The sequence below is a fragment of the Nymphaea colorata genome, chromosome 4 (genome assembly GCF_008831285.2).
Source record: "Nymphaea colorata isolate Beijing-Zhang1983 chromosome 4, ASM883128v2, whole genome shotgun sequence".
NCBI classification, from domain to species: domain Eukaryota; kingdom Viridiplantae; phylum Streptophyta; class Magnoliopsida; order Nymphaeales; family Nymphaeaceae; genus Nymphaea; species Nymphaea colorata.
In genome coordinates this window covers 2,878,158-2,943,090 of record NC_045141.1, presented here as the reverse complement: position 1 = coordinate 2,943,090, position 64,933 = coordinate 2,878,158, and the positions used below count along the sequence as shown (strand labels likewise).

Below are 64,933 nucleotides of genomic sequence, written 5' to 3'. Positions count from 1 at the left end.
GACCAGTGGCAAAAGCGGGACGTCTCCCAAACACATAGCGACATCCCACTGGCCTCTCATCTCTTATTCATTCATTCCTATCATTAGATTAACACATTCACAAACTGACTGGCTAGCTCATGAGGTTGGTGCACTTCACGAATGCACCTACACCTCCAATTGCCTCCACACAAGGTCTACACATAACAATAACAGTCATAGCTAGCCGTCATACAATACGGGTACGACTACCCTCCAATTCCATTATTTGCACCATTGCCCACAGCAATGTGTAAGCAACAGAACAAAACATTCACATCATTCATCATATCAATCACATCTTCAAAAACTTAGCCAAACCACAAAGAGTAGTCTCGATCTATGATTGGCTCGTAGCTGTCCTATGCAATTATCATTCTAAGATGCTTTCTAATGCACAATTGAGGTCGAGGAGACACTCGACTCGATACCCCGCCTCATCTGTCCTAAACAGTTATCAATTCTAACATGCACATGCAAATGCGTAACATTTTCAAAACAAACATCCCATAGTCTTTCCAAAACAATTCATATCATACATCAAAACATTTACATGCATACACACATTCATTCACTAAACAGTCAATCAATTCCATCACAATCCTAGGATCCCACGACCCTAGGAACACACATTCATACATTTGCCCCAGGCAGGGATTTGCCTGGAATGCTGCCATACCTGTGGCGCGCTCACAAACTCTTCAAAATGCCTCAAGCTTCGAATCCGGTAGCTCAAGGTCGATGGGACGTGCCCGGTGTTCCTGCAGACATAAACAAAATATAAGATTCCTACTAGATACCCAAACAATTCAAACAAATACAAAACAACATCATTGAGGCACGTGTCATCGCCTCAAGAGGGTGTCGACGGGTAGTGTGGACCTACAAACTCTCCAATAGGTCACTTCCCAACTTCTTGTCGTGCCAACAGATGTCAAAACTCAATGCTTCGCCCAGTCCCTCACAACACATTTCTCATTTGCTTTCTGTAGTCTAGGAATCAACCCCATAGTCACACCCAACATACGTATGCTTTCCCTATTTAACTCCAAGGTGCATCCATTCACAAAAACGTGTGCCACGTGCTGTGACGCCTCCAACAGCCACCTCAAGCGTACAATTGGTCCCCAAATGGCAGAAATTGTGCCAAGCCACCATACCAACACCACCTAAACGCTGATACGAGGGGAAGAACGTGTTTCCCAAACTGGAATCCTAATAAACAATGATGCAATCCATGAGAAAGAGTGCTCGGTTGGGGAAAATGGGAAAAAGCAATCAGGAAATGGGGAGAGAGAGCTCAAGTAGGGAGCGTGTGGGCAGGGAGAGGCTGCATGGGAGGGAGGAGAAGAAGCAGACAGAGAGGGTGAGAGAGGAAACTTACCCACGCTGCTGCCGTCGCCACCGCCACCACCACACCGACCGCCACTTCTTCCTTGTTGCGGTCGTAGTAGAGGGAACAGTCGAAGAAGGAGAAGAAGAAGATGCTGAAGAAGTCGAGGGAGGAAAACTCCCTCGCGCGACGGGGCTCCCTTACGCAAGTGGTGCTCGGGTCCGGGTCTGGACCCGCTCCAACCCAACCTGTCTAAAAGAAAAGAACGAGCGTTACATCCTACCATCCTTAAATAAAATTTCGTCCTCGAAATTTAGATCATACCTCAATGCAAAAACAGATGTGGGTATTTCTTCCGCATATCCTCCTCAAGTTCCCAAGTGCTCTCCTTCAACTCATGGTGTTGTCATTCCACCCTTACCAAAGGAATTCTCTTCGTATGAAGCACTTACTCTCTTTGATCCACAATTCTAATAGGCTATTCTTCCATTGTCAAATCATCTTGCACCTGAATACCTTGAAAATCAATCACATGCGTAGGATCTGGTGCGTACTTTCGAAACATAGAAACATGGAAAACGTCATGAATATGACTCAAGTCAGGTGGTAATGCGAATCTGTGGGCCACCTCTCCAATCTTCTCTAATATCTCAAATGGTCCTATGAACATCGGGCTCAACTTTCCCTTCACACCAAAACGAAAAACACCTTTAGTAGGGGAAATCTTTAGGAACACATGATCACCAACCTCAAAAGCCAACTCTCTACGTCGAATGTCGGCATAGCGAGCAGTCAACCACTTTTTCCTTATCAATTGCACTTGGTCGGTGTAGTGTTGCAATACTAAAGGGTTTTTTATCTTACCATCACCCAATTCGATCCAACAAGCTGGCGATCTGCACGGCCTTCCATACAAAGCTTCAAAAAGTGCCATCCCAATACTAGAGTGGTAACTGTTATTATATGCAAATTCTGCCAATTTCACATGTTTATCCCATTCTCCTTTCCACTCTAAGACACATGCACGCAACATATCCTCTAAGGTCTGAATGGTCCTCTCAGACTGCCCATCAGTTTGGGGGTGGAACGTCGTGCTCAACTTAAGCTTGGTATCCAAAGTCTTCTGCTATTGCCCCCAAAACCTAGAGGTAAAACGTGGATCTCGATCCGCAATGATAGACTTTGGCACTCCATGCAATCTCACTATCTCGCCAATATATAACTCTGCGAGACTTTCCAAGGACTGATTGATTCTTATTGACAGCAAATGAGCGAACTTCGTAAGTCGATCAACAATTACCCATATGGCATCATGCTGACTTCTGGTGTGAGACAAACCAACACAAAATCCATCGTAATGTCTTCTCATTTCCACACTGGGATATCAATTCTTTGCAACCAGCCTTCTGGTCGTTGATGCTCTACTTTGACCCGCTGGCAAACCAAGCACTTTGCTACATATTCTGCAATTTCACACTTCATTGCGGGCCACCAAAGTTTCTTTTCATATCCTGAAACATCTTTGTGCTACCAGGGTGTATAGAAAACTTAGATTTGTGAGCTTCATCAAGCAACTAATGCTTCACCCCTTCATCCTTAGGAACCCACAATCTTTGTCGAAACCGCAACGAACCATCTTTATCTTGATGCCAAAGAGAATCTGTCTTCTTACTTTCTTTCATGTTTTTAGCAAAGTCAGGATCTTCCTTTTGCTTCATGATCAACTCTTCTAACAGAGGGTGTCGTACTAAGGCAGTCTTTGTCGCTCTGTTCTCGTCACCTAGGTGAGGCTGCCATGCTATCAAATCTTGCAACAGTGTCCAAGAACGAATCAACATACTGCACAAAGTTGCCTTAGCCTGTCTGCTCAAAGCATCAGCCACCACATTCGCCTTGCCTGGATGATATCATATGGTGAAATCATAATCCTTCAAGTACTCAATCCATATTCTTTGCCTCAAGTTGAGATCCTTTTGGGAGAATATATACTTCAATGACTTGTGGTCTGTAAACACCTCAAATATTGCCCCATAGAGATAGTGTCTTCATACCTTCAATGCGAACACAACCGCTCACAACTCCAAATCATGAGTGGGATAGTGTTTCTCATGGTCCTTCAATTGTCTCGATGCATAAGCCACCACACGACCATGTTGCATCAATACACAACCATAACCAATTCCAGATGCATCAGTGTACACAACAAACCCTGAATGACCCGATGGAAGTGTCAGAATAAGGGCGGTAGTAAGCTTATCCTTCAAAGTTTGGAAACTCTTTTCGCACTCTTCATTCCAAACGAACTTCACTTCTTTTCTCAATAGCTTAGTCATGGGCGTAGCTATTTTCGAAAAGTCTTGTATAAACTTGCGATAGTATCCTGTCAAACCCAAAAAGCTCCTAACCTCAGTTACATTGCTCGGTGTCTTCCAGTCCTGTACAGCTGACACCTTAGCTGGATCGACAGAAACTCCATCATTCGAGATCACATGACCAAGAAAGTTTACATTCTCTAACCAAAATTCAGATTTCGAATACTTGGCATATAACTTATGCTTGCGCAAAATACTCAACACACTCCTTAAGTGATCTCTATGCTCTGCCTCACTATCTGAGTACACCAGAATATCGTCAACAAAAACAATAACAAACCGGTCCAAGTAGGCTTGGAAGACCCGATTCATGAGGTCCATGAACGCTGCAGGAGCATTGGTCAATCCAAAATGCATGACCCTGAATTGATAGTGCCCAAATCTCATTCGAAAAGCAGTCTTAGCAACATCTTCTTCCCGTATCAAGAGTTGATGATCACCTGTCCTCAAATCAATCTTGGATAACACCTTTGCATCCTTAAGCTGATCAAACAAGTCTTCGATTCTTGGAAGCGGATACTTATTCTTGATGTGACTTGATTCAACATACGGTAATCTATGCACAAGCGCATTGTCCTATCTTTCTTCTTAACAAACAACACTGGTGCTCCCCACGGTGACACACTAGGTCGGATGAAACCCTTGTCTAAGAGCTCCCGCAGTTGCTTCTTCAATTCTTCTAACTCTGCCGGTGCCATACGGTAGGGTGCCTTAGAAATGGGAGCTGTCCCTGGCAGCAACTCTATTTTGAACTCCACTTCTCGCGTTGGAGGCAAACATGACAATTCCTCAGGAAACACATCAGGGTACTCATTCACAATGACAACATCCTGTAACCTCACCAATTCAGTTTCATTGGTCAACACATTGACCAAGAAAGCAACACTTCCCTATTCTATCGAACATTTGGCCTTTAGTACAGACACCATTAGCTTATCAGTTCGACTAGCTTTTTGTGCTTGGAAATCCCTTGGTTTCATCTCATTCGTCCACAATCGTATCTGCTTCTCTCTGCAATCTATAGTGGCAGAATGTGTGCATAGTCAATCCATGCCCAAACTGACATCAAACTCAATAAAACTTATGAATTACCAACTGTGCAGGTAAGTGAAATAAGTGGGTCTCCACGTCCACCGTTGGCATAACCTTTCAACAAATACCAACTATAGTTAACTTTGTCACATTCTGGCATCTTAAAGAGCTCAAAGATGCGTTCACCCTCTTCAATCCATTCCTCTGCCTTGACAGGGTTTGGGCACCCACACTAGTCTGGGTGTACTGTTGCCTTGATAGACTATCATCCAATGAGGCATGCCCATCAGAATGGGCCGAACTTAGCTCGCTTCCTACCCCAACATTGGTACTCCCATTGTACACACAAGAACCTTCATTCTCAAACAAGGTCCATGACCAATCTTTCGAATCAAAGCACAGAAGTGCATCAGCACAAAATCTCAAAACATCAATCACATTCTGTACATATAGTTTACCGTAAAAATCAAAACTACAATAACAATTTAATCAAATAAATGCGTACATGGACAACACGGCTTCACAGATAGGCTTTAACTTACATCCATAGTGGGGTTTGTCCTAGCTCTGATACCAAAACTGTCACACCTCGACCTTTTGACACTCAAACATTTTTTTTTTTCTAAACATCAAACATCGAGGTACGACTACACAACAGTTCAAAAGAGATGAACCAAATAATTCAAAACAATGGGGCGAACTTTCATTTATATAATCATTTCAATTCATACAAAATCACATCTATGTATAACAAAAATGCCCCAGACTATAATTGATGCCTAACAAAAACAAGACATCAATAAAACCAAAATAAGACGCGCCGACACTACAAAAGACACATCCCAAAACCTCCCCAGTAGGACGTGAGTGAAGCCATCTGCTCAACTTGCTGCCTCGGATCTGCCAAAACCTAAAAAAGAAACAAATGAAGGCTTAGCCTTCGCAGTATGGCAACAAGCCAGGAAAATACCAAACCCTCTTATATAGGGCTCAAGTCAGAAAACAATTATCAAAAGAATTCATCATCATGTCGTGTCAGAGCACGACACGTACAAGCCACTCAATGGCCACATTACATAGTTTCAATCACATGCTTTCACATCAATCACATGCATATCAGTCACGTACAATCATATACATTACATTTTCATTGACTTTAGTGAATTAACAGTTCCTGTGGGTGCAACACAAACACGTGCACACCATGGGCGGCCTACAGCCGAGAGACAACCCCCGTGGTGGCCCATAACAGTATGGATCCATTTCATCCGCTGCAGCGGTAGAGCACTCATCCATGGATATGTGAAGTCCAAAGAGAGATACTCAGCCTTCCCTAGGACACCCAGGTTGGGAAGGCGGGAGCCCAACGCTCTAAGCACAACACACAACAGTACCCTGGGGTCTTGCACCGCCTGCGCTCCGAACAGGCGAGACCAGTGGCAAAAGCGAGACGTCTCCCAAACACATAGCGACATCCCACTGGCCTCTCATCTCTTATTCATTCATTCCTATCATTAGATTAACACATTCACAAACTGACTGGCTAGCTCATGAGGTTGGTGCACTTCACGAATGCACCTACACCTCCAATTGCCTCCACACAAGGTCTACACATAACAATAACAGTCATAGCTAGCCGTCATACAATACGGGTACGACTACCCTCCAATTCCATTATTTGCACCATTGCCCACAGCAATGTGTAAGCAACAGAACAAAACATTCACATCATTCATCATATCAATCACATCTTCAAAAACTTAGCCAAACCACAGAGAGTAGTCTCGATCTGTGATTGGCTCGTAGCTGTCCTATGCAATTATCATTCTAGGATGCTTTCTAATGCACAATTGAGGTCGAGGAGACACTCGACTCGATACCCCGCCTCATCTGTCCTAAACAGTTATCAATTCTAACATGCACATGCAAATGCGTAACATTTTCAAAACAAACATTTCATAGTCTTTCCAAAACAATTCACATCATACATCAAAACATTTACATGCATACACACATTCATTCACTAAACAGTCAATCAATTCCATCACAATCCTAGGATCCCACGACCCTAGGAACACACATTCATACATTTGCCCCAGGCAGGGATTTGCCTGGAATGCTGCCATACCTGTGGCACGCTCACAAACTTTTCAAAATGCCTCAAGCTTCGAATCTGGTAGCTCAAGGTCGACGGGACGTGCCCGGTGTTCCTGCAGACATAAACAAAATATAAGATTCCTACTAGATACCCAAACAATTCAAACAAATACAAAACAACATCATTGAGGCACGTGTCATCGCCTCAAGAGGGTGTCGACGGGTAGTATCGACCTACAAACTCTCCAATAGGTCACTTCCCAACTTCTTGTCGTGCCAACAGATGTCAAAACTCAATGCTTCGCGCAGTCCCTCACAACACATTTCTCATTTGCTTTCTGTAGTCTAGGAATCAACCCCATAGTCACACCCAACATACATATGCTTTCCCTATTTAACTTCAAGGTGCACTCATTCACAAAAACGTGTGCCACGTGCTCCTAAAGATGGTTTTGAATCTTCCCCACAACAACACAATCTCTACCATGCTTCTCTAATGCTTCGAAAATCAACTCATCATGCTTAAATGATCATTATAGGCATGAATCAACACTTCTCCATCATAATCTGAAACATCCCCAAAAACAAAATCATTAACATGCGTCCCAAGTCATCAATTCTAAACTCTAACATGCTCAAACAATAATTATACATGTTCTCATAGATAATATTCAATAATTGAAGCTCAAATAGGCCTTGCTCACCCCAATCTAAATGTCCAAACTGCTGTGACGCCTCCGACAGCCACCTCAAACGTACAATCGGTCCCCAAATGGCAGAAATTGTGTCAAGCCACCATACCAACACCACCTAAACGCTGATACAAGGGGAAGAACGTGTTCCTCAAACTGGAATCCTAATAAACAATGATGAAATCCAAGAGAAAGAGTCCTCGATTGGGGAAAATGGGAAAAAGCAATCAGGAAATGGGGAGAGAGAGCTCAAGTAGGGAGCGTGTGGGCAGGGAGAGGCTGCGTGGGAGGGAGGAGAAGAAGCAGACAGAGAGGGTGAGAGAGGAAACTTTCCCACGCTGCCGCCGTCGCCACTGCCACCACCACACTGACCGCCACTTCTTCCTTGCTGCGGTCGTAGCAGAGGGAACAGTCGAAGAAGGAGAAGAAGAAGACGCTGAAGAAGTCGAGGGAGGAAAACTCCCTCGCGCGACGGGGCTTGGGTCCGGACCCAACCTGTCTAAAAGAAAAGAACGAGCGTTACACAAAAACCTCGCAGTAGATGTTTGAAAACTTAAGGTTTTTGAAAAACTTCACAAAACCTAGAAGATTAGCATATATTTGAACATGAGGACTTGTGCTCTAATTGTTCTTAGACTTTTGAAAACTTTGAAAATTTCCTTGTTGAAAATCTTTTTGTGGCCATTTCCTTGTAAATTGGTGATGTATTATTAAAGAAAGATGACCTAGTATGAAGGGCCACAAAAATAATGCATGCATCGTAGAGATCAGAGACTAGTCTAGCAATCAAAATAAATTGTATTGATGGAGAAATTTTGATATAACTGTATTATACATAGAATTTCTTCAAGTGAATTGCATTTATAGGATCAGGCAATTCAACCCCATCAACATTAATCAATCAATATAACTTGCCTTGCAAAACTTCATTGACAATTGAAGACCCATCCCAATTGGAGGCCCACTTTCTAGGAGGATGATTCTTCCATGTGCTGTGTTGATTTTAACACTAGCTCATTGATTTTGAAACCATTTTTGATCATTGATTTGACATAATGTCAGGCTACCCTTTTCCAATATGCTTCTACATGTTTCAGTTTGTGTAATATTTTCTCATCGAGTAGGTCAAACTGTAACATCCACCATTTTTTATATTGGTCTATTGGCAGTTCAATAACTATTGCAAACTTTTAAGCCGGCTTTTACACATGTAAAGAGATGATCATGTCTGTGCCATATACCAGTTCTACTAGGGTGGTAGTCCTGTAGGCTCAGAATGCATCATGTAATCTTTCATGCCAATCTTGGCTAGTTTCTACTATCTTTTTTATGTTTCAAATGAAGATTTTATTTGTTGCTTCTGCTTGGCCATTTCCTTGTGCATAGTAGGGTGGCAAAAAATGGTGCTTGATCCTAAACTTTGAGCATAAGTCACACATCCTTTCATTCTTAAAATGTCTTCCATTATCAAATGATATCATGCAGCACTCCAAACCTACATAAGACATTTTTGTGAATGAAAGAGACAACATATTTGTGTTCCATGATTCTTAGGGTGATGGCTTCCACCCATTTGGTGAAATATTCTATTGCAGCAAGGCAACACAAGAAAATTCAATTTGAGAAGAGAGACGAAGATAACATGTTTTGAAAATAGAGAGAAACATATGCATTTATTTGGCACGTTGGAAGGGAATAAAATGCCAAGATGTCATTAAATTATAAACATTGTTCAAGACAATGACTCAATGACAATATAGAGTGAGACAAATAGTTTCCACCAGTTCATGTATCCTCTAGACCTGGTTGGTTCTCCATAAATCTAAAGATCAATCCCCTGAGGACCACCTATTAGTAGCCAAATTGTGGATTGTCTTACCATGCTTTACTGTTCAGATCAAAATCCATAACTGTGTTGAAGTCTCCTCTAATTGTGTGGAAATTCATCTGCCACTTAGAGTATTGTGTTATGCATCACTTTGGATGATACATGACAAAAAATAGGCCAAATATAAAATGTTTGTCCTCTGGTTATGGTAGGTGTAGCAGGCTAATTGCTCTTTCATATAAAAAAGTCCCAGACGATGTGCTCCTTCATACCTCATCTATCATCTACCTATACACATGTAACAAAAACAAGTTGTCATGAGTGGGCCTAAAAGCTTGACCCTCCTAAATGACGTGTCTATAAAACTACTCCTACAGAAACCAATGGCAGCCTTCAATAATGTTAGAATCTTCCATGACAAATTAGGTGAGACCCATGTAGAAAAATGCAAGAGCAGCCAAAGCAAGTGAGAGGCATCTAGTCTTAATGTTTTTCCACATCCTAAATAGTTGTAGAACACGTAGATCCATCATACAAGTCCATTGGGGAAAACAAAGAATCATGTAGTCAAATCATAATCAACCCCTGGTCTTGTATTGCTACTTGGGTGACCTGACGCTCATCTCCTCTGTTGTACCTTCGAAATGTGCGTAAAAATTTACGAGTTTAAGAAAACTACGATCTCCCTTCTTATTGAGGTCCCATCTCCTAATGCCCATAAGTACAGATTTTTGTAGTTGATGGCCTTGAAGTTGGTGACAAGTTGATGATTGATTGGGTCTCAATGATGTCCCACTGGCTCTGGTAGAGCCAAAATGGAGGTGAACTTGTCTAGGAGGAGTGTTATCTTTCCAAAAGGGAACCACAATGTGGACATGTATGGGCTCTATCACATAGACAATGCATGAACCAAATGACTGTTGATTTATTGTCCTGCTGATAGCGCTATTGTCTCAAGACAACAGTCATCTAGGTGATGGGAGAAGACATTTATGATTTTCTCAAACCGTGGACCAGCCTGGCATAAGTCCATCTATAGGAATAGATCTGGTGTCTCGAACACTTCTAAGAATAGAGTGTACAATGTGGCCACAAGGAAACGTCCTAATCATGGTGATTGACAAAAGGACATGGTGGGACATTAAGACAGACATGCAAATGAACATATAAATAGAGAATGGGGAGACTAGATGAGAAGGCTGTGCCTATCAGGACTGACTAATAGGAGTTTCCAACTAAAATGACAAATTTAACATTGACATGCTCAAGAGACCCTACAAGATGACATTGAAAAGAAAAAATGTGGACGATTGACTCAGAAAAGCAAGGGCTCTATCATGCAAAAAATTAAAGTTAGTTTGGTCACCTAGAATTAGATATTTTAGGATTTCAAATTTTTAGTTGTTCCATATACTAGATATGCCTATATACACCTGAGGGGAGGGCCAATACCTGCCTTCAGTAGGTTGGTCCAGCCATTGAACCATCCTGATATAATGCACACAATGTGATGAATGAGACATACAGGTGAGAAAAAAATTTAAATATGTCATCACATGCAAAAAAAAAAGGCTCCAATGCAGTGTGGCCTAAGATGAGGGTTAAAATCAGACAAGTAAGCATACTGAGATGGCTCTAAGGGTGAGACAACATTTAAAACTTAGAAGAGTAGAACATTTTTTTTCTATTCGGACAGTGACAGGTCTCATCGCGGTCACCACATTTTGTTTACATGTAAAATTTATGTAATTTTTTTTAATCTTACAAGAAGACCCTAATAAATGAGATATCACTACTTGTACTCGCCTCCATTTTCCTTGTGTGGGATTCTGAGAGATAGGACCTGGCCTGTTGGTACGAAGTTTGATCATTCATAGTTCCTTTACCAAGTGTAATAAGACCATGAACTAGACTAGTTATTCCAATGTCTGAGTTTAAATATCGTCCAAAACCTAAGAAAGCAAACATACTTATTTTTTGAAATAATGCATGTTTTAAATCTATGTACATATGAGAAATGGACTGATGAACATGAAAAAATTAATATGAAATCTGTTCATGTCTAGATCATCATAGATCAATGTAAATTGAGATCTTGAATCTAATATGAATAACACATAAACTAAGTCATTTAGACCTAGAGTCTGGTCTCTACTAGGACTGAGGTGTACGATGTAGACCTATTAGGAGATAACTAAGTCTGAATCCAAAACTTGTAATCATGATCCAAGAGATTTGGTATGATTCTTGTTCTAAATTGAAATAGGAGCGATATCATGGTGTTGAAATTCATGGTCCAAGATTCAAAGCCAAAGATCCCATACATTTGATTTTATATCCATGTAGTTTGTTCCAAATTGATCCAAATCTAATGATTGTCATGTTTAGAATATTGATTACATGAGAAATGATCTAAGATTTATGATTAAATGCTTATTTGCCTTGAAATTCAATCTAAGATCCAAGATATGAAATCCAAGTTCCAAGATTTGAACTTTGAGCTCCAAAGTCTGACATCCAATTTCAAAAAAGTAACGTCAGAAATCCAAAATCCATGATTCAAGTTTTATATGTGAAATTTGATTCAAAATCCAAAGCCTAAAATCCAAGATCCAAAATCTAATACTCAAGTTCCAAAATCCATAATCCAAGTTCAAAGATCCAAAATCCATAATTTGATAGTTGGCATCCAAATCTAAGTATGCTCAAATTGGGCTTAAGATCTATGTTTAGATCAGCATGAGGTTTATGATTTCAATCCAATATTTTGAATTGAGATCCAAGATCCAAATGAGCCAAGGGTAAGTTGGTCAAAATGATTGGGTTCAGTTTTACCTAATTGAGTTTGAATCTACTAGGGTTTGACTATAGCAAGTGTGTTTGGTCTTAATCAAACCATGTGATATAGAATATATAGTTCATTCATTTTATATGGATGAGTGTCTAAAGCAGTTTGACTTGACCTAGGCTATGAGACTAAGTTTATAAGTAGTTGGCTCTAAGACCGGTCTTAGATTAGTCTTAGAGAACTAAGCTAGGTTTGGACCCCATGCCTACATGACCTAGGGTTTTTAAAATCATTTAAAGAAGTTTATTTCTGAAAATATTTTTACAAACTATGATTTTTGAAATGGTTCTTGTATGAGGATCATGCTAATTCAAGTTTTCACATACATGGGTTGTTTTACATAGGGTATGTGACCCAGTCCACTTTCAAACAAGGGGTACATGTGGGTGCAAAGTGGTTTAGTGCATGTTAAAACAGAGATACAATGCAAGATTAATGAAAACATGAAAGAAAACTATATTTTATATGCATGGTTTAAGTAAAACTAAATAAGCAAAAGCATAAAATTAAAAGAAAGAGACAAGAAAATGAGGTGCATACTTGACCCATATGCCTAGCCTAAAGACATTAAAATAAATCTAATCTAGAAAGTAAATATGATAAACTAAGTAACAAATAAACTAAAATAAACATGTTAGAAATAAAAAGAATACTAGACATGCAAAAGCAAAAAGAAAACTAAACTAAACATGATAAATGCAAAAACTAAACTAAACATGCATAAAGAAAAAGAACTAAGTTGCAAATAAGAACAAAAAGAAGAGGGAAAAAGAAATTACTGGAAGTTAACACCCTAGTTGAGCTTGCTCATGCAACCCATGCATTTTGTTTGACTAGGTTTAGGTTGAGTGCTAGTGCAGCCTAAACCAAGAAGACTCATACCAACACTCTTAAACATTGAACTTCTTTTGAGCTATAAGTTTTTCAAGTACCCAATTGGTATTTTACCAACTTTTTCGGCTTCTCTAGAAAGGACTCTAGTGTGTAGTGCCAAATGAGGGAGAAAACCCCATTTATAGAGGGCAAACCCCTTTTTGTCCATCGATGGATGACTAAACTTTTTGGCACTCTCTACCCCCGTCAACACTTTAAACCATAGGTTAAAAGTGTATTTTCAATTGAATTTTACTCATTGTGATCTTGTCTAAACTATGAATTTGATTTTTGTGAAAAGCTGTCGTGCATGGAGAAGTGATGATTAGTTTTTGATAAAGTATTTGGATTGACATTGAGCATGGAGGACAAACAATGATAGAATATGGAGAGCAGAAAACTCACTTTTAAACCTTATTCAAAAACTTGATATAAATAAGAAAAATTTTCGTTACAACCACAATCGTTTCGATTCAATCTCACGAAGCACTTAACAAAGAATTCCATACATTTCAAGTGCTTACATGAAAATTGACATTAAGCATAGAGTGATAAAGTCACGATCCAGTCTTGAAATATAATGTGCATTAACTTCACATGTGGATCTTGGATTTGGGTTTGATAGTGAGAGCTAGGTCTGGGTATCCAAGAAAAATTCTAGAAGATGGATCCAAATATGGTATTAGAATTTGGATTATGATTTGATATCTTGGATCTGGATCCATAAAGATAAATCAGATGTGAGAATTGGATGTGAGGTGATAAGACTTGGATATATGATCTGGATAAAAGGTATGAAATGGAGATTTGAAAATAGCATGGACTTGGACCTTGCTCAAGCTCAGTTATGTGGGTTCAAGCTGCATGACATAATCTGGACCTAGACCAGGTTCAGTTTTTGAAAACTAGGTTCAGACCTAAGTTTAGTGCTGGCTCAGTCTAAGTGTTGTCTTTGAAAAATTCAGTTTAAATGAGAAATTGGGGTAGGCTGAGTTTGGACTCAGCCTTACCAGATTATAAGTTTACAAAATTTTAGAAGGTAGACTCTCATTTTCATGAAGGATTAGCAATTATTGTTTTAATGACCTTCAAATCACAAAGAATTTCATGTTGTCCATTAGAAAATTTTGGATTGCGAGCAATTTTGACCTTTCAAGTAGGCAATTATTTTTATTTTTCCTTCATTTTTTCTTTCCATCATTTCTTTTGAATTTTTGGTCGAATGGCTCTTGAACTCTTTGCTTGCTTTTGCTTAGGCTGACCTTCACCATGCAAAAAAAATACCTTACCACGTCATAGGCTACTATGGAGCCTCACTGCTTTGGTGATGTTGTATAGCTCTATCGTGTGCAATGTCATGTCTACCAAGCCTTCTACTAAATCTTCATAACAAGCTTTCAGATCGACACCTTCCAGGTTCGTTTGCCTTAGGTACCATATGTGAAACATCCTTCAGACTTGCTCAAGTTCAGAAGGCTTTAGAAGACATGACTAGATATAAATTCATGGATTATGTAACTTCAAAGAATAGACACAAATCAAGCTTTATGCCTACCTTGTATTCTTGAGTATTGTTTCCATAAAATGGCTATACTTCCCCCAAGCCCATCCCTCAACACATTTTGAAGAGTCTTGCTTGGTCCACTCAAATCAATTCAAATCCTTATTATCACATGAATTTCAGTAGATTCCCATGGCACCTTTTGATGATTTGCATAAATACCATTTCTTGAATTTTGATTCCCTCAAAATGATTAAGTTTACTTCCTTGGTTCATATTATGACTTTTCGTCTAATAGCAAAATTCAATAAACAAGTCCTCTTAGGATATTCAATTTCAAAATTCATGTGTTTTACTTTCAAATGATGGTGTGTGCTTAAACACGAGAAAATGGGTGTATCTAGGCATGAGACAAGGCTCTGGTGCTGTAGACACTACAAAGGGGTGCAACTATGTGTAAGACGAGGCTTTGGTGTGCTTAGATGCTACAAAAGGAGCACAACTAGGTTTGAGACAAGGCTATGGTGCACCTAGATGCTACAGAAGGGGTGCATCTAGGCATGAGACGAGGCTCTGGTACACCTAGACACTAGAAAAAGGCACATCTAGGCGTAAGACGAGGCTCTCGTGCACCTTAACACTACAAGAGGTGTATCTATGTGAGATTTTCTGCACATAGACACGAGTTCAATGGCCTTGCAAGTTGAAAACTTTGACTTGCAGAAAAAGCTGCACCAAATCTATGCAGCATGTATAGATTTTCAAGATTTTATACTTGTGGGTGTTCAATATTTGTACGTGGAAACTTTGTAGTACTTTGGAAAAGAATTTCGAAAAAAAATTTGCTTACATGACATTGAAACACTTTGGAGATTCTTTTTTTTTTAAAACCCTTTTCAAAATGATTTTAAAAACGTTCATTTGAACATTTACGCCATGTGATTTGGTGCATGTGATAAAAGATGCCCCTAGTTGAAGGGTTGGAAGAAAGATGAACATATGTGACAGGATAAGTCTTGGCATCAAAAAATGTAATCTTTATTGATGAAAGAAGAATCATGTTTGTGGCTTTTGCCTAACCATTGTCTTGTGGATAGTAAGGTGTTGAAAGTGATGCTTGATTCTAGATTTTGAACAAAATTTCTATGTGCATTCATTTTGAAGTGTCTTCCATTATCTGAGACAATATAGTGCAATACCTTGAATCTATACAGGATGTTCTTGTGAATGAAAGTCACTATGGGGCTGCTTTCACTGTCTTGAGTGTGATAGTTTCTACCCACTTGGTAAGATATCCTGTGTCTGCAAAGAAGTACTTACGACCATAAGACACGAAGGGATTGATGGGCCTTACAACATCAAATGCCTCCATTGAGAAAGACTCTAGAGAGACCAGAAAGTGTAAATATGCAGTCAATGAATGAATGGAGTCTGCATGAATTTTCGCATTTAAAACATTTCTTGACATATTTATAACAATCTTGTTGCATAGTTTGTTAGTAATAGCCAGCTTTGGTTAACTGCTTGGTGAGAGTTTGGTAGCCTACATGGCCCATAGGCCGATACATTATTTGAATAGCTTACTGCTCTTTTTTTTATGTATCCAGAGGGAAATCTCTGGTCTCCAAGTAGTTCTTTATGTTTTGACACCATGGTGCTTCATGTGATTCCACTTGGTTGATTTGTTCAATACTTTCATAGGCTAGTCTTGTCAGCTTTCCAACTTTAAAGGCTTTCTACACAACTCAAATTTCTTGAAGGTAATGATGGAGCATAGTCCAGCTAGACTTTCTGCAGACTAGTTATTCCCTTTTGACATATAGAAGTTGAAATTCATCAAATTATTTGACCAATGTCTTGGTCGTCCCTTGATAGGGCATGAGTTTGGAATCCTTCACTTTGCATTTTTCATTGACTTGATTTACAATGAGAAGGGAGTCTTTGTCAGCATGGACTCTTATGATGATGTTTAATCCTAATAGTATCTTGAGGCCTTGTATAAGAGCTTTATATTCCACTATGTTGAGTGTGCAGACAAAGTCTAGTTGGAGAGAGTATGGTATCATTTTTTTTAGGCAAGAGTAGGAGGGTTGCTATCCCAATTCCTATCAGGTTCCTAGATCCATCAAAAAACAAGGTCCATGCTAGTGCTGCCTTTACATGTAAGATCTGCTCATCAAGGAAGTCATTCTTCGGCATGAGATCTTCTATTAAGGGGAAATATGCTAGATAATCCGCTATTGCATGCCCTTTTATAAACTTTTGAAGAATGTATTCTAGACCATATTATATGAGGAGTACTTGCCATTTAGCTATGGCTACTAAGAAATTCGCTTTGATTTTGCAAAACATAAGGTAATGTCTCAGTTTCTGACACATCCATACTAATGCTAAACAAGTCTTCTCTATTGAAGAATACCACTTTTCATATTGTACAAAAGTAATGCGCACATAGTATATTGCATGTTCAATTTTACACCCTTCTTCATATTGGGCTAAAAACTTGCTACAATCTGAGTTATTTATTTACGGGGACATATAACAAAAGTGGTTTCCCTAGTATTGGCAACTGAATGGCAAGTGGATCCAATTGATACTGTTTGATATGATCCAAAGATTGCTGACATTGTGGGCCCTACTTGAATTTGTCTCCTTTTTTGAGAAGATTGTTGAACGGTTCACATCTGAGAGACAAATTCAAAATGAATTTTCTGAGTTCTTTAAGGGTTCTAGGAGTGGGCATATCAATTATGGCCTTAGCTTTTGTGGGTTTATTTAAATCTCCTTTTTGTTGACCATATATCCAAGAAGCTTTCCTGATTCAACACCGAATACAGATTTTTATGGCTTTAATTTCAACTAGTACTGAATCAATCTATCAAATACTTGTTTGAGGACATCAAGTTGGTCTATTTGAGTCTTGGACTTAACCCAGAAGTCATCAACATATGCATCCATAACTTGGTGCATCTGTTCGTGAAAAATTATTGCCATTGCTTTTTGGTATATAGTACCTGCTTTTTAAGTCAAATGGTATCATTATGCAGCAAAAGGTACCCCAAAAGGGTTGTGAATGAAGTCTTATAGCCTAAATAACCATCTAAGAAAGAGAACATCCTGTGTCCTATAGTGGATAATCATCTTTTGGAATGACTTCATTGAGATCACAGAAGTCGAAACATATTCCGACTTTCTCATTTTTCTTTGGTACTATGACAACATTTGCTAACCATTCTAGATAATTAGATCTTCTAATCCTTCTTTGACCTTGTTCATGATTCTAAAGTCTAGCTTCCTCAATTTCTATTTTACTGGGTTACTTTAGGGTTTCAAAGTTTGCCTGTCTTCCACCAATTTTGGATCTAACCATGGCATGTCCTGGTAGTTCCAAGCAAAAATAACTTTGTATTATTTCAGGAATTGGATGAAATTTATTTCTCTTCAGCATGGAGGTTGGTACCAATCGCTACAAAAACACATGCTTACACCGGTGATGATTTGCACGGGTATAGATTTAAACTTATAACGGTGACTACTTCACCGGTAATAATGGGACACCGGTGTCCTTCCTCACGAGGCAAAGAGCCGGGAAGACCTATATCCGTTACCCTCTTCACCCGTATAGATCCCTCATTATTCCTGCCCAATTTTTTTCTCTATCTTCCCGTCGCGGTAAGATTTCCCCAACTTTCTCTTGCCTTTCCCTTTGATATTTTCCCAAATTTTTCTTTTTGTTATCTTGCATACCTCATATGAGCTTTTGCATGAGGGCACTGTTGGCGTCATTCCACTACAACAACTTGAAGTTCCACCATCATTCTTCTGGATTGAGGTACTCCAGTAAAGAGATTAGAGATTGAGCAGCTAATCGATGAGGTGCCTCTCTCAAAGGTTTTCAGCAGTTGAAGCCCTTGCCTTTTGCTTTTGCTACATGATCAGCAATCTACACCCTCGACAACAACTGCTTTGTGTGTGTCTCTCTCAGTCTCTCTTTGTATGTGGATTTGTCCCTTTCCTTGCTTTACTTTGATCTCTGTTTTTGTTGGTCCTCTCCTCCTTTATTTGGGGATTCGTATTCTCACTACTATGATTTGGCTTATCCCCTGCAGTTTTCTTCACCAATGTGAACATTCGTTACTCTGGAATATTAACAATATGATTTTCAAAATATAGCCTAAATATTAGCAGCTAAACAGATGGTTCAGTTTTCAAGTTCCTTTCTTTTATGATTTTTGCCTTTTTTGTTAATGGAGGATTTCAAGTGCTCCGGTGGAAACATGTACAATTGACGACATTCAATGTCAATGAGCATTAAAGAGAGAGAGAGATAGAGAAGAGAGCTCTCTAATGGCATCGTGCAGGCCAGCAGGGCAATTAAAATTAGTATGCACTAAAGAGATGATGGAATGAGGTCATCCATCGAGTTTAGGCCCAATGGAATTACGTTAGGTGATGGGCGACCAATGGAGGTCGTAGATCCATGATGGGAATTTTATAGTGTTCTTCCTTTGAATAATTTGGTGTTTATTTTCTTTCCTTTCCGCTTGATATATTATATGTGGATCCTTCTGTTTTTCGAGTTGATTATTTATGGTCAAGAGGAAAAAACAAAGGGTTTTGGAGGAAGAAACTTTAACTGTTTAATTTTCTATTAGTATTTTATGATGGTTTATATATTGTAGTTGCTCGGTTGATTCTGTTAGATTAGTTTTCTTATATGACAGAAAGGCTTCTTCATGAATTAGGCCTAAGAAACCCATGACCAAGTACCGACCGTACTCATGCAGGGTTCACAGTCTGTTTTACTTTCCACTCGTGTAATCAGATCCAGAACATTGTATTCCAAAGTTATCCCAGATAAAATAAGTGTGCTACTGCTACAGCCCTGGTCCTTTCCTGGCTTGGTCAGTACTTCTACCTAATTTGGTTGTGGACTAGCTACTAACCTTGCTTCAACTTGTGTCTCCTACAAAACTCATTCCAGGTACAGACTTCACAAACAGCTTTCAAATGACTGTTATGTATACTTACCTTGCTATCTTAGGTATTGATAATGCTATACTGCCTTTTCTTGGCATATCTTGAGGAGCATAAATCACAGATTCTGTGTCCGTGGTGCGAGACACTACCTCACCTCTTCACATCAGCTCAGTCACCTGCTTCAAGTTAAAATTGAGATGTACCTTGATGTATCAGTGATGGCGCCAAAACTCATTGAATACATAAACATGGTTGTTCAGTTTGCTTTAGTTTTCAAACTATAATACATAAACATGGTTGTTCAGTTTGCTTTAGTTTTCAAACTATAGATATGCAATGAGGCACAACCACACACACACATGACAGAATCACAGAGCCATAGACTTACAGAGTTGTTATTTGACTTATGTATGAAGATGGACGGCTTAGAATGTTAGAAAGATCAGAGTTGAGGAGTGGATTTGGGTTCTCATTTCTTAGAATTTACTGTTTTTGTGAAAATTTAATCAATTGTGAACTATTTCGTGTTTCCTTAATTAGACATGTTTTTGATCCATGCATGGAACGGTTTTCATATCAGTGGTATAAAGGGAAACCACTCTTTCCACACCAAAACAAACTATGATTATTTTATCAGATGTATAATCACAAGCGAATTATTTTCCAATATAGAGAAACATACCATGTTATAAGCTGTCCTGAATCAGGATGAAGCAGACTATAGATCTTACACAAAAATTGAAAAGAGAAAAGCTAATTTAGAATATAAAAAAAAGTGGAGTGTAAACCAAATTAATCTGCATTTGCATGCCTCAGAGGGGTTGATACCCACTTAAACCAAGATTTTTACCTGCATGCTCAGGACTGCCCCTTCCATTGATGCAGGTACTACTAGCTTTCCCTTCAGTGATGCCTGTGGATCATGGACATTTAGGTTGCAAAGCTAGACATCGAAGATGGGTAGGCCCTAGTAGAAACTCAATATATAACTCTTATCTTCTTGTTATGAAATCTACCTAGATACAGTGCCTGCCAACATGCATAATAAGGCTTAATGGTTTTATTTTTGGGCAAATTTTCATATATATATTTTTTCACTAGTGCCAATTAAATAATGAAGAATGAAGTAACCATTCTAATTTTAGACAGTAGTCATTAGAAATATGGGATGGCCACATTAAGTTTAGAATTGTCCCCATTGTTTTGCTAGATTGAAGTCTTTGACCAATAAAGAAGGGCCTGAACTGAAATAGGCCAAAGACCTGGTATGTGCTTTCAACAAGCCTGAAAGCAAAGGCCTGCAAATATGTATTTAAGAGCAGTGCCTTAAGGGACCAGGTTGCATAGATTTCTTGCTAATATAAGAACAAGAAAGGCTTCATTTTAACTTCGCTGCTCTCAGAAAAAAAAGAACTTACAAAGGAGAACTACACATGTTTCAAGGGAAATGGGTTGTATGTTAGTGGATGTACATTAAGAATATGTTTACCCCTTCCATCTCAAGAAGTTTAGTTCTGTTGAGCTGATACATATCTCTCCTTTTGATGTTTGAATCACGTTTCCTTGCTAGCATTGACCTATCCTTGGTAAAGAGGTACCCTTCTGAACCAGTTTGAAGGCTGGCATAATCTCAAGAATCTCTCAGAACCAGTTACATAGGTAACTTTAATTCCAAACCTTTATTTGTAAATTCTGATTTACCTAGGCCCATGCCCTCCTCAACTATCGGTGTGGAAATAATGGATGACTTTGATAGGATGAAATTTACTAGCATTCTCTAATAGTGGGATGATTTTTGTGTTTGTCCTTGTCAATAGATGGTCACCACATATGTCACGTAGTCTGAGCCTAGCCAACCACCAACTCAAGTCAAACCATCAAGCTAATCTGGCTTGGCAAAGCTGTCTCAGGTCGTCTGAGGTATATAGCCTAGACAAGGCCAAGTCTAGCCAACTGTCAAAGCTAGATTACTTATATGCCCAAATGATTTGGTCAAGGCTAGATGGACTTATTTAAGGTCCATAACGTGAATGTGGTTGTAGCTTAGCAAACACTAAATCAGTTTAAACCTTTAGGTCCTGATTGGTTTGGTAAATCCCATCTCAGCTTACCTAAGGTCCATAACCCGAGTAAGATTTGACCCCTATCTCACACTAAACAAGTCACCTAAAACCCACCTGGTTAGCTCTAGGTTAGCGAAGCTACTCAAGGTCCTACACCTGGGTAAGGTTCAAGCTAAGTCAAACGCTAATCCATTCAAGTCCTCATTGTGATCCAACTTAGTCAAGCCAAACTCAGCCTAATCAAGGTCTTTAACCTAAGCCATACTTGAACTTAGGTCCAACTAAGTCAGGCATAACAACCTGATTCTTAAAACTATATCTTTAAACAACCAAGAAAACCATAAACTGACTCCTCATTTCAAGGTTTAATTTTCACTTTCAACTTTCTAATCATCCCCAAAACTTTGAACCTCAAAACTCAAAATTTAGCCAACTTAAATTCACCTCATTTGGAAACCACTAATCAGTTAAATCATTGAGATCATGCATCATACAGATCTTGGACATACCTGCATGGCCTATGTTGACTGGCAATGAATAAGGCTTTGCATGGCCTATGATGAGCTAGGAATAAATAAGGGTCTTTTACTTACTCAAGCACTCTTGAATCTCAGGCCAATTAGATCTCTCAAAACTTTCATTTTGCAAAACTAAGCTGCTTTGCTTTGATCACACATCATGTAGATTAGGGTCATGATCACATGGCCTATGATAATTTGGGGAGAATATGGTTTACTGTTATTAACCTCCCTTAATTTGAGGTTACTTTAGACTTCCATTAAAACGATGATTTTCAAAATTAGAACATCTTTACTTCAAGTATGCATTGCATTTACGATAATATTAAATTTATTAATTTGGTGGAATGGTAGAGTTTATTCTTTAGTTTGGTTACCCCTGGGCCAGGAACAACCAAACTTCATACTAACAGGTCAAGCCCTATTCCTCATAGATTCCTCTGCACAATTTTTTGGAGAAGAATACATTTTTCTTTCACTTATGGTTCATATGCAAGACTGAAAAAATTTACAAGAAAACAATTTGGTGAGCACGATGGCATCTGTCGTTCTCTTGAGTAAATTCTGACCTTCTACCTACACTCGATTCTATATGCCATCTAAATTCTAGAAATTGCCTGCATCTTATGTTGACTTAGAGCTTTGACTAATTGGTACAATTGAGGAGAATTAAGTATGCACACATAGAATTATGCAAACAGAAACCTCCTTAATGTAAGCACTGCTTGAAACTTTGTTCACCCTTTTCTCGATTTTAGCCCCCAGCTTAGAAGCCACTGCATGTTCATATTTGAAAACTCTTTGTCTATTTGCATGTTTGCTACCTTGCTGCTATCTTCCATGGCGGGACTAAACCTAAGGAAGTGTAAATCTCATTGCTAGTACTTCTGGGGTCAATAACCTGAAGCATATTGGCAGACTATTCGATGTTTGAACCACTCCCACCATTAAGGAAAAAAATGTGCGCAGCCTTTGTAAATTTCATTGTGTTAATGGACATTGCACTGAAGGCTGTGCTGTGCTGAAACATATCATTCAAGTTCTTGATCAAGGATTGAAAATATAGTAATCAAGAAATTATGATCAAAAGTTATTTGAAGAGGGCCATTTTATCTAGATCCTTCCAGTCCCTATTAAAGTTGCCATTTTGGTTTTCACATAATGTTCCTAGGGTCTTTTCGAATTTCCTTCCACTTGTACTCTTCACTTTAGTAGAGTTTTCTATGTCCTTTCTTTGAACTTGTACTCCCACATTTGAATGAATATCAAGGTGTTTAAAATGGAACCATCTTCAAATGATGACTATATCACATTATTTCATTTCATATATGCAATTGTGGACTGCATTGTGCTTCTCTTTGCTAGCCCCAGAATTAGGCATGATCCTTTTCCCAGTAGCTAATTCCTCAAGGTTTGTCATATTATTTTTTCTGTCAATCCAATTTTTAGTCATTTGATGACTATTTTCATATTATCACTCAACTTTTGAAAGTCACCCTCAACACTTGCTAACACTTGAAACCCCAAATTTAAGCAGCTTTCCCATTAATTACAGCAATGTTAGAAGGGGAAAAAACATTTTTCACAGGTAACTTCTAGAATTTAATCAGCTTTCCCATTAATTACAGCAATGTTAGAAGGGGAAAAAACATTTTTCACAGGTAACTTCTAACATTTAATCTCCTAGAATCTCTAAAGCCACCGACTTTATACCTTTACTAACCAGCTTCTTCAAGAGCATCCACTTACAACCTTTCTTTTGATGGCACCATCTTTCTGTTTATGCCTTCCAGCCTCATCAAGACCACCAACCTGCAAACTTTTAACCCTACTAATCTTTTAAGAGCTGTCAACTTTCCGATTTCAAACCTCTCACATGTGGCCACAATTTCTACTTTCCAATCTCCTACGTGTGATCACCCTACTTTCCAATCCCTTACATGAGGTCACCCAACTTTGTAATCTACAACACCAGACACCCTACCTTTTGATCTCCCATAAGCGATCACCCTACTTCTCAATCTCCCTCGCGAGATCATCCTATTTTCCGATCTCCCTTGTGGGATGACTCTACTTTCTGATCTCCCATGCAAGATAATCCAACTTATCGACCCCCCTTGATATATCACCCTATTTTCCAATTCCCACACAAAATCACCCTACTCTCCAATCTCCCATGTAAGGTCACCCTACATTCTAATCTAACATATGAGATTGCCCTACTATCCAATTTCCCACACAAGATCACCCTACTTTCTGATCTCGCTCATGAGATCACCCACCTTTTCGATCTTCCATGCAGGATCACCATGATCTCCTTTGTGATATCACCCTACTTTGTGATCTCTGATGTGAGGTCACCCTAATTTTCAACCTCCAATTCAAGGTCATCCTAGTGTCTGATCTCCCAAGTGAGGTCACCCTATTGTCTGATGTCCCACAGGAGATCGCCCTAGTTTCCGATATCCCAATATGAGATCACCTTATTTTTTGATTCCCATGTGGGTTTATCCTACTTTTGAATCTCCCATGAGAGAACACCCAATTTTCCAATCTCCCATGTGATAGAACCCTGCGTTTGGATCCCTCTCACAACATCACAATACTTCTTGATCCCTCACAAGATCAGCTTACTTTTTTATGTCCCATAAGAGTTAACCCAATTTTCTGATTTGCCCGGTGAGATCAGCATTTTTTGAGCTCCCACATGAAGACAACCAACTTTTAACTTTTTGATCTCCAATGCAGGATCGCCATACCTTCTAACCTCCGACATGAGGTAACCATACTTTTAAACCTCTCATATAGGGTCACCCAACTTTCCGACCTGCCACACAAGGTCACCTTACTTTTAGACCTTTCATATAGGGTCACCTAACTTTTTGATCTCCCATGTATGGTAGCCTTGCTTTCCGACTTTCATATTGGGTCACCCAACTTCTTAACCTCTTATACAAGGTCATCCAACTTTTAGGCCTTTCACACAAGGACACACAACTTTCAAGCCTCTCATACTGGGCCGTCAACTTTCAACATTTATGAAAATTCAAACTTTATGAAAATCCAACTTTCAACTTTCTTTGAAGATCCAACTTTTATGAAACTCCAGTTTTATGTGAATTTATGCGTATAAAAATCTAACTTTTAAACTGTCTTGTACAAAATTGAGCTTTTGAAAATTCAACTTTCAATATTTATGAAATGCAACTTTTACAAAAATTCAGTTTCTTCAGCTTTTATGAGAATCCAACCTTTCACGTGAGCCAACTTGTTTTGACAATCCAACCTTTTGTGCTTGAAGCCTACATGTTGTTTTAAACTTTATTATGCTTTGTGAAATGCATATGAATTATGTCAATTTGATACTAATACTTCTGCAAAGCAGTGCATGCATGGAGAAGTATATAAAAATCTAACTTTTAAACTGTCTTTTACAAAATTGAGCTTTTGAAAATTCAACTTTCAATATTTATGAAATGCAACCTTTACGAAAATTCAGTTTTCAGCTTTTATGAGAATCCAACCTTTCACGTGAGCCAACTTGTTTTGACAATCCAACCTTTTGTTCTTGAAGCCTACATGTTGTTTTAAACTCTATTCTGCTTCGTGAAATGCATATGAATTATGTCAATTTGATACCAATACTGCTGAAAAGCAGTGCATGCATGGAGAAGTATTGTTTAGTTCATGATAAAGCATTCAGATTGACATTAAGTGTGAAGAACAAGCGATCGATGAGTATAGAGTGGAGAAAACATACATTAAAAACATAGTTTGAAATAGACATGAGATAAAAATGTCCATTGTGACGACATATGAATATTAATTCAAATTCCATCTATGTTGTGTGCTCAACAAATAATTTTGCACAATTCATGTACTTTCATATGAATTGACATTAAGCACAAAGTGAGAAATGCATGATGCACTATTTGAATATAATGTGTATTAACCTCACATGTGGATCCTGGAACCAGATTTGACACTGGAATATAGATTTGGGACCAGATTTGAAGAAGATTCTAGAAGATGGATTTGGATATGATATAAAAATCTGCATCAAGATGTAATGTTGAGATTAAGAAATTGAAATAATGGACCTGAATCTACAATGATCTATTTGAAATTTGGATATGAAATGCAGATATGTAAATTGGACATGAGATCTGGATATAGATTTTGAAGATATAGAAATGGCATGAACTTGGGTCTAGCTCGATTAGGATAAATTATTTGTGCTAGATATGGGCTGGGCCCAATTTTGAAAGTGAATTCAGACCTAGGTTGGGGACAAGTTTACTAGGCACAGCCTTGGTGTTATTTTTTGAAAAACCTAGTTCAGTAGAAATTTGATGTGGACTGAGAGTGGGCTCAAGCCTACTGCATTCATGTAAATATGTATGAAATGTCAACTTAGGTTTATGTGCCTCCTAAGTTGGGTTTTGTGAAAATTATGCACCTAGTGGCAAATGACCAAAATACGCTGGACATGAAAATCAAAATCGGTGGGTTGTGTGGTGACTTGACTACATTGAGACATCTGCAAGGTAAAAATAAAGCATCTTGTGAAATATGGTGGAAAAATAACCTCGTTTGCCTCTTCAAGTCTCAAATATTCAATTTGTATGGATATCTAAAGCCTAGGCAAGGGAAAAATAAAAACTTTGAATATAAGCCATGTCTACACATTCCAAAGCTATAAATACTCATTTGAAGAGTTGTTGATCACAATGGTGCAAACAAATTGAGAAATTGATGCCCACATTGATCATAATTTAGCTTTGAATATTGAGCTACACTAAAAGTTGATGTCTTGTACTTGACAAATCATAAATTTGTAAAATGGAAAATGAGCTCGAATATGGATGAAGGAACTGAAATGAAAGTCTGAAGTACTTATACTAGACACTGAAGAGTGTGATCTTAGCTTGACACAAGCTGACATGCTCTGGATTGAGAGAACATTAGCTCGGACCTGCCAGAGCTAGTGAAAAATGTGTCACTGTGATTTTAGGACATGGCTCCCGAACTCAAATCTAGACTTCATAACAGAAAGTAATTGAAGAAATACTCTATGAGCACTGATGAAAGCTTATGTTTAGTTCAGCATGACTTGACAAGGTCTTGGTAATCCAAAATTGATAGGTGCATGGTCTTAGTGAGTTGATCTAGCTGGAATTAGCTGACTTTGAGCTGAGAAAACCCTAGTGAGTTAACTATAATCATTCATGAGATTTTGTAAAGCTTAGAAAAGCTCTAATCGTTCAAATGTTAGGAAATTCTCAAAATTTTGATGAAAATCCCTACTTTCAAGTTAGAGGGACAAGACAGCGGCAAAATGGTTATTTGCAGCAATGGCGGCCTAGTGATCTGGGCCTAGCTATTCAATGCCGATGTTTGTTTAGCTCAGTAATGACCCTTGTTTTTGGAATTTGGTTTTTTAAAACCAATTTGAAGATCTCATGGTAAAGGGTTAAAATATCATTTGCACTTGTAAAAATTTTAGGTGTTCGCAAATGTCTTTCTTTGCTACTAAGCTAGAAACATCATGCTTAGTGGCAAAAACAGAACACCAAACCCTAGAAATAATGATGAAAATTTGAAACCAGAATTTCAAAAAGGAATATATCCTTTAAAAAAAATGCCCTAGTATGAATATTGTGTGATGCTCGTGGAATGCCTGTGAAATTCTTGTGAAATGCCTTTGAGATTGTTGTGAAGTTATTGTGAAAAACCTATGAGATTCTTGTGAAATTTTGACAAAGATAAGGAATTGTGTGATTCATTTCACTTCAAGGACAAAAACTTAGCTAATATTATGAAATTAATCTAAATGGTTATTCTTTTATTTACAAATGATAAGCCAAGAAGAGTTTCTCTCCTTTTCATAGGGTTTCTTAGCATAGGACTTTTCACTATCCTGACTCGATTTGTAATCACAACAATCTTACGGTTTTATCGTCAGAAAATTTTTTACTTGAGCTACATCGATTTCCAGCAGACAGTTTGCTTTCTTTCTTTTTCAATTTTGTTGGACCTGGCCATTTTGGCTTTTTTTCATGTTTGTTTTTGTTTTTTCTAGGCCAACCATCACTTGCATGAAAATGTCTGACCACCCCACAAGCTACTACAACGCTCCATCACTTTGATAATCTTGTAGTTTTGTCATGTGCAATGTCATATCTATCAAACTTTCTACAAAACCTTTGTAATGAGTTTTGGGTTATTGGCTTCTAAACCAGTTGGTCTTAAGGTACCAGGTGTGGAACACTCCTCATACTTACTTGCTTGAGTTCAAAAAGCTTTGACATAACTAGACAATTGTTTATAGATCATACAACTTTGCATAATAGACACAAATCAAACTTTACGTGTAACTAGTGCTCGCGAGCACTGATGTAGTGGAACTACTACATTTGCCCCAAGCCCATCTCTCAACGCTCATTTTATCTTGCCTTGCCTGTTTTGCTCAATTTAATTCAATCTTTTGTTCTTTAACTAATTCTTGGTAAGTTCTTGTTTCATTAGGAGGGTCAAAGTTGGTAACTTATCATAGGTTTTGGTTTCCTTTCTTTCCTTGAGTTCTCTTCATTGATTATAATTCAGTCCTACCGAAACTTCTGTCCTTCGACGATCATCAAATCATTGGCTGAAAATTTTTTTGCCTAAAATCATTTGGTGCATTCAAGATACAATATGGTAGTTTGTCATGAGTATTTATCGAATGTGTGATGCTTGTAATGTTTGTGTGCACTGAGGCAGGCAAATGTGCACAGAAGAGCGAAATCAAGTCTTCAGGTGCATGTACTTGTGGGTGCTAAAGTAGGAAATCTTATGCAATAGTATGTTTACTTGTGTATGCCAAAGCACAGAATATTATCGTGAAGCATATTTACTTGTGTGCACTTAAACACAAAATCTTATACCAAAGCATGTTTGTTTCTATGCATCGATGAGTAAAATCTTACATCCAAATATGGGGACTTGTAAACTTGTTTGCACCAAAGTACAAAATCTTAAGAAATGGTACGTTTAATTGTGTGCACCGAAGCACAAATTCTTATGAAAAAGCACATTTACTTGTGTGCACCAAAGCTTGAATCTTATTCCAAAGTGTGTTTGGTTGTAAACACCAAAGCATCAAATCTTATGCATCGGTACATTTATTTGTGTGTGCCGACTCACGAAATCTTATACCAGAGCATGTCCTTGTAAAACTTATATGCGCAGAAGTGTGAAAAGGTGTGCTAAAGCACAAAATTATCTATCAAATGATGAAATCATGTGTTATGCTACTAAAAGGAGCATTGAAATGCGAAATTATGTGTCAAAGTGTGAAAATTTGTGCTCAAACGTGAAACCCTACACCATAACACAAATTTTGGAAATTGGAGTGTGACATAGCATGAAAACTTATGAAGTTGAAAACTTGAGTGCACTGATGTGTGGATGAGAATACTGGTATACACTAATGTGCGAAATTGAAAACTTGTGTGCATTAATGTGCAAAACTGAAAAACTTCTGAGCATGCGAAATTTTGAAAATATGTATGCACCGAGGTGCAAATTTGTAAATATTGTGTACACTAGGTGTGAAATTTGAAAATCTTGTGTGCACCGAAGTATGAAATTTGAAAAACTTATGTGCATCAAAGTGCAAAAATTGAAAATCTTGTGCTTGAAAATTTGAGGCTTTTGAAAAGATCACAATACTTGAAAAATTGGTTTATAATTGGATGATAAGACTTGTGGATTTATGGCTCTTTGATTTGAAAGCTCTAAATTTTTCCTTATTGAAAAACCTTTTGTGGGTCTTTCCTTGTGTTAGAATGAAACTCATATTACTCATGTTTAAAAATATGTCCAAGGGCGATGATGGAAATGCTGAGATCATCCAATAAGTCTGGCCACCAAGGAATAAATTGTAGGAAAGATTACAAAGATGTTTGGACATGAGAGAGAGACCCACACTTGTTTTAAAAAAATCTACTTCTATTGCTCAATATATTGTGGAGAGGACCCCATTGTCCCTACAGTGCATGCGAAAAACAAAAACAAAGCAATAACAAGTTCAACTTAGGCCCTAACACTTTCTTCGTATCACTTTATCCACCAAAAGTCCATTGTTAATGAAATCTTGTATAAGGTGCTTGAGAGAAATACATCCTTGATATTGTGGCCAAGATTATGTGAAACTTGTCAAATTGATGCCCACTTTTCCCCTTTACCCTTGGATGATCAACCATCTTGGGGAGCTTGCAAAGCCCCTTTGCAAGAAGATATTCCAAAATTTCCTTCCTCTTTTGCTAGAGTAGGATGAACTTCCTATTACTCATCCAACCTAGATACTACTTGTCACCTTTGAACAAGGATGTCATAAATCGCTTGTTTCCCGCATTGTTGCTGTTCTTGTTTTTTGCAATTGGTTCTGCAGAGTGCTGACTTGTGGGCTCATGTTTGTAGAGAGGGAATGTACTTGTGATTTATTTAGCATCTTGCAGCTTTGGCAATTTTTGATTTGAGATTGCCGTTTATGATGGCTGCTGCAATCCTTTATACTTTCTTTGCAAAATCATAAAAATACTTGTACTCGTACTATATGAGGTGGTGTTGGAGATACTCCTAAATCTCCCAACAATCATAGTGAGTGCATGGACTTCTGGCAATGGGCTTCTAAGTTTGACGCTTGCTGTCCACCACCTTTGAATGTAATCACGAGCAGATTCCCTAAAGTTTTGATGAAGTCTTAGTAGAGTGTTCAGTATGGGGATTACTAAAAGGTTGGGCTTGTATTTCTCAATGAAAGCATTAACAACCTCATTGAAATCTTCTATTTAAGTGGAGTCCACGGTTTCTAGATACCATTGCATTATTTCCCCCTCAAGACTTTCCAGAAACAAATGAACAAGGTCTTGTTATTTCTGAATTTTCTGCACTCGAAAGAGAAAATGGATGGGTGGCTGTGAGGGTTTTTTTGTACCTTTGAATTTAATGAACTTGTGGGGAAATCTATTAAGGTCCTTGTTATCCAATCCCTCACAAAAATCTATTCAAGAGTATATCTTTTTCCCCTGTTCTAAATTCTTTTCACAGTTTTTCTCTATTTCCTCAATCCTAAACTGCATGAGATCTTGCATTCTGCATGTTGATGTGTCAAGGTTCTTCCCCTTGGTTGAACCTTCAAAGCTCTTGTTGCTAGGTTCTCTGATGGGTCCACCTCCTTCTTTTATCATTTGTTGTATCATCTTCTAAATAACTGACATTAATATAAGACTTCAAGCTCCTCTATTTCTAGACTTTCTAGCTCTCTTTCCTCATCTCCTTGTTGTATGTAGGGTCATGAAGAATGTTTGTGATGCATTGTATCTAAGAGAAGATAATGAGTTCCAGAATGGAAAGAGGAATCATGATGAAGGATAAAATATGGACAAGAGATAACAGCATGGTTGGACAAAATGCAGGACATATATATAAGAAATGAAAATGAAATAAAAAGGTGGCCAAACTTGATAAATAGACTTGTCTTGACTTTGTTGACCCAAGAGGATGTTCAAACAATATCATGGACAATTTTGACCTAGATCAAGCTGATGAGACATCTAAAACATGGACTAATTGATATATGACTTGGACTTGTAAAACCGTAGACAGTTTCAAGCATAGGAAAATGAAGGCCAAATCCATGCCTAGGTTTGATAAGAATACTGTGCATAGAACTAGAGATCTGAAATTGAAGCTTAGATCTAAATCAAAGCAGGTTATAGATATGAGTTCTGGTAATGTAATTTGAATTGTAAATCTAACTCATGGGTTCCCAAACTAAGCTCAGTTTGGGTCTTGCAGACTCATATTTAGTGCTCATGAGATGGCCTTGGCTTGATATAAGTTTGGACTCAAGTAGATATTCGTTAGATTGGGCTCAAGTCAGACTAATAGGTTCAACAAGGTTCATGTTAGTTGAAACAGTTTTCGACAAGGTTCTAGGCAAGCACAAGGCTTGTGTGAGCCTCGCATGGCTTAGGTCAAACGCAATGAAAATGTAGACTTGGTTTGTGTAACTCCAAAATTAGGTTTAATGATGTAAGTAAGTACAAATGACATTTTTACCCTTGGCACAAAACTAGGCTCTACAACCTTGGGCAGTCAATCTAAGCACACTAAGACATAGGTTACGTTTAGTTTAAATGTATGCAAAGTTTGACTGAGAAATTCCTAAATTTATCATTGAAAATCACACTTTTCAAAAGTAACTAAGCTGCATTTGACACTGTAAATGAAAATGTGATGGGTAAAATGGAAAATAGAGATTTTATGCTTGTCTGTGGGAACTAAATAAACAAATACTCTCTTGAAGTGACAATAAGTTTATTTGTGTGATCGGGTTGGAAATTAGCATTCCACATCTATAAAATATTAGTTCAAAAGTTACTAGCAATAATGTCTAGATATGCACTACATGTGATTGAAAATCTACAATTGTGCTCAATTTGAGGTAGAATTGTTCGACTGATAGGAAGATCTAGCACTAAAGAATATGATCTAAGCTCAATTCAAATGACTCATTTGAATTAGGCAGAAATGGTGATCAGGCATGTGGAAATAGGAGAAATGGGATACCATTTCCTAGAAATGATTGCTCTAATATTAAAATTCAAACTTGAAAACTGAAAATTGAGCTAGAAATGCTTTGCTGATAGTAACGATATCCTATCATTGGCCTCACAGGTCTACAAGTGTTTTGATGACAATAAATAACAAAATACCTAAGAAATGGGTTATTCCTGATTAAATTTAAGGTGGCAAAGTTGTTTTAAGGGTTCCTGATGACTTTTAGAGATGAAAATTACCCTAATTGATATTCAGTAAAACAGTTCTCAAGAATTTCCATAAATGTTTCATAAAATTGAAGGAAAATGTGGCAAAATGGTCACCTTTCTAGGTGGAGACAATCTGGGGTGATCTTGGTCTTGGTATCAGATACTTAAAATATATGATTTGCTATGGTGTAATTCATGGCCCCTACATTTGAAATCTTTTTAGAAAACCAGCTCAAAATTCCATTTATGAAGGGTATTTTTTTTCTTGGAAAAATTTGGGTATCTACAACCTACCTGAGTGAGTGTCGATATGTATGTCTTTAGACGGAGATGATTCTTGGGTTGGTGTCTTGAGTTTAAGTAAATGAAAGGCTAAGTTCTCCCTCCAAATGCCTCTTTGGTTTGATATGCATTCTCTCGATGGATTCGAGTAAGGCCTGAAGCTACATTAACAATGATTTCAAATATTTTCAAATTTAAAATCCAATTTTAAAGTCAACTCCGCTTTTCCAAAATCAGTTTTTAGTTCCATCTCATCACACCAAAATCCAATTTTCTAAACTGTCATTCGAATACAAATGAACAAATCTTCAAAATTCCATAACCATTTAAAGTCATTCCAAATAAGATTGCCATTAAACCAATTTTCCAAATCCAAATCCAAACCAATTTCCATCCAAAGCCTGTTTTAAATTCAAAACTGGAACTCATTCCCAAATTCCATATCCATAGAAGTCCATTTTCAAATTTGGATCTTATCAGGCTAAACTCATGTCCCTAAATGAATAAAACCATCTTCAAATCTAGTAAAATTATATTTCAACCCTGAATCCAAATTTAACCAAGTTAGTCATTAGAAACCAAATTTCAAATCTATGTCCAAGTTAAATCCAATCCAGTTTTTAAATCTAAGCCAATCAATTCCGATTTTCAGGTCCATATTCTTCCCCTACTCTCCAATTTTCAAACCCAAATTACCTCTTTGGAACCACCTTTCTTATCCAATCTCTTTAATATTCAAATCTAGACTTTCATTGATCCAATTTCCAAGTCTCTAAATCTACCTAGTTTTGGATCCAAATTGGACCTTTTTCCAATTTCATCAGAGAACCCAATTTCACATTTATTTTCCAAACTCATTTCACTCATTCCATCCAAATCTAATTTCCTAGATCCAATTTCCAAAACCAAGATCTTTTCCAAATCCGAATCCAAGTATGCCTCCTCCTTTCTGTCTTTTTCCATTTCAGTTCTCTTGTTTCCCTTTTTGAATAAGAGCATACAGTTCTCTTGTTCTCTTTCTTTTAATGTTTATATTTAGGCGTGCATCTGCATTCGATTATAAATAAGCACTATAATATCATAGTTCACGTACAAACTAGACTTGATAGGATTAATATCATGCCCTGCCACAGTAGTCCTAGTATGTCAACTTCCAATTCAACCTAGCTTCTATGTGAATGCACTTTATAATCATAGTTTTCTAGAAACTTGATTTCGAATTGAGTCTTCTTTAAAAAAAAAAATTCAAAAACCCCAGGTTTATTCTTGATCAAGGCCAAACCTAGGTCAAACCCTACATCTATCTTCTAAAGCTAAAAGTAGACTAGTCTTACAACCCTCAACCTAATCCTCCAAGAAAACCTCAAAATTAGGGCATTTGGGTGACCCCTGCAGAAACTTGCTTCAATATTTCATAAGATCGAATATTGAAGCCCTACATAAAATCCCAATCCTTGGTTAATCCTGATTCTGGGCATTTTCTGGTAAACATATAGAATCATAGTGATACTGGGTCTGAGATGTGATTGGACCATGAATTTGAATATTAGAATGTCGGATCTTAAATGTGATTTGGATTCTCAATTTCGATTTCAAATATTAATCTCCAATAATATTGGATTTCAACGTTGGATTATAACTATGTCAAGTCTTAGACCAAACTATAAATTTGATTCTCATAAAACTAAGATGATAATTGGATTTCAAATTTGGATCAGAAGTTATACTAGATCTATGAAGTTTGGACCTTATAAGTCCTAGATGATCCTTAGAACTATGATGTTGGATATTAATATGGATTTGATTTGGCTTGTTCAGTTTGAACCTAGTCCCTTTTCTTGGATCTTTAGAACTTAGAGCATCAACGTATTGGATTCTTATCTGAATTGGATCTCTAAAACTGGATCAGTCAAGCTTTTGAATTGGATCTAAATTAGAATTTGTACTGGATCAGTGGATCTTTACATGGACCATTGATATGAACTTGAATCAAGATATAAACCATACTTGGATCATGATCTTTGATTGAATTGAATGTAAACCCAAACTGAATGAACTTTAGAATTACACCAAATGCTAGAACTTTAGAATTACACCCAAATGTTAAAACTTTAGAAACTAGCCTTGATCGTGTGGCCTTTGTCATGTGTGACCTAAACATGAATCATATATATTAGGTCCACGTATGCATGGATCAATGATGAATGCAGAATTTAACTATATTTCTCTCTTGGAACTTTCCTGCTCAATTCACAGAATCTCATATGATCCAATTAGATTTTGAAAATCTCATATTTTCAAAACATAGGGCACGGTAGTTTTTTGTTCGTTTAGGATCAGGATGGCAATCAAAGTCTTAGCTTTGGGCCATTGAACGTTCCAGGGACAATCAGATCGACCTCGTAGCATCAGGACGAGTCCCTTCTCTCGGATTCCCACACAACGAAACCGAGGAGAGCACGTGTAGAGTTTTTCCAATTTATAATGGTCTGCATGCAAAATTGGAAAGTTTTTCATGTAAACAACATGTCATTAAAAATACACTGAAAACAAAAAAGCCACACCATTAGGCTCATAATGACATTTTCTTCATTTTCTCCGAGACATAATGACATTAACACACAAAGAATGATCCCCAAGATTGGCACATTTACCCATTATAGTGGCGTTAACTCTCTACGATCATTACTTCTTCTGTTTGCGATTGTTCAAATTCAAGCTGCCATTGCATCATTTGTTCCTATCACGAGAAATGTCATGATGGCCTAGAGCAAATCGCTTGGGACAGGGCCAACACTCAAGTGATGCCATCCGTCTCACACTAACCAGGCGATCAGCGAACTCGCTTGTTGGACTTGGACCAGATTCGCTCATGCCTGGTTTGATTCCAAGGTGCAGAACTCAACCAGGCAGTGAGGCGAAAATGAGTCATCCTTAACCAAATATTCTGATTCCAAAGTCAAGGCAAGTTGACAATCATGGATTGGCGCAGCAGAAAATGTTTCAAGAATGTCGATTCAATCGATGCACAGGATCCATACTTGAGCGAGTGCACCGGGAAGGCAGGTCGATTATGACCCATGCAAGGGATGATCCAAACTCGAACCGGTGCAGTGGAAGGACGGGTCGTGGGATCCATAGCATGTTATGTCAGAATAGTCCGCTACAGATTTTGGAGACGAGTCACAGTTAAAAACTCGAGAATCATATCCAAACGCGAACAGCTAACGCTGAATTCAGAAATATGAGCCAAGTTTTAGAAGCCAGGCATAGTTTAGTTTAGATCTAACTGCTCGGGTTTAAATACAAATTCTTCAAAAGATATATATATATATATATATATATATATATAATAAACTGGATTGAGTTTGAGAATCTACTTCTCATATTATTGGTTCTATGGTTGGACAGATTTAAGACTGTATTTTTGTCCCGACATAGATTTGAAAATATTTTTTTTTACTGGATCTAGATTAGAGGCTAGGTTCGCTCAAATGTAAATTTTGGTAATTGGTTTCAATTGGGTTGGGGAAAAGAATATAATGAACCAAAACATGGGATCCAGAGGACCAGAACGTGTGGAGGATAAGACTAGTTACCGAATCACTTACTAAGTTCCAATCTGAAATCATCAGGGCAAGGTTAAGTAGGGAAACGAGTAAAATAGGATTCTCCTCGGAAATTTTGTATATTCATACTATGGTGCGACCAGCTTTCATGGGAACACCTGCGAGTTTTTCTCTTTTTAGGCATGTTTTCCGGTGATTTTCAAGCTGTCTTATTCTGTTCTTTGTTTTGTTGTATGATCATCTTTTTACGTGCCAGCTATAGGATAGGATGAATTAGTTGTCATAGGACTGTAGGAGTAGTTTACAGTGCTGCCAAATTTCATAAAAATCTGCCGAGCTACCTGAAGAACCCGGAGAAATTTTTGTGACTTTCTAGACGTCTAATAACTTGGTTTTCTCTACATTGGATCATTTTTTGTTGTTCTTTATTGGATACAGTAGCATAGTGTCATTTCATCTAGGTTTTCCTCGTTTCAACTCGAACTAGGTCTGATGTGTGGCCTAGATTCTTGTTAGTGCGCATTGCTGGTTTGCTCAGGGATCCGAACAACCCTTCAGCAAATTCAGGTCACTTAGTGGAGTATTGCAGTTTGTTGGTGTTCAATGCTTTAGAAGAGTTCAGGTCAAGATTTGTGTTGGATTTGCTGTACTTTGGCTGAATTGGTGTTTATGTATGATTATAGAAATATAGAGTTTAGCCACAATTCATCAACTTTTGGTGGGGTTTTTTTTTTTTTTTCTTTTGCTTGGAGCAATAACTCCATTAATTCTAGTGTCTCTAGCTTGGTACCATGTATAAATCCAGTGTAGTCTAGCTTGGCAGTATGTCCAACATGTGTCTCTATTACCAAGCTAGAGACACTAGAAGAGATGGGAAATATGTTCAATATCATTAGTTTGGATAGTTGCTTCAGCTCCCTATTGTTTGATGAAACCCTCCACTTGAATTGGTCTTTTTTCACGAATAACATATATGAGATGACAAATCAAGTGTTTTTCTAAGATTTCAAATAGCAGTCCTAAATTCCAATTGATTATGCTTCACTTCTTCCTCAGACAAACACAATCAAACAATTCCTGACCATGGTCCATGCTGATTGGATCATCCATATAAGACATACAAAAAGCACTCTAGAGATTTGGAATGAGATCTTAATTGCCGTTACTATTTCATTAGATATCTTCCAACTAGAATCTGTCTTGTTTCTAATACACTTTCTCATTAATGGAGCTATTGCTTGAAAAAATCTAGGTTGTTTAGGTGATAATGTATGCATTATTCATAACGTATCTTGCATGCATTTTTATATCATTTATTTGTTAAACAACCATGTTCTGTTGAAGGAGGCTGCGTGGAGCTTGAGTTCGAATTTGAGCGAAAACAAAGTTAAAATGGGTTAAATAGAATAGAAACAAAAAAGAACATTGTGTCCCTATTCAAAATCACTAACTTTTTCATGGAAAACACACTTAAATTCCACCCCAAATTTTGTCCACAACTTGCTGAGCCTCTAAGGACCCAAGACAACCTCCCAAATGTGCCGCTTATGGTTTAAAACTTTGGAGGAGTCAATTTCAATGGAGATTAGGGATTCGAGAGTGTATTTTGGGAATTGTGGGAAATATTGAGCAAGGACTTTGTTTTTTCACTATAGCATTAGGAGTTTAAGAAAGTTGTTGGGTTGCGATTTGGCAGGGCCTTTAAGAGTTTATGCCAAAAAAGAAAATGAGTCTTTTAATCGGGTTTTCTCAACCTAGGCATATAGGGCTTTAAGGGATATTCTGGTTAAATTGTCTACTTTTTAAGGGCAAAATCGGATCTTCACTACAATTTGTTGTCTAAGATCTATCCTCTGATCACTTTCTTGGAGGTCGGACAAGAGGCAAATCACTTTTCTGATTGATCTAAGTGCGCTAAATTTGTGTTTGCTTCATGTCTAAAGTGTTTTACATGCCCTGTTCATCTAGTCTGCAGGTCTAATGTCGCAGGAATCCGGCCAATATCTGTCCCTTTTGACCTGTGATCTCTATAGAACATGGATGAGGTTTTCAGCTTTACAAAGCAAATAATTTTGGTAAGTTTTCTCTAAATCATTGCTCGTCTTACGTTCCACCACGTGTCCTAGATTCTATCTGGAGGACGTTGGTGTCATAGTAGGGGCATTGTGGTCATTTCACCTAAAATTTACAACACCGATTTGAGTATCTGTATTTTTCTGAGTAGGAGTCATGTCTATGACATATCCTAGTCACATTCCACATATATCCCAGATTAGTCCCTTTTGTGTCCTATTGTGTCGTCAGCAACATTTCAAGGTCTCTTTAGGGTTTTGTTAGCCTTTAGTCATATTTGTGGGGCATATTGATTATTGTTGCGTATGTTTTTTATTTACTTCCGATTTGATATTGTGTCTTTATTGCTTTTTCCTATTTTCTAGAGTCTTATCTATGCTTTTGTTGAGTTTTAGGCCGAGTTGAGGCTGTTTAGTGTAGAATTTTTATGTATTAAACCCTCAAATTTTGTGTTTGTTCGAACTCTGTGGACTTTGGTTTGAAGAAATAAGAGTTCAGTCTTTTTGTGAATTCCTCTTCTCAGTGGTTTGTTCCTTGAGTTATGTCTAGACATGAACCATAATCATTCTCAGTTGCACCGGAATGAATCCAAATCTTCCTAAAAAATGATCCAAAACGCCCAATCCCACTGCCTTTCTCATGCTGACTTTATTTGATGCACAATTTGAACTGGGGCTCCTTAGTGCCTAAAACAACAAGACTATGGGGGGTTCAAACTTTAAATACATGGATAAATGCTTGAGTTTGTCAACAAGAACATGAATAATTTCATGCATCAACAGGAGTTCAATCGGGGGGGAAAAAAAAAACACTTGGGCAACTGGTTGGTTGGCATCGGCAAGAAGCTCATCATTGGCTAATTGAACCCCTTCCTCTCTAAATTCATCTTTTCTAATTTTATTTAACTTTTGATTTTTAAGTTTGATGCATTACTTAAGCTTTGTAAGCTGCACATACTCAAATGAAACAAGGAAGTAATAGTTTCAAACTAGCTTGGCCGTGCGGAACACTGGCGACAGGCCATTCTATGTTTGTTTTTAAAGCAATTAAAACTGAAACTAAACTTTTAATTTGAAAATCAAATACCATGCTTAATCGTAATATCTAGGCTAACCTGCTCAAACAAAAAAATGACGGAGAATTTTACTAACTAAAAGTCCAACATATCTATATTGACTAAAAAGGAGGTGAGGATGCCTTATCTCAAGGGCAGTTCGATAATTCATGAAGGGAAGCGTAGAACCCAGTTGAGTGCATTCTCATAACGTCCATATATGAAGAAAAGAACATGAAAGATGGAAATAGACATAAGAGGAGAAGTGTGGAAGAAAGAGCAATACTGGGAGAGCGGAACAAGAATGAGGCAAATGTGCTCTCCAACAGAATAAGTTTTTGATATCTTAAACATAGCTATTATTCAAAAAACTCTCTACGTTTTACATAATCCAAACTAACTCGTAAGTGCTAATGTTGTAGGTTTCTTATGGAATTCTATTATTCAGGGTGTCGAATCCTATTATATTTGTATTAAATTGGTATTGAATTTGATCCAAAATCCAAATACTTCTTTGTTGGAGATGGATCTAGAACCAGAACTTGAGATTTGTTCCAATTCATGAAATTAACCCTGACGTACGACCAAATAGAACAAAACTCAGGCTAATGCCTTCTCACACCTTTTTTATCATAAACACAGGAGTAAAACCAGTGAAATACAGCCAATTGCATGTGTTTGATGTATAAAGCGTAATGCAAGGAGGCGAGGAACGACAAGAAACGACTTTGATAGGGGTGAAAAGATGTAAAAAAGAGGGCAGCTTATGATGAGGGGAGCAATCGGAACTCGCCAGAATAACTTTGGTATTTCTAGCAAGGGTTTTGTAGGGGTGGCCATCCGGCTGGGCCGGGCTGGCCCATTTGATAATAAAAAATTATTTTTAATTATAAAATAATTATTTTTAATAATATAAAATATATTTTAATTATAAAATATATATTATTAAGTTTAAAAATAATAAAAAATATTTTTATAAATTATTAAAGGGCTGGGCCGAGCTGACCCGGGCCCAGCCCAACGGCCAGTTTTCTCTGCCTGGGCCTAGGTCCGACCGGGCCGGGTACCCGGCCTAGTACCGAGGCTTAGGGTTTTGATGATTTTTAACAAATTCCCAAACACATCACAGATTTCCTGTTTTCAGAAAACCATAAATGTTCAACTACACTTCGCACACACACTCATTTTCTTCGAAGTTCCTTATTAGAGAGGAAGCCGCTCCCTATTAGGGCCTGATTCTAACATTTGAGCACAAATTTGAATTGGCTTTGGTCTAGTTGTTTACTTTGGATTTATTTTGGCCAATACTTGGATTTGTACTTGTTGTCATTGAATTTCACCCCGAATGGCCCCAAATATCTCATTTTTACCCTAATTCGATACTAACTTGCGTATATTTTTAATCAAACCAATCAACAAATCATGATTTGTTATACAGAAAATTACATATAAAGCATGTATTTATCATTTAACAATATGCCCAATTGGTGTTTTATCAGTACGTATGCAAAGGACATGATACTTTGAGCCCAGGAGAAAATTTCGAAGTTGGAATTGTTGTGGTCTCTTTCTGCTATTTCAAATCTTGAGAAGAAACTGTCCTTGAAAAGGTGCTTAAGTGCAGGTGAAACCAGATGTTTGGATAACTTATTTTTTTTTCTTTATTTCTGCCCTTTCACTTTATTTCTGCCCTTTCACTCACCCGACTCCACGGTTCTTTATAACTTCATTTTTTCTCCTACAGGAAATTCAAGGGACGCCAGGTTCCTTCGTCTGGTTCCACCTCCATCCAGGCTTACCCTTCGGCATTCGAGTCCAAGAATTTTAAGTTTAAGATAGTGATGAGTTTTTCCTAGGTAGGAAATAGGATACAAGTAGGGATGTCAATATATTCGATTTGAATCGGATATCCAACCGATCCGATTCGAAAAAATCAGATATGGATAAAAATTTAATATCCGGTTAAGAAATCGGATCGGATTCGGATTTAATAAATGACATCCGATCGGATTCGGATATACATTAATATCGGATCAGATTCGGATACAGATTCGGATCGAATTCATTTTTAGACAAATATCCTCTATCTAATACTTGAAAAATGGCAAAATCCAGTTCAAAATTTGGATTCGGATATAAATATAAAAATCAGATTCGAATTGTAAAATCGGATTTTGAATTCGGATATGACTTTGCTTTATTCGAATTCGAATCCGAATATATGAATATCAGAAAAAACAGATATGGTTAAAGATGTATCCGATCCGAATCGGTTGCCATCCTAAGGACATTTTAGTTCCTAATTTTTTTTTTTTTAAAGTAAACCACAACTTTCCATTTAGAAACTTGTATTGATGTTAGTAAAAAGTAATTAAAAATAATAAAATATTAATAGTGTGAAGCTGCCAGGTCCGATAAAATTGCAGAGTATGCCGCCTGCATGTAAGATAAATGTGTTTGAAATCTATAAGTAAAATAACTCTGGAACAGAACACGTTACATGTCATGGCTTCCAACAAAAGACCATGTTGATGGGTTCAAAATCACCAAAATGCCCCTCATTGATTATGGTGAAAGTACAGCAGGAGCAGGAAATGTCCTCAAACTTTAGATAAACCCAAGTAAGCGGTCCAATCTATCTGACGGACGTATCTGACATCGACCACAGTTCCCACTAAGTTAGATCCACTTTCATCCCTGTAAATATTGCCAAGACTGAACACCCTAATTTTCTCAGATCTTTTGACTAGAAAAACGAACAAAACGCGCCCCACAACATTGCAAAGGCTATATGCATTTGGTATTTCCTCTTCATAACTAGTACATGCTGCATTACGGCTTTTTCTGAAGTCCAACGCCCATAAGCTAAAAACATTTCAGGGACAGGAAAATTCAGTACCACATTTGAAAAAGAAAAAAAAAATCTGAGGTGTATGAGTTTGGCTGTCCTGAACTTGTTAACAAGAACTGCAACTGCAATTGGTGCCGGGAAGATGACTAAAAGCTTGCTTCCTCTGTTGATGGCCGCCTCAAGAAGTACCTTAAACTATTAGCCAACACCTAGAAAACATGGCCAAATACAATCTCCATGAAGAATTGTCTCATTTGAACCTTCAGAAAAGAGAGTTGAACAAGTTATATTACCAGTTGCAGGGGCTTGGAGATGGCTTTACCCTGATAGCTGACATGAAATTTTGCTTTCGCATGAAGTCCCTAGTGTCATATAGAGGAATAAGCTATTGAAATTTTACAGATAACCAAAAGAAAGTGTGACTTGTTACCTCTGTATCAAACTCGCCTGACTCAAATGCAACATTAACATCCGTGATAATCTTAACAATTTCTACCAACAGCCCAGGTCGGTCTGCAGTTTCAACAAAAAGCAAACTAGCAAAAACAATGAATCAGGAAAGGTCAGCATTTGTGTTATAATATTAATTTCATTCGGCATTTTGATACTTATATTTATTTGACCGCTACAAGACATTCAAACGAAAAAAGACAAAATTACTCAAAAAACGTAAAGAAATATTTAGCAAACAGAAAGGCATGTTATATAATCTTTAAAAACTCAACTTTTAGGCTAGGGAGGAGGATAACAGAAAATCCTACATGACAACATATGTGTTACTTTCAAGTTTGGAAATTACAAAAAGAAAAAAAAGATAACCTAGATTAAACGAGGTTACTCGAGTTTAATTGAGTCGAGTTTATGTAATTTGAACTCGACTTCTTTATAAGTTTGAGCTTTCAGTCAAGCTCGAGCTCGACCCACTTACAAATGAGTCGAACTCAATTCATTCTTGAGTCAAGCTTCACCGTGCGAGTTTGAGATGAGCTCAAGCTGGCTCAACTCATTGTACAGCCCTAGACCTACATAATGAAGGACCTGAAACTATAAGGAAAATCAGGCAAATGCCTCTGTAAACTCCAGATGTCAATGGGCCCCATGAAGACCCATCAGGTATCAGTAATTCGTGAGATATAAATTGAACGACAAATTTTGTAAATTAACAAGAAAAAAAGTGAACATTGAGGAGGCTTATGAAAAAAACAACGCGATATGCACACCTTCTATTGGGGCCATCTTCCTGAACATGTATGTGAGTAGCAATATCAAGGTCAACCTGGCATATGAAGAATCAGCAATTCAACACCATATGGAAATAGAGAACCAGAAGTTGAAATACTAACAACTATGAACTTCAATTACACATGCAGTGGGATGGAGGAAACATGCACATGAAATGTCTATTATAAACAGGAAGAACAAACACATGACAATCGGAAGGATCTCCAAACAAATACTACTCAAAGAAGAAAAGGACACGTGATAAAAAATCTGTTAGGCAACCCAACGTATAACACAGGTCATGTTCTCACTGAGGTAACCTATAGCAAAGAGAACTGCTGACACTTCCATAAGAAAAGTTGAGCAAACAAAGATGGAAATTCACTCCATGATTTGTGTTCATTAAGTCTACTTTCAACATTCTTAGACAATGATGAGGTTGAAGCAGCATTTCAAATCTATAACCTATAATGTGACATGAAACATGTCTGCCTACACCTATCAATTTATTAACAGAAAGCCTCATCTCTACAATTTCAGTCAAATACATGATCAATAAATCATAAATATGTTTTCTCCGATGCAAGATTACTTTTCAGAAAGCCCAAATATTCTTATTAGCATTAAGATTGAACCTGCCAGATCAAGAACCAGTTCCTACATACCTTTTCCTGTGGTGGCACCACTCCAAAAGCTGCTCCCATTGCCAATTGGGCACTGGATTCCTGACATGAAATAGATTCCATGGAATTCTCGTCCTTTTCTAATCATTATTATAGACCTTCAGAAAATAAATAAATAAAAGCAGTTACCGGATGATATTCTAGCAAATTGTTGATAATAGTCAATCGTATTGCTTCAAGCAATTCAGGGTCTTCAACTTTTCTTCCGGTATCCCTGTTGAGACAATTACCATTAATCTTTGAAGTGCTTAAATCAATCAAAACTCCTCCAATCAAAATCGCGAAATGGTTATACTTGTACATAAGTCAAGAAATGTCAATCTAACTGATCAAAAATATAAAGAAACAAGTCAACATTTGGATTGCTATATTCAAATTCAACAGCGTGCTTTTCCATGATGGAATTATGGTAACTATTATTGATAAAGATGAATATAGGCCTGAACACAAGCTGAGTCAGCTCGAGATCGGTCAATAAATTATGCTTGAGCTCAACTCGATAATAAATGGACGAGCACGACTCGGCTCGTTAAGGCTCGCTGACACGGCCACTAAACCCAAAAAATTAATGCCTTCCTAGGTAAAAAGTTTTTATTTGTTGCAGCCATGAGTCTTGGAGAGAGAAAAGTCCCCTATTCATTAACCCTAATCTCCCTTACAAAAGAGATTAGGGTAGAAAAGGGATTTATAGATTACATCAATGAAAAATAAAGAAAATATTAAAGAGGTCTTATAATTCTTTAATATTACGAAGAGCCACCTAGAAACATAAACTCTTCTAATTCAACACTCCCCCTCAAGCTGGAGCATACATATTAAACATGCTCAACTTGTCACAACATCTAGAAAAATCACCAATAGAAAGAGCTTTGGTGAAGATATCTACAGCTTAATCTTCTGAAGGAACATGAATAGTGGCAATGGTTCCTCTTTGAACGAGATCCCGAATGTAATAGCAGTCCACTTCAATATGTTTAGTTCTTTCATGGAAAACTGGATTGTTTGCAATGTATGTGGCTGCTTGATTGTCACAATACATCTTCATGGGAAGCAGAATCGATACACTTAGGCTAGATAGCATGGATCTAGCCCAAGTCATTTCTACTGGAGTTTGAGCCATAACCCTGTATTCGGATTGTACACTAGATCTTGACACCACACCTTGTTGTTTGTTTCTCCACGACATAAGGTTGTCTCCCACAAATACACAGAACCCTATGGTAGATTTCCTGTCTTCGACTGAGCCAGCATAGTCAGCATCACTATAAGCTTCCACTTCCAGGGTCTTACCTTTTGTGAACAAAAGGCCTTTGTCAGAAGACGATTTCAGATATTTGACCACCATCAAAGCAGCATCCCAATGAACTTTTCTGGGTTTTTCCATAAATTGACTTAGCTTCCCCACTGCAAAACTAATGTCTGGTCTAGTCACAGTAACATAGAGGAGTTTTCCAATAAGGGATCTATATGAACGAAAATCCACTAATTCTCCTTGGTCATCAAAAAAATGTATGCGTGGATTCATAGGTAGATTAGCCAATTTAGCTCCTAACATCCCAGTGTCCTACAATAAATCAAGAACATACTTCCGTTGAGAGAGAACGACACCATCCCTATTGCGAGCAACCTCTATTCCCAAGAAATAACGTAGTGGACCAAGATCTTTCATCATAAAGTGTTTTTGAAGAAACAGCTTTGCATCAAAAATTTCTTGATCAGAGTCGCCTGTCAGGATAATATCATCAACATAAACCACTAGAACGGTTATACCCTTGGAAGTCTTCTTGATAAACAGAGAATGATCAAGGGGAGATCTCGCAAAGCCACACTTTGAGACTAACTCGGAGAACTTGTGAAACCACGCACGAGGACTCTGCTTGAGTCCATAAATAGCTTTCTTCAGTTTGCACACTTTTCCACACTCCCCCTGTCGTTCAAACCCTGATGGTTGTTGCATATAGACAGTTTCATCAAGATCACCATACAAAAAGGTGTTTTTGACATTAAGCTGATACATGTGCCAGTCATGGTGTACAGCCACTGAAATGATAAGACGAATGGTTCCCAACCGAGCAACTGGAGAGAAGGTCTCAAAGAAATCCACCCCGTAAGTCTGTGTGTAGCCCTTACCAACCAACCGAGCTTTGTATCGTTCCACAGAACCATCAGAATTATATTTCACTGTGAATACCCACTTAGAGCCAACAATGTCACAATCAAGAGGAGGATCAACAAGTTCCCAGGTGCCTCGCTGAACTAATGCATCCATCTCATCTTGCATAGTCTGTCTCCACTGGGTATCTAATAAAGCCTGCTGATGACACGTAGGAATTGTATGAGCAGTCAGAGCTTGAATAAACTGTTGCATACTTTTACCCACACCATCAGTAGATACAAAATAAGATATATGATGCAGAGTACATTGTCGCTTGCCTTTGCGAAGAGCAATAGGTAAGTCTTGACAGGGATCAAACGGACTAAGGCTACTCACTTCAGATGAACTTACCTCCTGAGAAGCGGTTGGCAAAGGATCATGAGAAGGGTCCTGTCGACGTGTATAAACAAGCGGAGGATTACGAAACTTGGACACTACAGCCGGAGAGTCTTTAGAAGGAGATTCAAAAGGGAATGACTCCAAAGGAATAGGAGGAATAGGTAGTGGGTCTGGTGATCGTGGCATCTCAGTAGAGATAGGAGTGGAGCTATAATAAGGCTGAGACTTAAAGAATGTGACATCCGCACTTATATACTCTTTTTGAGTCAAGGGATCAAAGCATTTGTAGCCTTTATGGTTTCTGGAGTAGCCAATAAAGATACATTTAATGGCTTGGGCCCCTAATTTATCACGTGTGGGTCCAAGTATGTGAACAAATCATGTGCAACCAAATACTTTAGGAGCTACTGGAAACAAGGGTCTTTGTGGGTGCACAAGTTTAATGTGAACCTGGTTGTCAATGGAGGATGAGGGTAAACGATTGGCCAAGTAACAAACATTGAGAATGGCATCTCCCAAAAAATATGCAGGTAGATTAGCATGAAGCATAAGGGAACGAGCCACATTTAAATGTTGGTGACGTTTTCGCTCAGCTATTCCATTTTGCTGAGAGGTACGGGGACATGTAAACTGAGGAGAAATGTCATTATCAGAGTAAAACTTCATTAAGGTACATGTCTTGAACTCAAGAGCATTATCAGTGTGAATGCTTTTAACAAGAATACCAAACTGAGTCTTTATTTCAATAATAAGGTTTTTTAGAGTACATAAGACTTCAGACATTTCCTTCAAAAGGAAGACCCAAGTGACTCGAGAATAATCATCAACAATGACAAGGAAATAACGAAATCTTGACCTACTAGCAATTCTACTAGTACCCCACACATCAACATGAAGAAGATCAAATAGTCCACAATTGGACGGACTAAGACTCGATGAATAACTGCTATGGGTGTATTTGCCAAGTTGACAGGCTTCACATTGGAACGACTCTGGTACTGAAAGATGTGGAAGAAGATGACGGAGCTTGGAAATAGATGGATGACCAAGTATGAGATGCCACTGGAAGGAGGAGGACAACGAGGTGATCGATGATGCTGCAATACCCACTGGATCCGACAGGAAGTAGATGTCCCCTTTCTCATAGCCTCCACCAATCGTCTTCCCAGTTTGCAAGTCCTGAAATGAACATAAACCAGAGTCAAACGTAACACGACAATGTAAATCATTAATCAATTGTCCAACCGATAACAGATTTGTGGGAAACTTAGGAGCATATAACACATTGGGAATAGTCATAGACTGAAAAATCTCGATATCTCCATAACCCATAATAGGTGATCATCTACCATCTGCAAGTCTCACATGACGTGTCTAAGGTAATGAGTGTAGCACAGTAAACATAGAAGGTTTACTACAAAAGTGTCTCGATGCTCCTGAATCAATAATCCAAGTGGTACATGTATCATGTGGGATAGTATCAACGGACATAGTGCTGTTGATCATGACTATGGAGGCCAACGGCTGAGTAGATCTGTGTGCTAGGAAGTCTTCATACTTTGACTTGTTGATACTCACAGTCACTGTCTCAGGGTGAAAAGAAGATAAAGACCCGTCTATAACTGATGATGCTGCCTGGACAGATCCAATAGGAGACTGTAAAGAGTTCTTGCGCTGCTTAGGTGTAACATTTCTTTTTAGGGAAGCAACGGAAGGACGACCATGTTTATCCCAACATCTATCTTCCAAATGCCCTATTTTCCCACAATAGGTGCACTGAAATCTCCCTCGACCTATGCCTCTCCCCCTGAATGAACTGCGTCCACGACCTCCTGACCAAGGCATGGATATCACTAGAGGGCAGAGAAAGGGTCACAGCAAGGCGGTTGAGTCTATTGTAGGCTTCAGATAGGTCGGGGATTTCTGCTCCAGTCAACATCTGTGTCTTTGCTACTGCATATTCAGGAGAAAGACCCTGCAGAAACGTCGCAACCATAGACTGTTCACCATGAGTCTTATGGCATGTTGGACATGGGGGACGTAATGCTTTAAGTCGTTCATAGATCGACTTGAGGGAAGCGAAATACTGAGCAAGACTGGTCACCCTGTTGCAAATTAAGTAATTCCTCCTCCACCTGCAATATCTTGCTAACATTCTTGTCATTCGAGTAAGTTTGTTTCAAAAAATCCCACATTTGTTTGGCAGAGGTATAGAATGCAATAGTAGAAGTAATCTGTGGTTGCACGCTATTCATGATCCAAGACATGACAATATTATTATCTTCCTTCCATGAAACATACCTCTCACTCTTTTCCACAGGCTCATCTTCTTCTATAACATGCTCCTTCCGATGTCCAATCACAGACATCATAAACACACGAGACTAAATCTCATAGTTAGATCCATCTAACTTTACAGTAGAACCATAAGAGAATGGATTTCCTCCACTTTTAACCTCACGAGAGAAATCAGTTTTGGGATTTTCAGCCATTGCAAAACTGTCCACAAGAGATCAACCACCGGCAGCACACAACAATAACAATATATATATATATATATATATATATATAGAGAGAATGCGATTGATCGGCAATAATAAAAGTCCAACACCACACAGCAGAGGTAAACACTATCAAGTAGTATGCAGCACTTCTCCCAAACAAATTGTGAACAACCAGACAGTAGAATTGAATAATATCGTGAGGAGAAAGCAGCTCTTCTTAAGAAAAAATTACCTCCACAGCAGACCCACGACAGAAGAATGCTGTAACAATGTTGTCCACCTACTAACATAAGCCTCACGACAGCAGAAACTAATCCAGAACTGCTAGTTTCTGCGATTACACCTGCTAGTTTCTGCTTTCTGCCATTTAGGAGACAGAAAACTGAAATTGCTGCTGTTTTCAGTCTCCTATTGACAGAATCTCTGCTTCCTGCTGCTGTTTTCAGTCTCCTATCGACGGAATCTTTGCTTTTTGCTGCCTGTTTACACATTCAGAAAATTGAAAACTGCTGTTGTTTTAAGTCTCCTCACACACCATCGGCAGAACATCATCCACCCTCTTTCAATAACTCCACTATCATCACACCTTAATCATCACAAAAAAAAAAAACCAGATCTGCGCCACCTGATCTGCTGGTCCTCATACCAAACAGCAGGCACGAGCCCCACTTAAGGATCTGATCACGCCTTCCACATAGGCGTGATCAGTCCTTCTCCACGCAGCACACCCAACTTTTATCTCTTCACTACCTCCCCGTTGGTGGGTAAGAAGAGATAAAGATGGGTGACGAGAAGAGGAAAGAAGAAGGAAGTCACCGGAAAAAGAGGTCGCCGGAAGAGAAAGTCGCCAGAAAACTTACTTGACTGTTGCCGCAAGAGATACCACGTTGCAGCTGTGAGTCTTCGAGAGAGAAAAGTCCCCTATTCATTAACCCTAATCTCCCTTATAAAAGAGATTAGGGTGGAAAAGGGATTTACAGATTACATCAATGACAAATAAAGAAAATATTAAAGAGGTCTTATAACTCTTTAATATTACGAAGAGCCACCTAGAAACATAAACTCTTCTAATTCAACATTATTTATAGGAACTTCCCCACTAATAAATGTTGTTCAAAGTAACCCATCACAAGATGACATGATGGGATCGGATTTGTACGAGTGGGAGGAGAATAGCCACCTCTTTAAAATATTTTCCTTTGTAAAAGTTAAGTAAGAGATGGGAGGAAAAAGGACTTAAAAAATGAGCTTTTAGTAACAAAGAAAGGTAAACTTGGCTCAAGTGGCAGAAAATAGCCAGTAGCCACCTCTTTAAAATATTTTCCTTTGCAAAAGTTAATTATGGGTGGAAGGAGAAAAAACATTTCCTAAAAGTACGAGCTTTTAATAATAAAGAAAAGGCAACATTGGCTTATGTTGTATGTCAAGAAAGAGAGAGGGAAGTAGAGGAAGCTGAAAAGAGATTGCTGGCCTGCAATAGGTGACTCGGGAAATGTGAAAAGAAAAAGTTGAATAAGGTTAAGGCGGGAAGACGAGCTTTTTACGAGTTGAGTTGAGTTCGACTTGGTTATATTAAACGAGCCATTCCATAAACTCGAGCTCGAAGCATTTGTTGAGAAAGTCAACTCAAGAGTCGCGTTCGAGTTATTCAATTCATTGTTCACCCCTAGATGAATATATAGGAGCACTTCAATCATCTCTTCATGCACAAACTCATTATCCATAATTGACACAGGAAACAGCTTCATCAACTAGATTAGGAGAAAGAGTGCCCAGCATAGATTATCACAACTCAATGGAAAATTAGAGCAGAAGTTGCATATTTATGAGAACATACCCTTACAACTTGCCCCATCTGTAAGAGCTACCGTGATAACTGACAGTGCATCAGCATTCTTGATAGTTGAGGATATATCCGAATTTGATATTTTATTGCCAATTCACATATTGACAAAGAATGTGGTGACTACCAAATGACTATAGACTAGAAGTAATGATGTATTTCACAATTCACATCACCATGGAAAACGTAAATGCTGAACAATGCAATATCTCAAAAACAGAATAACCTCACAAGAGTTTCAGTAGCATGTAGGACAACAAACACACTTTTTGAGTTATAGATAGGAGAAAATCATGTACATCACTTGTCACCTATACCTCTAGCCTTCCAAAAGGGATAAGGTCACGTCCTGTGGCTAAAAGGCAGGGACTATTGGTGACACATTATTCAATCCTAAGGATGAGAAAAATGGTTGCTGCATGTCCCTTAACAGTGAAATAGAATAAAAGTTTGGAGCTCAGCTTTGTCTGTCATGGCAATTTAGATAAATGGATGAAAAATTAAAGGCAGCGGAAATATAATCATAGTCCATATAATGGAAACACCTTAAGCCCCAAGCCTCGTTACTTTCAAAACTGTTGGACGAAACATAGATAGTTTGAGTACTTGTCAGATTTGGTTGCTCACTTAAGCCAATGCTTTCAACAGGCCTGAAAAATGAAAAGGAACAACATTCCAGACAAGAATTACGGAAATCAGGTAAAGATCTTACGCCTTAGTAATTGCAAACATGTTGTGTTTGCCAGAAGAATCCAGGAAAACATTTGCCTTAACAACATTAAGTCCTAGATTCTTAAGTGCATGCATCTGCAAGAGATTCAGATATTATTATAAGAACACTCCCTCAAAAGCATCTGGAAGGGGCTCTTGAGGCTTTCATATGAATTTACTAAACTAAATCTGCAAAAAGTAAACTACAAAAAGTACCAAAGGAACACATGGCTAAGATTAGAGCACTACATACTGTATCAAGGAGAGCCCCCAATCGATCGCCAAAAGTTATCTCCACTATGGTTGCATTAGGATCAGAATCCTGATCTATTATAACCTTCGGTGTAGGAACTGTTCCAATGTCCCCAGAACCTCCCCCCTGTTATTGAATGTAACTAAGATACTATAAAGGCAACCGATCAATTCAAGTCGTCCAGAGGTAAATAGAGGCCACAATTCAAATACCTCCAAAGCTGCTGTAGATGAAGCTTCTGAAAATTTGGCGGCTATATCTATAGATCTACAAAAAGTAAAAAACAAATGGGTAAAAATCGAAGTTTACCATGGCTGAAAAGTTTTCAAGCTTGTTTCACAAACTACACCCACAATCGTATACCAACTTACAGCATTCCGTAAGGGCAAAATTTTACGATGCATAACCAGAAAGACATTCCGAAGGTGCAGAACCGCACACCATGCTCCATAAAAGACAAGGACTTACCATTAGACTATTTATGAAATGAAAAGCCAGTACCATCAGAAGATTCAGAACCATGTTCAACAGATTACAGGATAATGGTTATTTGAAGAACCATTAGAACCATTCAACAGATTACAGGATAATGTTTCTTTGAAGAACCATCAGAACCATGTTCAACAGATTACAGGACGAGGGTTCTTTGAAGAATAAAAGATGGAGCTGAAGAAGGTAGCTAATGAGAGATGACAATTGTGAAGCAACAATTGACCAAATCAAGGTTTCATTCCCTGTACTAGCAGCAGTTGCAATCCAATTAAGAACCAAAAGCAGAACAACTCAAAGCAACCAATAGAGAACTAAAACTCGGATGAGCAACAGCATAGGACGATCATGCAAGAGTAAAGTTTATACCTTCTGTTAGAACGGGACGTACGGAGAAAAAAACAATCGCCAGCACGCATGGGAGCCACGCAACGATCGATCTTGCCAATAGAAAAAGCTGCCCGGCGGGAGCAGAGATCTCCGAAGACAACGAACCCGCAGCAGGCCATCTCGACACCAAAAGCGCCAGCCATTTCCAGAAGCAAGCACCAAACAATTATGAAGGAATAAAATTCAGATGACGGATGACTCTCCAAGTTGGAGACAAAGAGGAGGCCACTTGGTTTCGAAATAGGTGATGGAGAATGCAATGGATTTATTACAACCCCATCAGGATTTTCTCTGGGTGACCAAGATGGAGGGACTTCTTTCAAGTGCCCACGTCCATAAAACCCGTTTAGTTTGCACCCCACGAACGAAATCGCATTCAATCCACTGGATTTTGATCCACTGATTCTTGGTGACCCGCCATCGCCAGAGCAGCTAACAAAATGTACACGAGCTCCCTTACCTTTTGTCCTCTTCCTAGTCGGAGCGTTCAACTCTCTCTTTCTCTCTTTCTCTCTCTCTCTATATACCGTGGCTCATCTGGCTTTTTTCCTCCGGACCCACTACCGAAGATAGTACTTTTAATCCATGCATTCTGCCTATAGTTTTAGCTTTCGATATCGCAATCTTTCATGACAGGATCTCCTATTATGACATTTCTTGCTGAATGTAAGGCTGACAAACGTCTCATTAATTTATTAATTTATTGGGGCACTTCCAACTGGCCAAAGCGATTTATAGCATGGTCGAGCCTGATGTTGCAACTTTGATTTAACAACAGCAGATCATAAGCACAATTTGATATTGAACTTTAACTTCATTTTTTGTTAATCAGGTTACACTAAATTTAATTATATAATGTACAAAATACAAATTGACTTCAAATAGAAGAATATAAATTATTGGACAATATGTAAAAAGAACATATGTGAAAGATTCTTACATACACGTACATGCACGTATACGGTGAATCTAGATGCTCATTTGATTACAATTGTATTTATAATTCTCGTTTATCCTTTTAAACAGAAAAAAAGGAAATAAGAGAAGGCAAGGCTTGTGTGATCGTTAGAATTGAGGATCTGCTCTCTCCTTGATCCAAGACATCTTCACAACTTTGATATCTTTTTGAGAAAACAATAACTACTAATTGTCGCCCTCAACAGTCAGAGAAGAAGTTCTAAACAGAACCTCGACATGAACCCTGAGGAAGAATTTAATGAACTTGAAAGGATCAAAATTTAGAAAATGTCATTGACTCAGGAAATCAAGCACACACTCGGATTTTGCAAGAAGTGTTTGACAATAATGCTCTCAACTGTCTAAAAAAATAATGGTGGAGCACTACAAAATGAGTAAGGGATAGACGCGAGGCAAGCATGTGGTTTGTTCCTTTGAGTCAATGATCAAGAATACCAGCCAGATGTAAAGTCGATTTGCATCTATTCGCAAAGAACTTGACTTATGAATGTTTTCCAAGCCCGTAAAGATAAAATAGATAAAACACATAAATGAAATTATGCAAAACCACCAAAGTGGTGGAACTTTATAGTAGCCTTTTAAGGTTGTGAGGTACTTCCACTAAAGGTGAGGCGTAACCGGATGATAGAAAAAATATGACCAGCAAAAAGTGCAAAAAGCAAAAGAAAAATCGAAGTTCTGAAAAGGAAAAGAAAAGAGCCAACAGTGCCACAAGAAAAGTAAAAATTAAGAAAAAAAAGTGTCTACTTCGAGGATCAAAGACCATAAGCATCAAACGACTCCAACATGGAGTGAAGTCTCTTGCATCTAGGAAGATTCCAAGCCAATGATTGCTTCTTTACCAGATGCCCAATAAAGAATGATTCCTCTAAACATGTCTTGAGAATTAGAAAGAAATTCCCTTAGTGTTGATGGCATTGATTAAGAGACAGACTTGGAGCAGGATCCAACATCCAACAAACTTGCAGGAACTTCGGACACTTCTTGGAACCGATTCCATAATTTAGCGTTTTTTATTCTAAACAATGTTTAGATCAACAATATTTTCAAAAGATATCACTAAGTTAAACCAATTTCCAAAATAGGGGATCTTTTTTTTTGTAAGCAGCAGAGGCCATGTCCTTGTACTTCAAGCTATAACGTCATTTTAAAAAAGCCATGAGCTTTTTCCTACACTACGATATTTTTTTATTTTGAAAATTTCGTGTTTTTGTCTTTGCCACCAAGTCTGCTTTCACCGGCTTAGTGATAACAAGAGACACCCGTAGACAATCTAAATTTTATACATTAAATTACCATTTTATCCCTCACTATGTTAATTTGAAACTAGTTTTCCAAAGACATTTTAAACATAGAGGCTTTTCACTTGAATTAGGTCCAAAACATGTCCATGTAAGTACCAAAAACCTAAGGTATAGGAAAGCTGGAGTAGCTAAGTTGACATCATCCTAACAAATGATCATTTTACCCTTGAACTTTAGAAAACATTAGGAACTCGAATAACTATTCAGAACAAGCTCAGTTGGTGTGATTTCTAGCTCTACAAACCACTAGAAGAAGTTGGAGTTAGCTCACCAATGTTTTGCCCAACTCATTCCTGCTTACTCTAGCTCACGCCAGCTCACTGAAACCAAGAATATGTTATTTTTAACTCAATTTGACATCCTTAAGCCCATTCAAGCTCAACATAGGTTAATCTCAATGGAAAATAAGTCTCGTCTCACTTGTTTTGAGTTACAAAGCCTAAATTTTAGTTACAAACTTACATGTTTACATTAGGTCTCTCTCTCTCTTTTATTTAGCAGGATCTGAGCTTAATTTAAACTCAACCAACTCAAACCAAGTTAGGATCATGCTCATTATGCATAGACATATCTTCCCTTAGGGCCCGTTTGATGGGTGGGTGAAATTTAATGCGGTAAATTTACCATGGTAAATTTTTCTAGAAAAATTTACAAGATGAAATTTATCCCTCTTCCAATCTGAGGCCCTGTTTGATGCACAAGAAGAATTTACCGTGGTAAATTTAACCCTGTTTGATGCACATGAATAATATTGCAAGATTTTGATGTACAGTGAAAGCTATTGTAGTTTGCTCTAGTTAAATGTAAATTTTAGAGTTAAATTCGTAGAAAATCCTTATTTCTATTTATAGGCTGCGCTCTGCAGCTATTCTCTATGATTCCTATGGCTTATAATTGCATAAGAAGAACGTGTAGATGAGATTCTATCAAATTTTCATTTGAAATCTTCAATGACCATTACTACTAGATCTTGGTTGGCTACTATCCAACTTTGATTAGATCACATTGGCCATGCTTAGGATTGACCTTAAGCCATATAGGCAATTGACCACACAGGGTATTACATAATACATAATTAGATTATCCCAAATGCAACTACTTCCGGATTCCTGGCTCCAATTCAACATGGGTTATCAGGAGTTGCTTGACATGTCTGTTCATCCCAGGATCTATTTTCTCTCATTAAATCAATTTAAAATAATCTTTATGTCTCCCTTCCTGAGCCAAACAGGGTTCGTAAGACAAGATAAACTAAACCAGCTGATTAGCTTTGCAGAATCTAACAAGCTAAATGAGTTCACAACCTTGAAGGCTCATTACATCATTACAGATATAAGAACAGCTTCAGAAGAGAAGCAATTTTTACATTGTGAATCAGATTTCAGCAATCTATCTAGCCTTTCACCTAGAAACCACTTCCACCGGCATCACTGAACTACAAAATTTCACATATATGTAGCGATGGAGGTTGTTCGTCAACTGCATCAAGGAAACTTGCTGTAGATCTCATTGCTTCAATCAACTTGACAGATGCCAAGGATTGCCAAAAAAGTGACGGCATCCGGCTCAGAATGAGTCTCGCTTGGGCATTTCATCAAAGGCTTGACGAGCATAGTCTATCCTCCCACATTTCGCATACAAATCAATAAGAGAATTGCCAACAAAGACATCAAATTTGATGCTCAATTTCTCCAAAACCGAGTGCAAACATCGTGCCTGGTCCAACGCACCCAGCTGAGCACAACAGCCCATGACGCAAACCAATGTCGCTGAATTTGACTTCATACAATCATCCCTCAAAAAGTTGAACGCCAATAACCCCTCTTCCCAACAATCATTAGCAGCGTAGCAGGTGATCAGGCTAGTCCAAAAAGCCACATCTCTCTACGGCATATTATCGAACAGTTTCGTTGGTTCCCCTAGAAAACCTAACTGCCCATACATGTGCATGGTCCCAGTCAGAACTTACAGATCCAACGCATACCCAAGTTCCAAAACATGACAATGGAGTGATTTCCCTAGCACCAGACCATTCCTAGCTAGAGATCCACAAGCCTTGAAGAGAAACGGGTATGTGTATTTATCAGGAAACATGCCATCACGAAGCATTTTGGAATAAAGAGAGAGTGCCATCACGGGTAGTCCACTGGAAACAAACCCCCTGATCATCGTGCTCCATGGTAAAAAAAGAGAGAGCGAGAGAGGAGGAGTAAGGAGCAACTGGCGATGGAATTCTTCACGGTTCCATGGTAAAAAAAAAAAGAAATCAGGGAATGGTCAAAGAGGGACGCAGAGACAAGGCAAAGAGGGACACAGAGACAAGGCAACAAATGAAATGCCCAAATCTAGAAGAACTTAGGGCAAGAGAGAAAGGGAAGGCATCAGAGAGAGAAAGGGAGAAAACATACCAGCGGAGGAGAGAGGCGACGGTGCAGCGGAGAGGCGATGACGCAACGGAGAGGCGAGCTCGTTCTAATGTGGTGCTGTGGTAAGACGGTGAGAAGGCAGGAGGGAGCAGGAGCTGCGGAGGAGGGTGATACAGCGCTCGAAACATGAACTCGAGCGGGTGAAATTTCACCCGCTCCCTTTTGGGTCAAACGGGTGAAAATTCACCCCGTTTGATGAGTTTGTAATGGGGCGGGTGAAATTTCACCCGCCCGTACAGATTTACCCCTCCCCAAGCTATTTCACCCGCCCATCAAATGGGCCCTTAGTTTAGTTCAAGTTCATTCATCACAGGTTGAGTTCAATTTCAGTTCCCAGATTCCTAAATCTAACTTCTATTGTCACACCCCAACCTTTTTGACCCTCAAACATTTTTTTTTAACATAAAATGTTGAGGTGCAACGACACAACAATTCAAAAAAGAATGAGCTATGCAATTCAAAACAATGGGGCAAACTTTCATTTATATAACAATTCCAATTCATACAAAAATCACATCAATATATATGACAAAATGCCTCCAGACCACAACTTTGATGTCTAACAAAACCATGACATCAAAGAGACTTAAGCATGACGTGCCACCACAACAAAAGACCCAAAACCTCCCCAGTAGGATGTGAATAGAGCCATCTGATCAACCTGCTGCCCCAAGTCCGCCAAAACCTGAAAAAGGAGAAACAATTGAAGGTTAAGCCTTCAGTATGACAACAATCCAAGAAAAATCCCTAACCTTCTTAGGCAGCGCTCAATTATGAGATAATCACAATCATAAAAGCAAATCATCATCATGTCGTGATATGACTTAGTCACATGACTTGACAAGAAGGCCCCTCACATATACCATGACATGTAAAGGCCACTCAAGGACCACGATAACATGATTCCAATTCACATGCAAGGCATGCATAAACATATCATTCTCATTCATTTCATTCACATGCACATCATTCACATATATTTCATTCATATTCTTTTCATTTTCATTAGCTTCAGTGAATTGATAGTTCCTGTGGGTGCAAATAAAGACACGTGCACACCGCAGGTGGCCTACAAGCGGGAGACAACCCCCATGGTGACCCGAAACAGTATGGATCCATTCTCACTGTAGCGGTAGAGCACTCGTCCATGGATGTATGAATTCCAAGGAGAGATACTCAGCCTTCCCTAGGACACCTAGTTTGGGAAGGCGGGAGCCCAATGCTCCAAGCATATCACACAATAATACACTGACACCTTGCACCGCCTGCGCTCCGAACAGGCGAGACCAGTGGCGAAGGCGGGACAACTCCCAAACACAATGCCACAACCCACTGGCCTCTCATTTCTTATTCTTTCATTCTTATTATTATAATTGCACACGCACAAAATGACTGGCTAGCTCATGAGGTTGATTCACTTCATGAGTGCACTCACACCTCTAATTACCTCCATACGAGGGCTATACATATCATATTAACATTCTTAACTAGCCGTAATACAATATGGGTACAACTACCCTCCAATTTTATTCAATTGCATTATTGCTCACGGCAATGTATATTCCACATACCACAACATTCACATTAATCAAATACATCAATCACATCTTTCAAAACTTAGCCAAACCATAGAGAGTAATCTCGATCCATGATTGACTCGTAGTTGTCCTAGGCAATTATCATTCTACGATGCTTTCTAATGCACAATTGGGATTGAGGAGATACTCGACTCGATACCCCACCTCATTTGTCCTAAGCAGTTATCAATTCTAGCATGCACATGCAATTGCATAGTAACTTTCAAAATAAAACTTATCGCATAAACATTCAATTCTCATGTATACATTCATTCAATTACATTGCAATCATTCAATCACATCACAATCATTCAATCACATCACAACCGCAGGATCCAACGATCCTAAACACACATTCAGAAGTTGGCCCTAGGTAGGGATTTGCCTGGAATGCCGCGATACCTATCGCACGTTCACAAAACACCTCGAGCTACAACCCGTGTTGCTCAAGGTCTACTTGACGTACCTGTTGTACCTGCAAACACAGTCAAACGATAATTTCTCTATTCACATCGCTTTACAATTAATACAAATCTGACAATACAATCATTGAGGCATGTCATCACCTCAAGAGGGTGTCCACCCACAAAGCCCTCTAAAAGGCCTCTTTCCAACCCTCGAGGTTGTTACCAAATGATCCATGTTCCGAACTTTCGATTCAACCAATCACTAATACACGTTTCGCTTGCTTTCATAGTTGAGGCGACTTCCCAATAGTCACACTCAACTCACGTATTTTTTCCCAACTAACGCCACAATTCACATATTCACAATAGTATGCGACACATGTTCCCGAAAATGGTTCTAAATCTTCTCAAGCACATCAATTCCTACCATGTTTCCTAATCGCTTCAAAAATCAACCCATCATGCTAAAGAGATAGATATACACGTGGATTCTCGTCATTCTCAAAATAATCCTAAACTTTTTTCAAAATAATAACATCGCTAGCATGCATTCTAATTCATCAATTCTTAAATCTACCATGCTCAAGTAATAATTATACATGCTCTAACAATAAATATTCGATAATTTAGGCTCGATTAGGCCTCGCTCACCCCAAATTTAGAGTCTAAACTGTTGCAATGCTCCCGGCAGTCACCTCAAGAGTTCGAGTGATTCCCTAGCGGCTAAAATCATGCAATGCCGCCACCACCAATGCCTTCTCCTCACGGCTAAGAGGGGAAAAACGCATCCCTAAACTACAATCCAATCTAACAGCCACCAAAAGTCAAAATCAACAGAAAAGTGGTTTAAAAGAGGGGTTTGTCGTTAGACGAGGCCCACGGTAGTTGTAAGGGGAGCTAAAAACGAGTGAATAAGGGCACGATAAGATGGGAGTGAGGTTGCGCACGTGAGGGAGACAGTGATAGAGGGGAAACCAAGGGTTCGGGTGAGGGAGAGAGCTAGAGCAGAGAAAAAGGATGGGTGAGGGAGTGAGACAACACGAGCGGGAGAGGGGAAACGTGGCAAGGGAGAGAGAGCGTGGGTAGAGAGAGTTCAAACAGAGAGGAGAGACAAACAGAGAGGCAAAAATGAGCGGGGGAAATGGGGGAGATGGAGAGGAGGAGACAGAGGAGATGGGGAGAGGGTTGCGTAGGAGGGAGGAGGAGAAAAAAAGAAGATAGAAAGGAGAGGAAGAGGCAAAGAGGTCGAGAGGGCTTACCAACGCCACCGCCATCGTCGCCCTTCCTCCGCTGGCCCAAGCATCGCCGCTGCCACGCCCTTCGTCGTCGACTGTTGCTCCCGCCTCCTGTTTCTTCTTCGTGACTTAGAAGAGGAAAGAACGAAGGGGAAGACGAGGGAAAAGAAGGGAAGACGTCGGGCTCTTCACGTGTGGGGCTCGGGTTCGGGTCTGGATCCGCTCCGACCCGACCTGCCCAAAAAGTAACTTTACATTTGTATCTCTTGTCATTCTATTACTAAGTTTGTAGCTCAATGCTCAGGCTGAGCTAGGTTCACGTTTTATCCACACTTACCTATCATTAGATTAGTTTGAGTACAAGTGCTCTATATTGAGTTTGCTGCTAGTACTTGCTTCACTGTTGTTTGCATCCCCTAAAAAAATCATTTTGGTTTTTGGAGTGCTCTAGAAAAATGAAGTTTTGTTTTGAAATGAGAGAGCAAGGGACTCACCCGTCGGTATGAGCATCGACCGTTCCCGACACCTTTTCACCAGGGGTAATCAATCTAAGGGCTATGTTTAGTCTTGATGCATTTTGTTTTGGCTTAATCATCTTTGTCATTCTAAATGCAGTATAATATTTGAAAACAAATTTGAAGATTTGATGTTTCAAGATTTTGAGAAATTTTCGAAGAATCATTTAAGAGTGTAAAACATTTTTATTTGAGAAATTTTGAATTGAAAAATCTTTATAAATATCATTTGGAAATCCTTGAAGATCAATTTTGGAATCTCTTTAGTGTTCTCTTAAAAGTTTAAGTAGGTTTGAGATTTTGTTCTAATTTGGTTACTACCTACCTAGTTAGAACTCCATGTCATCTTGCTTAAGTTCTTTTACAGATATGCTTGTAATAATTTGTTATGTTAAGTGAATATGAATGTATGGATGCATTGGTCCTACATGATTAGAAGAAAATCATTCATTCTTATCATGACATTCATCTAAGAGCATTCATATCACCACATACATCTAAGTTTCTCATTTTATAATTGTCATAAATATTTTTACGAAGAAAAAAAAGTTTTTGAAAGTGAAATGAGGTTGTAGACTATCAAACATGAATCGGTCATTACTTGAGTTTTTTGTCTTGATGAAGTCGGCAAATGAAAAGATTTTGGAAGAAAAATATCAAAAGATTGGAAAAGAGGAAATACTAGAATACAAAAAAAAAACGGAGAAAGAAGGAGAGAAAGAAATTTTGAAAATAAAAAACAAATTATTTAAAAGAGAGAAAGATACGTATTTATATACATATTTATATATACATATATATGTATATATATACATATTGATACATATATGAAAGCTTGTGAAAAGAAAGTATAAATCAAATAAAGAGGGAGAAGAAGATTTTAGAAAGAAAGATATAGAGATTTTAAAATGAAACACACGTATATATTATATATACGTATACGAGAGTTCGTAAAAAAGAGATAGTCATGTGCACGTATGCGCATATAACATGTATATACATATATGTTTTCATGAGAGTTGAAATCAAGAAATGATTTGAAAATATCCTACTTCGATTTTTATGTAAGCCGGAGAGGAACTTGGACTCATGCAAGAGCCTAAGCTAAGTCTCCAAGGCCGCTAGAGGGGGTTCTTGCTTTCAAAAATCTTTTAGAAAATATGATTCTAAATATTTTTTGTATGTGAACATGAAAAGCATTATTAGTTTGTTTGCTACAAGAGAATATATTTCTTTTACCGTTGGGTATGGAAGAAAGTCAAACATACATAAAATGAAGAGCAACGTAAGAATGCACTCATTGGGGTCCCTAATCGGGTGATTAAGAAAGAACCTAAGTGTGAGAATGACATGAAGATGCACTTTAACATGTACAAATTCGTGAATGGGCCGGGTTGAACAAGTCCCAACATAAAAAATGAACATAAAAATGAGAAAATCCCCAACCCCAAACGCTCATTCTTGTCGTGCATTTGCTCATTGGTAAGGAAAATTAATACATCATGCATGAGCATCATTTCAAGCATAAATGATGAATAAATAAATATAAATAGCATATTTTTAGAAATAAATGAAGAGATATAATTTATTTCGCCTTGCTCATACTCCCAGTGCACTCAAGATGTAGCTTTCGATTTCGGATAGAAAATCATTTGAATTTTCTTGCACGGACATGGAGAGATGGTAAGAAGAAATGAAAATAAAATGGAATAAGGATTACATGAACATAGATGAGTTTCCTCCTTTGAATGATCTTAGAATCGCATCAGATGAAGCCCCAAGATGATGAAAATATCCTTCCAAGAAGTCTCCTCGTGCTCTCTTGAAAAGTTTGAACTTGGAGAACCTTGCTCTCAAGGTTGGAGAAGAAGAAAAAAATAGAAAGAGATAGCTAAGGGAAAATAAAAAATTTCAAGAGAGAAAGCATTAGAGGTTCCTCCAAGGTTAGCTCATGTTCAAGAGAGAGGATTATGAGGGTATTTATAGAAAGTTTTGGAACCAAAATTCAAAATTTGATTTTTTTTTAATTTAACAAGACTTTCATGCGAATTTCAAATAATTTTGAATTATTTTTATTTTTATTTTTTTAAAATAGTTTTTGACTAAGTGGAATTGGTCATTAGCCCTGCAAATACCTCTTTGGGGTGTGGGCAGGGCTAATGCCCACCCAAAAAGCTCAAAACTGCCCCCCAAGGGTAAGTTTTTGAATTATTCCGGGTATGTTTTAAATCTGGATTAGGTTCAATTGGTTGCTGGCGCATTCTAATGAGTGATTTAAGCTCAAAACATATTTTTGGCATGAGAGCAAAGTATATAATCAAAAGGAGGGTCCATGCATGCATGCACGGCACTTAGTAGCATCAAACTTTGTTGTCTTGATCTTAACATTGAATTTTGAGTTTGAAATGCTCGATTTGGATATAGACTTGGGTTTCAGATCTAATTTGGATCCAAGGATCAGATTTTGGATTTGAATCTTGTGTCCGAATTCGAATCTTAAGTTTGGGCTCAAACATGGGTCTGAAAATTCATTTTGGATCGAATAGTCATGAATTGAACTTAGGTCAGGGTATGAAAGTTTGTTTTGAACCTAGGGCCGGGCTTAAAGCTGAGGAAATAATTGAGATTTAAGTGAAAATGAAATACATCTTTTTTGGAAAAATTTCAGGTGATAAAAACTGCATGTTCCATGTCAAACTCACTTCAGTAAAATCATGTCAAAATCTTTCATTCAAATGTCCTCATATAGAAGTTACTGATTTTTTGGTAAGGTAGAGTGTGAGAGCGGTTATGCAACATTCTGTGTGATTTTGTCTTTCTTGTCAACTATTTATGTTCTCTCTCTCTCTCTCACTATATATATATATATATATATATATAGCCTATGTGTTCAAGTTAAAAGCCCATAGAGGATTTCTAATCAAGAGAAACAAGGCAGTGGTAGCTATTGGAGAGGAAAAATTAAGTGGTCAACAGGGACCCCCACATCAAGGTCATCTTATTTCGTTTTTTTTATTGTAATAGGTAGAGTAATGTTTGGAGCCACTTATTGGCATAAAGACTCTTCATGGCTCATGCTCAAATTCATACTAAGTAACATCA

General features: G+C 38.2%; 3 protein-coding genes across 3 annotated transcripts; all 3 read right to left on the bottom strand.

Annotated features, from left to right (window-relative positions):
- Window positions 1-42,728: 42,728 nt before the first annotated feature.
- On the bottom strand, window positions 42,729-53,849 carry LOC116252619 (ACT domain-containing protein ACR11). Its single transcript, XM_031627002.2, has 10 exons — window positions 53,369-53,849; window positions 52,723-52,777; window positions 52,511-52,636; window positions 52,259-52,353; window positions 44,835-44,919; window positions 44,688-44,747; window positions 44,022-44,077; window positions 43,232-43,337; window positions 43,095-43,163; window positions 42,729-43,010 (listed from the first exon to the last, which is right to left on the bottom strand). The coding sequence occupies exons 1-10, from the start codon at window positions 53,530-53,532 to the stop codon at window positions 42,948-42,950; spliced, it is 879 nt and encodes a 292-aa protein (XP_031482862.1). The 5' UTR covers window positions 53,533-53,849; the 3' UTR covers window positions 42,729-42,947.
- On the bottom strand, window positions 48,257-52,252 carry LOC116252620 (uncharacterized). Its single transcript, XM_031627004.2, has 3 exons — window positions 50,564-52,252; window positions 49,936-50,182; window positions 48,257-48,378 (listed from the first exon to the last, which is right to left on the bottom strand). The coding sequence occupies exons 1-3, from the start codon at window positions 50,630-50,632 to the stop codon at window positions 48,341-48,343; spliced, it is 354 nt and encodes a 117-aa protein (XP_031482864.1). The 5' UTR covers window positions 50,633-52,252; the 3' UTR covers window positions 48,257-48,340.
- A 3,388-nt stretch (window positions 53,850-57,237) lies between the features above and the next one.
- On the bottom strand, window positions 57,238-57,804 carry LOC116252574 (pentatricopeptide repeat-containing protein At2g02980, chloroplastic-like). Its single transcript, XM_031626933.1, has 2 exons — window positions 57,641-57,804; window positions 57,238-57,532 (listed from the first exon to the last, which is right to left on the bottom strand). The coding sequence occupies exons 1-2, from the start codon at window positions 57,802-57,804 to the stop codon at window positions 57,238-57,240; spliced, it is 459 nt and encodes a 152-aa protein (XP_031482793.1).
- Between the last annotated feature and the right edge of the window lie 7,129 nt (window positions 57,805-64,933).

Excerpts from the sequence above, each read along its gene's own strand:
- LOC116252619 (XM_031627002.2), bottom strand. The coding sequence starts at position 53,532 with ATGGCTGGCGCTTTTGGTGTCGAGATGGCCTGCTGCGGGTTCGTTGTC. Across the intron at positions 44,748-44,834 it reads ATTTGCTAGAATATCATCCG|GAATCCAGTGCCCAATTGGC; the intron begins GTAACTGCTTTT and ends ATTTCATGTCAG. Across the intron at positions 43,164-43,231 it reads CAGGCGAGTTTGATACAGAG|GGACTTCATGCGAAAGCAAA; the intron begins GTAACAAGTCAC and ends ATATGACACTAG.
- LOC116252620 (XM_031627004.2), bottom strand. The coding sequence starts at position 50,632 with ATGAATAGGGGACTTTTCTCTCTCGAAGACTCACAGCTGCAACGTGGT. Across the intron at positions 50,183-50,563 it reads TCTCTTGCGGCAACAGTCAA|GCAGCAAAAAGCAAAGATTC; the intron begins GTAAGTTTTCTG and ends ATGTGTAAACAG. Across the intron at positions 48,379-49,935 it reads GTCGTGGGTCTGCTGTGGAG|GACTTGCAAACTGGGAAGAC; the intron begins GTAATTTTTTCT and ends TGTTCATTTCAG.
- LOC116252574 (XM_031626933.1), bottom strand. The coding sequence starts at position 57,804 with ATGGCACTCTCTCTTTATTCCAAAATGCTTCGTGATGGCATGTTTCCT. Across the intron at positions 57,533-57,640 it reads CTTGGGTATGCGTTGGATCT|CCTGATCACCTGCTACGCTG; the intron begins GTAAGTTCTGAC and ends TTTTTGGACTAG.